The 71,079-nt window shown below is 44.3% G+C and overlaps 2 protein-coding genes and 1 long non-coding RNA gene across 3 annotated transcripts; all 3 read left to right on the top strand.

The window, feature by feature from the left end:
- The first annotated feature begins 26,086 nt into the window (after positions 1-26,086).
- On the top strand, positions 26,087-27,035 carry LOC145864357 (sodium/hydrogen exchanger 3). Its single transcript, XM_082970078.1, has 2 exons — positions 26,087-26,307; positions 26,798-27,035. Exons 1-2 carry the CDS (start codon positions 26,162-26,164, stop codon positions 27,033-27,035), a joined length of 384 nt encoding a protein of 127 aa, XP_082826204.1. The 5' UTR covers positions 26,087-26,161.
- A 17,332-nt stretch (positions 27,036-44,367) lies between these two features.
- LOC145850499 (uncharacterized) lies at positions 44,368-51,351 on the top strand. The gene is made up of 3 exons (XR_014382986.1): positions 44,368-44,570; positions 44,716-44,805; positions 51,279-51,351. It is a non-coding gene; the product is annotated as an uncharacterized LOC145850499 (long non-coding RNA).
- A 190-nt stretch (positions 51,352-51,541) lies between these two features.
- Positions 51,542-70,286, top strand: LOC106588241 (sodium/hydrogen exchanger 3). Its single transcript, XM_014177059.3, has 6 exons — positions 51,542-51,631; positions 51,912-52,063; positions 59,678-59,798; positions 59,903-60,076; positions 60,177-60,231; positions 70,108-70,286. Exons 1-6 carry the CDS (start codon positions 51,542-51,544, stop codon positions 70,284-70,286), a joined length of 771 nt encoding a protein of 256 aa, XP_014032534.2.
- Positions 70,287-71,079: the final 793 nt, after the last annotated feature.

The raw sequence follows: 71,079 nt of genomic DNA, 5'->3' as shown, positions 1-71,079 counted from the left end.
CACAGAGTTACACATGGAGTAAATCAAACATAGTCAATAAAACAGTAGAAAAATAAGTCTATATACAATGTGAGCAAATGAGGTGAGATAAGGGAGGTAAAGGCAAGAAAGGCCATGGTGGCAAAGTAAATATACTGCTCAAAAATATAAAGGGAACACTAAAATAACACATCCTAGATCTGAATGAATGAAATAATCTTATTAAATACTTTTTTGTTTACATAGTTGAATGTGCTGACAACAAAATCACACAAAAATAATCAATGGAAATCCAATTTATCAACCCATGGAGGTCTGGATTTGGAGTCACACTCAAAATTAAAGTGGAAAACCACACTTCAGGCTGATCCAACTTTGATGTAATGTCCTTAAAACAAGTCAAAATGAGGCTCAGTAGTGTGTGTGGCCTCCACGTGCCTGTATGACCTCCCTACAACGCCTGGACATGATCCTGATGAGGTGGCGGATGGTCTCCTGAGGGATCTCCTCCCAGACCTGGACTAAAGCATCCGCCAACTCCTGGACAGTCTGTGGTGCAACGTGGCGTTGGTGGATGGAGCGAGACATGATGTCCCAGATGTGCTCAATTGGATTCAGGTCTGGAGAACGGGCGGGCCAGTCCATAGCATCAATGCCTTCCTCTTGCAGGAACTGCTGACACACTCTAGCCACATGAGGTCTAGCATTGTCTTGCATTAGGAGGAACCCAGGGCCAACCGCACCAGCATATGGTCTCACAAGGGGTCTGAGGATCTCATCTCGGTACCTAATGGCAGTCAGGCTACCTCTGGCGAGCACATGGAGGGCTGTGCGGCCCCCCAAAGAAATGCCACCCCACACCATGACTGACCCACCACCAAACCGGTCATGCTGAAGGATGTTGCATGCAGCAGAACGTTCTCCACGGCGTCTCCAGACTCTGTCACGTCTGTCACATGTGCTCAGTGTGAACCTGCTTTCATCTGTGAAGAGCACAGGGCGCCAGTGGCGAATTTGCCAATCTTGGTGTTCTCTGGCAAATGCCAAACGTCCTGCATGGTGTTGGGCTGTAAGCACAACCCTCACCTGTGGACGTCGGTGTAACACAAGTTGTCATGGAGAGAAGACCAAGGCGCAGCAGGTATGTGAATACTCATATTTAATTTCCAAAAAGGAGTAAAGCATCCACTTAACAAAAACAATAAAGGTGACAACAGCAACAGTTCTGCAGGCTATTAAACGCAGTGCAAAAACAACCACCCACAACCCCAAAGAAAAACACACACACCTATATAGGACTTCCAATCAAAGGCAACTCAACACACCTGCCTTCAATTGGAAGTCCCAATCAACAACACAATCATTCACATACACAAAAACTGCCACGTCCTGACCCCAAAACGAATACAATAGCTCCATCTGCTGGTCAGGACGTGACAGTACCCCCCCCCCCTCAAGGTGCAGACCCCGGAATGCACCTACCAACAGAAAACACCAACAAAAAACCCATAAACAATAACCCCTAAACAATAAGGGAGGGAAGGGAGGGTGGCTGCCGTCACCGACGGCACTGTGCTACACCCTCCCTCCCCAACCCACCTATCCTGGAGGTGGCTCAGGTGCAGGACGTGGACCTCACTCCACCTTCGGCGTCGCCCTCTTTGGTGGCGCCGATAGCTGCACCGGGCAGACGGGCCACTCGGGCTGACCCTGGCAGACGGACCACTCGGGTTGGGCCGGAGGACAGGCGGGCCACTCGGGCTGGGCCGGAGGGCCACTTGGGCTGGGCCGGAGGACAGGAGGGCCACTCGGGCTGGGCCGGAGGACAGGAGGGCCACTCGGGCTGGGCCGGAGGACAGGAGGGCCACTCGGGCTGGGCCGGAGGGCAGGAGGGCCACTCGGGCTGGGCCGGAGGGCAGGAGGGCCACTCGGGCTGGGCCGGAGGGCAGGAGGGCCACTTGGGATGGGCCGGAGGGCAGGAGGGCCACTCGGGCTAGGCCGGAGGGCAGGAGGGCCACTCGGGCTGGGCCAGAGGACAGGCAGGGCACCCTGGCAGATCCGGGCAGGCGGGCACCTCTGGCAGATCCGGGCAGTCGGGCCACTCTGGCACCTCCGGGCAGTCTGGCCACTCTGGCAGCTCCGGGCAGTCTGACCACTCTGGCAGTTCCGGGCAGTCTGGCCACTCTGGCAGTTCCGGGCAGTCTGGCCACTCTGGCAGTTCCGGGCAGTCTGGCCACTCTGGCAGTTCCGGGCAGTCTGGCCACTCTGGCAGCTCCGGGCAGCCGGGCCCCTCTGGCGGCTCCTGACTAGCGGGCGGCTCTGGCGGCTCCTGACTAGCGGGCGGCTCTGGTGACTCCTGACTGGCGGGCGGCTCTGGCGACTTACGACTGGCGGGCAGCTCTGGTGACTGTTGACTGGCGGGCAGCTCTGGTGACTGTTGACTGGCGGGCAGCTCTGGTGACTGTTGACAGGCGGGCAGCTCTGGTGACTGTTGACTGGCGGGCAGCTCTGGTGACTGTTGACTGGCGAGGCTGGGCTGACGCACTAGACTCCTGATGCGTGGGGCTGGTACTGGACGTGCCTGACTGGAGACACGCAACTCCATGCTAGTGCGTCTAGTGGGAAACACCGGACCGAAAGGGCGCACTGGCGGTCTTGAGTGCAGGGTTGGCATCACCCCTTCCGGCTTGATGCTCACCTTGCCCTGGCACCTGCGGGGCGCTGGTACTGGGCGGACTGGGCTGTGCGTCCGTATTGGCGAGATGGTGCGTACCTCAGCGTAACATGGCGCCCTCCACCTCATACGCACCTCCCTGTAGTCACGGGTAGCTGGCTTACGGCTCTTCCCTGGCCTGGCCAAGCTACCCGTGTGCCCCCCAAAAAAATGTAATGGGGGTGCCTCTCGGGTTTCCTACCCAACCGTGTTCCAGCATAACGTTCCCGTTGGTTCCTCTGTCCAGCTGCCTCCACTCTCCTGAGTGCCTCCACCTGTTCCCATGGGAGGCGATCCCTTCCGGCCAGGATCTCTTCCCAGGTGTAGGCTCCCTTGCCGTCCAGGACATCCTCCCATGTCCATTCCTCCCTTTTTTTCTCCTGTGGCTTCCTCCTCTTCTGCTGCTTGGTCCTTTGGTGGGTGGTTCTGTAACAATAGTTGTCATGGAGAGAAGACCAAGGCGCAGCAGGTATGTGAATACTCATATTTAATTTCCAAAAAGGAGTAAAGCATCCACTTAACAAAAACAATAAAGGTGACAACAGCAACAGTTCTGCAGGCTATTAAACGCAGTGCAAAAACAACCACCCACAACCCCAAAGAAAAACACACACACCTATATAGGACTTCCAATCAAAGGCAACTCAACACACCTGCCTTCAATTGGAAGTCCATATCAACAACACAATCATTCACATACACAAAAACTGCCACGTCCTGACCACATAACTAATACAATAGCTCCATCTGCTGGTCAGGACGTGACAGTCGGGCCCTCATACCACCCTCATGGAGTCTGTTTCTGACCGTTTGAGCAGACACATGCATATTTGTGGCCTGCTGGAGGCCATTTTGCAGGGCTCTGGCAGTGCTTCTCCTGCTCCTCCTTGCACAAAGGCAGAGGTAGCGGTCCTGCTGCTGGGTTGTTGCCTTCCTACGGCCTCCTCCACGTCTCCTGATGTACTGGCCTGTCTCCTGGTAGCGCCTCCATGCTCTGGACACTACGCTGACAGACACAGCAAACCTTCTTGCCACAGCTCGCATTGAAGTACCATCCTGGATGAGCTGCACTACCTGAGCCACTTGTGTGGGTTGTAGACTCTGTCTCATGCTACCACTAGAGTGAAAGCACCGCCAGCATTCAAAAGTGACCAAAACATCAGCCAGGAAGCATAGGAACTGAGAAGTGGTCTGTGGTCCCTACCTGCAGAACCACTCCTTTATTGGGGGTGTCTTGCTAATTGCCTATAATTTACACCTGTTGTCTATTCCATTTGCACAACAGCATGTTAAATTTATTGTCAATCAGTGTTGCTTCCTAAGTGTACAGTTTGATTTCACAGAAGCGTGATTGACTTGGAGTTACATTGTGTTGTTTAAGTGTTCCCTTTATTTTTTTGAGCAGTGTACAATATATGAAGTAAAACACTGGAATGGTAGATTTGTAGTGGAAGAAAGTGCAAAGTAGAAATATAAATAATGGGGTGCAAAGGAGCAAAATAAATAAATTAATAAATACAGTAGGGGAAGAGGTAGTTGTTTGGGCTAAATTATAGATGGGCTATGTACAGGTGCAGTGATCTGTGAGCTGCTGACAGCTGGTGCTTAAAGCTAGTGAGGGAGATAAGTGTTTCCAGTTTCAGAGATTTTTGTAGTTCGTTCCAGTCATTGGCAGCAGAAAACTGGAAGGAGGGACGGCCAAAGGAAGAATTGGCTTTGGGGGTGACCAGAGAGATATACCTGCTGGAGCGTGTGCTACAAGTGGGTGCTGCTATGGTGACCAGTGAGCGGAGATAAGGGGGGACTTTACCTAGCAGGGTCTTGTAGATGACCTGGAGCCAGTGGGTTTGGCGACGAGTATGAAGCGAGGGCCAGCCAACGAGAGCGTACAGATCACAGTGGTGGGTAGTATATGGGGCTTCGGTGACAAAACGGATGGCACTGGGATAGACTGCATCCAGTTTATTGAGTAGAGTATTGGAGGCTATTTTGTAAATGACAGCGCCGAAGTCGAGGTTTGGTAGGATGGTCAGTTTTACGAGGGTATGTTCTGCAGCATGAGTGAAGGATGCTTTGTTGCGAAATAGGAAGCCAATTCTAGATTTAACTTTGGATTGGAGATGTGTGATGTGAGTCTGGAAGGAGAGCTTACAGTCTAACCAGACACCTAGGTATTTGTAGTTGTCCACATATTCTAAGTCAGAACCGTCCAGAGTAGTGATGCTGGACGGGCGGGCAGGTGCAGGCAGCGATCGGTTGAGTATTGATCGGTTGCGATCGGTTGAGTATGCATTTAGTTTTACTTGTATTTAAGAGCAGTTGGAGGCCACGGAAGGAGAGATGTATGGCATTGAAGCTCGTCTGGAGGGTTTTTAACTTCTTTTGGATAGGTGGCAGTATTTTCACGTCCGGATAAAAAATGTACCCGATTTAATCTGGTTACTACTCCTGCCCAGAAACTAGGATATGCATATAATTAGTAGATTTGGATAGAAAACGCTCTAAAGTTTCTAAAACTGTTTGAATGGTGTCTGTGAGTATAACAGAACTCATATGGCAGGCCAAAACCTGAGAAGATTCCATACAGGAAGTGCCCTGTCTGACAATTTGTTGTCCTTCTGTTGCATCTCTATCGAAAATACAGCATCTGTGCTATAACATTACATTTTCTAAGGCTTCCATTGGCTCTCTAAAGCGGCCAGAAAGTGGAATGGGGTGTCTGCTGTCTCTGGGCAAAGAACAGCAGGAGAGTTTGTAAGTGGTCAGCCTGGGGACAGTGAGACTGGAGATGCGCGTTCACGAGACTACATTTTTTTCTTTCAACCTTTGAATGAATACAACATTGCCCAGTTGGAATAATCACAAACCCATTTTTCAAGCTAGCATATAATGTCACAAAAACCAAAACCACAGCTAAATGCAGCACTAACCTTTGAAGATCTTCATCAGATGACACTGCTAGTGTCACGACACCTACGGAAGGTGGCGCCCCTCCTCGCCCGGGCGGCGCTCGGCGGTCGTTGTCGCCGGCCTACTAGCTGCCATCGATTTATGTTTCACGTTCTGTTAGTTAGGCCTAGGTTAGTTGCGCACCTGTTTTGTGTTAGTTGTTAGTGGGGAGGAGTATTTAGGCTAGTTAGTTAGGTTTGTTGTTTGTGCGGAATTGTTCGTTTGTCAGGGTGTGTTTCATGTGGTTCTGTATATTGTGGAGTTACGCTATTCCTTTTGGGCTGCGTCCCTGGTTATGTTCTTTTAAGGGTGGTGCATTACTTTTGCACACCTTGCACTCCATACCTTGCATATTTTCCTTGTGGATATTTTTTATTAAATTCATTAACGGAATCTTTCTGTCTCCTGCGCCTGACTCTTCGGAATCCACAAGCCACCCATTGTGACACCTAGGACATTATGTTATACAATACATGCATGTTTTGTTCAATCAAGTTCATATTTATATCAAAAAACAGCTTTTTACATTAGCATGTGACATTCAGAACTAGCATACCCACCGAAACTTCCGGTGAATTTACAAAATTACTCACGATAAACAATTATTTTAAGAATTATAGATACAGAACTCCTTTATGAAATCGCTATGTCAGATTTTAAAATAGCTTTTCGGTGAAAGCACATTTTGCAATATTCTGAGTAGATAGCCCGGCATTCATGGCTAGCTATTTTGACACCCACCAAGTTTGGCACTCACCAAACTCAGATTTACTATAAGAAAAATTGGATTACCTTTGCTGTTCCTCGTCAGAATGCACTCCCAGGACTTCTACTTTACACCCAATGTTGTTTTGGTTCCAAATAATCCATAGTTATATCCAAATAGCAGCATTTTGTTCTTGCGTTCAAGACACTATCCGAAGGGTGACGCGCCGGCGCGTATCGTGACAAAAAAATTCAAAATATTCCATTACCGTACTTCGAAGCATGTCAAACGCTGTTTAAAATCAATTTTTATGCGATTTTTCTCGTAAAATAGCGATAATATTCCGACCGGGAGACGTTGTTTTCGTTCAAAGAGAGAAAGAAATACATGGAGAATTCACATGAACGCGCATCTCCAGTGTCACTGTTCTCAGCCTGACCACTCACAAAATCTCCTGCTGTTTTTCGCCCAGAGACTGGAGAGACGTCATTCCACTTTCTGGCGCCTTCTGAGAGCCAATGGAAGCCTTAGAAAATGTTACGTTACAGCACAGATGCTGTATTTAGGATAGAGATGCCGCAGAAGGAGAACAAATTGTCAGACAGGGCACTTCCTGTATGGAATCTTCTCAGGTTTTGGCCTGCCATATGAGTTCAGTTATACTCACAGACACCATTCAAACAGTTTAGACACTTTAGAGTGTTTTCTATCCAAATCTACTAATTATATGCATATTCCCATTTCTGGGCAAGAGTAGTAACCAGTTTAAATCGGGTACGTTTTTTATCCGGCCGTGCAAATACTGCCCCCTAGCCCCAACAGGTTTTAAGGAGAGGCATGCTTAGCTGAGTGAACATAAGGGTCCAGTGAGATTCAGACAGCTAGCCGTGCCATAGGTAGCAAGCTGGCAGAAGATGGAGGGAGGTCTGTTTTTAGTCACCTCGTGCCTTTCCGTCTGTAGATTAGTGGGGTTCCGTGTGGTAGGGGGGACCAATCCAATTGGCAAAATAGTTAGTTATAGTGGCCCAAGAAAATTGTCCGATAGACCTATTCAGATAGCAGCCGATAAGACAGCTAACGATTAGCGGGCCGCAGATGGGCATTCAGGTTACGTCGCGATGGAGGGAGAAAATAGGTCCGGTATGTTCTGGTCTGAGTCGCGCTGTACAAAACTGCCGATAGCTTTTCGAGCTAAGGGATAGCTGATGACCGCCAACCATTGCTAGCTGAACTCCAACGTTAGCCAGTGAACTGGCCAAACTCTGGCTAACCTCAGGCTAGCTTCTGTTGTGGATTTCAGATAAATAATACTTTTGTTTTTTAAATTGGTGAGGCGGGTTGCAGGAGAGTGTTTTGAGGTTGAGTTTTTTGAAAAAAATATATAAAAAGATATGCGAAGTGTCACGGGCGTCGTTAGGATTGGACCAAGGCGCAGTGGGTAAAGTGCTCATCTTCTTCATTTATTTAAAGATAACACTTGAACAAAATAAACAAAATGACGAAACAGTTCCATAAGGCAACACAGGAAAACAACCACCCATAAAACACAAGTGAAACAAACACAACTAAATATGGCCTCCAATTAGAGACAACGACAACCAGCCGCCTCTAATTGGAGGTCATTACCAATGACCCAACATAGAAATAGAAAACTAGATAAAAACATAGAAATAGATAACATAGAACCTAAACCCAAATACACACAAAACAAACACCCCCTGCCACGCCCTGACCAAACTACAATGACAAATAACCCTTTTACTGGTCAGGACGTGACAGTACCCCCCCCCCCCCCAAAGGTGCAGGCCGTGAATGCACCTCAAAAACAAAAAACCCACAAAAACCACCCAAAACTTAAAGGGAGGGAAGGGAGGGTGGCCACGATGGTCCCTGCGCTACACCCCCCCTTCTCAATCCTCCCACTATGGAGGTGGCTCTGGGCGTAGCTCCGGTTCAGAAAACTCTGGGCTGCGCGGCATCGCTGGAGACTCCGGCCTGAGGAGTGTCGCTGGAGGCTCAGGGCTGAGGAGCGTCGCTGGAGGCTCAGGGCTGAGGAGTGTTGCTGGAGGCTCAGGGCTGAGGAGTGTCGCTGGAGGCTCAGTGCTGAGGAGTGTCGCTGGAGGCTCAGGGCTGAGGTGCGTCGCTGAAGGCTCAGGGCTGAGGAGCATCGCTGGAGGCTCAGGGCTGAGGAGCATCTCTGTAGGTTCCGGACTGGGGACCTTCGCTGCAGGCTCCGTGCCATGGGTCATCACTACTGGTTCCACGTCATGGATAATCACTGGAGGCTTTGTGCCATGGATCATCACTGGAGGCTCCGGGCCATGGCTTATCACTGAAGGCTTCGTGCCATGGATCATCCCTACAAGCTCTGGGCCATGGATCATCACTGGAGGCTTCGTGCCTTGGATCATGCCTATGAGCTCCGGGCCATGGATCATCACTGGAGGCTTCGTGCCATGGATTAACACTACAGGCTCCGGGCCATGGATCATCACTGGAGGCTTCATGCCATGGATTATCGCTGGAGGCATCGGACCATTGACCATCATTAGAGGCTTCCTTCGGGGCGCTGGAACTGGTCTCACCGGACTGGGGAGACGTACTTCGGACCGCGTGCTCACAGCAGGCACCGGCCTTACCGGGCTATGGTGGCGCACTGGAGGTAGAGTGCACGGAGCAGGCACAGGGTACACTGGGTCTTGGAGGCGCACTGGAGGTCTGGAGCGCATGGCCTGCTCAACCCGTCCTGGCTGGATGGTCACTGTAGCCCGGCACGGGAGGCACAGGGCGAACTGGGCTGTGCTGGGGAATAAGGGCTGCCGTGCGTAAAGCAGGCGCAAGGTAAACTGGGCCGAGGAGACGTACTGGAGACCAGATCCGTTGTGCCGGCACACTTCTTCCTGGCTGCCGGCTAACTCTCGCCCGGCAACGCTGCGGAGTCCTTATTCGCTGCACCGGACTGTGCGTGCATATGGGCGACACCGTGCGCATTTCTGCATAACAAGGTGCTTGCTTGATCCGTCGCTCCCCATAATAAGCACGGGGAGTAGGCTCAGGTCTCCAACCTGACTCTGCCAAACTCCCCGTGTGCCCCCCCCAAAATGTTTTTGGGGGATGCCTCTCGGCCTCTCATGTAGCTCCCTTAATTTCCTCTCCCAGAAAAGTCGTTCTGCCTTCCACGTCCATCCTTCTTCTCGGTGCTCCAATCCCCGCTGCTTGGTCCTTGGTGGTGGGTGGTTCTGTCATGGACGTCGTAAAGATTGGACCAAGGCACAGCGGGTATAGTGCTCATCTTCTTAATTTATTTAAAGATAACACTTAAACAAAATAAACAAAATGACGAAACAGTTCCGTAAGGCAACACAGGCTATACAGGAAAACAACCACCCACAAAACACAAGTGAAACAAACACAACTAAATATGGCCTCCAATTAGAGACAACGACAACCAGCTGCCTCTAATTGGAGGTCATTACCAAAAACCAACATAGAAATAGAAAACTAGATATAAACATAGAAATAGATAACATAGAACCTAAACACCGAAACACACAAAACAAACACCCCCTGCCACACCCTGACCAAACTACAATGACAAATAACCCTTTTACTGGTCAGGACGTGACACCAAGAAAATATGCAAATATATATATATATATATATATATATATATATATATACACGGGACACGACAAGAGGAGGACAAAGGACATCTGACTGCTATGCCATCTTGGAAAACCAAAATCTCGTAGTCAGATTTGTTTTGGGTGAAGGGAACAAGCTTCTATAGAATTCTATCATTAACTTTTGAAAAACTAGGCCAGAGCTGTAAGTGTCCTTCCTGCAGGGGCGTCATGCACCCTTGAAAGTAAGTGGCTGGGGGGCGGGGGTCCAGAGGGGGGCTAGGTCCCCCAATGCGTAAGTTGGAGAATTTTTCAAACACCTGCAATTGAGAGCCATAATCACTGTGCCTTATTCTATGTAAAATCATGTTTATTTTTCTACATAAGCATACTTCTTGAGCTGTCTGTATCCTCCTAACTGCTTTTTTATAAAGATACTACATTTATCTGGGGAAAAGATATGAAGTAATGTGAGTTTTATTTAGTAATTGCTTGCTTTTCTAAAGTCTACCAGCCTTGCCAGCAGGCATGCCGGCTAAGATAGATAGACAAGCTACTTAACTACTCTAACTTGATTGATAGCCTGAAATGGCTTCTTGGTAGCTAGTTATGAGGTTGGGAGATTGGGAACTTACCTGGGCTAGCTAAAGCCAACTTCATAAAATTGCTAGGTGGCAAGAAGTGTTAGAGAAACAAAAATCTGAGGAGCCACATGTCCCTGTGCCAACTCCAAAATAAATATTGGGCCCCCTCAGATTTTCGTTGAATCTCTAACACCTTCTAGCCAACTAGCAATTTTATGAAGTTGGCTTTAGCTAGCCCAGATAGGTTCCCAACCTCATAACTAGCTACCGAGAAGAAATTTCAGGCTAACAATCAAGTTAGAGTAGCTAGCTTGTCTAACTAGCTTAGCTGGCGTGCCTGCTGGCAAGGGTGGTAGACTTTAGAAAAGCCTCTGGTGTCCCGAGCCAGTGATTACCAAGAGGGTGGCAAGGTGGGGCAAAACTTCTGTCCCTGCTATTGAAGAAGTGGCCCAACTAGCTGGTCCGGCTAAAGAGTGGGAGGAGCTTTCACCTGTAGTGAAAAGGTGTACTCTAGCCTGAGCGAGGACAGAGAGGAGCAAACATACTTAGGGCCAGCACTGGAAATCCAGAGATGGTGAGAGAGGACAGAGAGGGAGGGAATGAGAGACAGACACCAAGATCGATCAAAGAGCAAAAGATTTGAAAAGCATCCAGCTCCAAGATGCCAGCTCTATGGCACTCCACTTTCTTCCTGGCGGTTGTGCTGCTTGCCATCAGTAGGCCCAGCCTGTCATCTCAGGCAGGTAATAATGACCTTCAGATGGGCATAGAGCACAGGACTGTCAATGGCACAGAAAATGGAACAAATAACTTTATCACCACCCTGCCCATCGTCTCCTGGAACTGGCAAGAAATTCAATTCCCGTACCTGGTAGTACTCTGGATCCTGGTCAGCTGGCTCTGCAAACTCGGTGAGTACCATACATGTACATCCCCTTCCCCAGGCTACTTGTCTTTATAGCACTTCATTGTACCATAGATCGCGTCCCCTATCCACTCTCAGAGTTTTAACAGATGTTATAAACCAAGCTGATGTCAGTTTAAGACCGCTGACTTTACACTGTCATGACACAGCCAATTAACTGTGCGTTAGTGTAAAATTTTACAGGATTTATTTGTGTTTCGACAGGAAAGCTGAGGAAAACTTTGGTAGAGTCTGGCAAGTGATAATGTAATTTGTGCTCATGTGTATGTAGGTACAGATCTATCTGAGTTATGGAGTTTTAGCTTTTGAAGGTGAATGGTTAAAAGTAATGGAGCATTCACAGTTGTGTTGACATGTTGGTCATTAGCGTTGTGAGTGTACACAACAGGCACACTTGAGATGTGACGTTGGTTACACTCTGTGTATAGGTACATACACATATAGGAGTGTGTTTTCCATGCATATGATGGATGAAGTGTACAGCCTTGATGTGTTGCTGGCAGATATAGACTTCCATATAGATTTAGGTATGGCTCTGCTTGCAGATAAACTGAAATTTAGCTGGTCATTATTCCCTTCAAATTACCCTATGCTGACGTCTGTGAAACAGCTCCTCAAAACGTAACCACAGCATTTACACTGGTGACTCTGAGGAGTGCTTATCAAACCGCGATAATGTAAGTTTCGACCCCAGGATGGGTTGTGTCAGGTCCCTTTCCATATAATTTGTCTACATGAATAATGGGTTGTCTGTCAATGAGTCAATGCAGAACTCTACAAACATGCTTCAATTCAATTATAATAGTAATCCGTCACTGTTACGCAGAATGTTTCTGTAAAGAATGAATGGCTTTTAACCCTGGTACCTAAGCATTTTATATTTCACAAGAGTTGTAGTCTACTGTAGACAACAGTGTGTTTTCCCCATAATGGGAAAATATCTGGCATTTTTCTCCCTCCGCAGATGTATGACGCTTGCTTTCTTCCATCCTCTTCTCCACTAGCATTCTCAGTCAATTTATTCTGCTTGGTGATAATTGGGGACAATGGACCATGTCTGGTTGGTGTGCTTAGTAAAGGGGGCCAGGATGGAGTCATACCTGCTCCAATCAGTATAAAATATGCACTGTAAAATGACGTGTTTGGACTCTAGAACTTTTGAACTGTTGCATACTTCACTATACCTCCTGTGAACATCGACATGAAGTAGAGAGGAGATTCAGCAACTCTTGGAGGACAATGGAAGTGAGTAAAAAACATGATTTTTACCTTTAACAATAAATATTTTATTTACTTTCATTGTCATGCAAAAGTTGCTGAATCTCCTCTTTAAAATTCATGCACCTTGGTTGGAGAGTGAGGTAGCAGTGATCCCTTCCCTTAAGATCTACATGCAAGAACATGATCAACTAAAACTGTTGACTGTATTGTGCCCTCATCCTCTGTCACCAGTCTAATCAAAACACAACCAGGCTATAGCCACGTTTATACCTGGTTCTAATGTGCAACCTTTGTCTTGATCTTGTCCACATTCTGATTGTGCCTACATTTCTAGACAGGATTGGCGTAGACAATTAAAATACGTGTTGTGATCAGATCTTATAAGCGTAAACAGATAAGATAGGTCAAGATCAGGACGAAGGACGCATGCTAGGGTCAGGTATAAACAGGGCTTCTGAAATTAATTCCCAGCCTATTGGCCTAGTTTTGGTAGGAATGGATAGAAGAGGAATGGCTGATTAGCCTAACCTATAAGGAATCAAGGTAAGACCCAAGTGCAGTCTGTGTGAAGTAACAATTTTTATTGTAACCACAGGGGCAGGCAAACAACAGGTCAAGGCAGCCAAGGGTTGATAATCCAGAGCAGAGGTCAAGGTACAGGACGGCAGGCAGGCTCAGGTCAGGCAGAGGTCGGTAATCCAGAGGTGGAGCAAAGGTACAGGACGGGTAGAGTGGTCAGGTACAGGGTCAGGACAAGTAAGGGTCAAAAACCAGGATGGGTGGGAAAAGACAGGACGAATGCTGGTAAACTTGACAAACGACAAACTGGCAATAGACAAACAGAAAACACAGGTATAAGTACACAGGGGATAATGGGGAAAATGGGAAACATCTGGAGGGGGGTGGAGACAAGCACAACGACAGGTGAAACAGATCAGGGTGTGACATAACCTAGGGTTGATAACTTGTAGTGGACTGATTTCTTGTATTCATCTAATTCAATCATCACAAAAATCTCTTGGGCTGGCTTCACTATTTGACAGGAGGTAAAAGCCCATTGCTGGTAACTCCAGTTCAAAATGGAAGGTCCTGATTAGTAATCTGTAAAGAGAGCTTAGAAAGAGGGTTTTCCCATGCATAGAACATCAAAAACATATTTGGCAGTGGTTACTTATGGAAATGTGCTATAAAAGCATTTCATTGCAGGCGTAACGTCCTTTTGCACAATGATGAAAATGTAAACATTACAAAGCACATGAGTATTCTGAGGTTGCTGTAGGTTGCCTTCAGCAACCTGTAGGTCGCCTTTAGGGCATTAGTAGCAGAAAAGCAGAAGGGTTAAAAGAACACCTGAATGCTATAGCTCATAGTGACTCAATTGCAACTGGTATGAACTTCGCAAATGTTGAATATACACTACAAATGTCACGTCCTGACCATGGTAAGCTGTTATTTTCTATGGTAGAGTAGGTCAGGGTGTGACGGGGGACGGGGGGGTATTCTATGTGTTCTATTTCTATGTTCTTAGGTTCTAGTTTTTGTATTTCTATGTTGATTTGTTTGGGATGAGCTCCAATTAGAGGCAGCTGGTCCTCGTTGTCTCTAATTGGAGATCATACTTAAGTAGGGGTTTTTCTTCCTGGGTTTTGAGGGTGATTATTTTTGAGCAGTGTTTGTTTCACCTCCTGCGTCACGTTTTGTTGATTCAGTTTATTTTATGTATTGCATAGTTTCACAGATGAAATAAAATGTGGAACGACACACACGCTGCACTTTGGTCCTCTTCTTCCTTCGACAGCCGTGACAACAAAGATACAACATTGAGACATTAGTTCATTTATATGGCTAATAATGTGAATTGATGCATGCCATATTTTTCCACCCTATTTAGCCATGGAGTTAAACATTTGGCTGTAAATTAAGTAGATAATAATAAACCCGCCTCTAATGTATGTTAAAGTAACATTTGACTTATTTATAATGTCTGCAAATTAGATTACTCACAGGGCCTGTTATGCAAAAGCATCCTCAAGTTAATGGCTTCAGTTTCAAAACACTTCCAGCTGTTAGGTCTTACTAAGTCCAAAAGGCTTATGTGAGCACTGTGTTACATTGACTGCTGAACAAGTCACTATATGTACACATATACTGACACATACTTTGTACTGACTTGTGACTTATTCACTTACACACATATTACAAGCTATGATAACAAACAGTTCCAAGTTAAAAAAAATAAAGTTTCAGTTGGATTACCTGTGCCACCTGTGTAAGGAGTATTATTTACTATGCTGATTGAGTACAGTAAATATCCAGTGACAGATAGCAGTTAGTGTCGTTTTAAGGAAATTAAACACGTATCCTAAATGTCATGATGCCTCCGGACCAAGCTCCTGACCCAAACAACATCGTCACTATGGAGTTCACCAGAATAGTGTTCTCATCACAAATACATGCCATTGTATCCTACTAGACAAGTTTCTGTTGTGCACTATATCAATTACGTTAACATACAAATACGTATCCACAGATTTATTTTCCCATGTACACACACCTGCGTGAGAATGTGGGCATGAAACACCTCTCTGAGGCCAGGCAAACAATGAACTGAAATTACACACCAAATGTAAAAACTTTTCATCTGGCTTGAAAGCACAGATTAGTATGAAGTTTCCTCCTTGCGAGTGGCATAGTAATCTCTGCCAGTACAGTAGAGACTGAGAAACACAGAGAGAGTCTCTGCCCTTGATTGAGTACAGTAGAGACTGAGAAACACAGAGAGAGTCTCTGCCCTTGATTGAGTACAGTAGAGACTGAGAAACACAGAGTCTCTGCCCTTGATTGAGTACAGTAGAGACTGAGAAACACAGAGTCTGCGCCCTTGATTGCGTAGAGTAGAGATTTTTTGCTGCATTATTTATTTAGTGAAATGCCAAGCAGAACTTTCTGCTGGGGGCAGCGTTGCTGACTTGCACCATGGACCTGGTGGTTGAGGGTATGGAGGTAGGAGCACCCCATGGGTCGCATCCAGAGTCAGGAGTGGTGGGATCGAACCATAGCCGGCTGGAATGGACCATGGGTCCAGCCTGTCAGGGATACAAATTGTGACTTTTATGTGGTACCATGTGGAAGCCCCCTACCTCATTGTCTTAAGAATACTGGTGGCTGGGGTATCCAAAATGGGTATGTATACAGGGGGATGCGGTCAGCTTTAGGGGTCTTGAGGATCAGATGACACAGCTGCAGATTCACTGTTAGACAATGATGATTGATAAATTGTTTGAATTTAGTGTTTTGAACTTTTGGGGAGAGTAGTTGTGATCAAATAAAAGCTTAAAAAGAGGAGACAATACTACTCAGACTAAATCCAGGGTCCACTTCTGCCACAGTTTAAAATAATGTTACAGACACAAACTCTGTCAGTGAATATATCGCAGAGTTGGTAGTATTCACAATGATGCTGGCAGACAGATAAGGCTATGAAAGTTGTAATGACTTTCTCTGTGGCCTGGACTCAAAGATTACTCTTTCATGATCATAAAACACAATCAAGAATTTGTTCTTAGATTCTGACCTTTCATGTACTTTTTTTAAATATTTTTTTTTATTTTACCTTTATTTTACCTTTACCAAGTCAGTTAAGAACAAATTCTTATTTTATGTATACTTTGGGTCTCATTTCAAACGAGAAAGTTAACTTTCATAATTCAATACAATGTTCATGGGAGGAAAGATGTAGGCCTAACTGAGTGCAGGACAAAGACGGGAATAATAGGATTTGAAGTCAATTGTAAACATCAGACAGATCGAAGGGAGCAGGCAATATCATCCAGTGAGAATGAAAGTTTTTTTTGTATAGCATTTGGGCCATAAATAGGTTCAACATAATTCTACTACTGTCTGGCAACTATAGCCCTCGTCAGTGTTATCAACAAGTATAAGTAGCTGCGTCCCGGACTGGTTTCAGAGTAGTGGTTGTATCGAAAGGAGTGGGTGTGTCCAAAGCGCTCTGCTATAGGTTAGACGCTCTTGATTGAACGGTGTTGTCTATGCCATTAAGTATTCCCATTGGTCAATTCCAGACCGTTCTCTACCTGATGTTGCGGAGCCTTCTGACATGCTGCGTTGTTTTGTAGCTAATATATTTCCTTTGTTTTCTTTTGCCGATTTTCAAAGTCACTTACTATCCAGAGCAAATGCATCACCATATTTGTCTGAACAGTGGGTAACACCGTAACAATAGCTTTTTCCATGCAATAACCAATGTACCAGCAGTTATAGCACACAAGTAGGTTGCCTACAGTGGATGACTAAATATAGCATGCACGCACAACCTTACAAATGTAGTTTAATTATAAGAGAAACACACAGAGTATAAATGATCAATGGATAGACAGAATAACATAATTTACATAGGTAAGACGGAACATAGAAATCCTAAAATGGTAAAGTAGTGTACATATGAGTCTGAAAGTGCTTTGTCCCCGTTATCATTCAACTTTCTGACCCTCTTTATCTTTCATTCTCTCTACGTATCTCTGAATTTGTCTCTTTTGTCCTTGTCTCTCTCTCTCTTCACCAACAGTGTTCCAGCTGAAACCCAGCCTGACCAGTGTGATCCCGGAGAGCGGCCTCCTCATTTGCATCGGTTGGGCCCTGGGCGGCATCATCTACTGGGAAGACAAGGTGCAGACCTTCAGGCTGCAGCCCTTCATCTTCTTCTTCTACCTGCTGCCTCAGATCGTCCTGGATTCGGGCTACTCCATGCCCAACAAGCTGTTTTTCAGCAACTTGGGCTCCATCCTGGTTTACGCAGTTATTGGCACCTGCTGGAATGCTGCCACTTTGGGACTCGCCCTTTGGGGGTGCTGGTTGGGCGGGGCCATAGGTAAGGCAGCCAATGTGTGTCCCAAATTCCTATTATAGTGCACTACTTTTGACCAGGGGGCCCGTAGAGCAGATCAACATAAAATATGAGTTCTTCTATAGTTTTCCGATGATTGAAACTGGCATTTTCAATGGCATGATTGAAACTGAGGTCCTCAATCAGAGTTAATGTGTAAGGTAGATGAAAGGTCTGAGATCATAACACCTTTTACCCTGGGCCTCTGTAGGTGATATTGACATTGGCCTTCTGCAGTTGCTGTTGTTTGGGAGTCTGATTGCTGCTGTGGACCCTGTGGCTGTGATTGCCGTGTTTGAGGAGGTCCATGTCAACGAGGTCCTGTACATTCTGGTGTTTGGGGAGTCCCTTCTCAACGACGGCGTCACAGTGGTCAGTCTCACAAACTTCATCCTCATTTATCATTATTAGGCTGCGTCACAAATTGTACCCTTTTCCCTATGTCAGCCATGCTGACCAAGAACGGTGTCAATACGGAATGAGGCCTACATTTAGAATTTTTTTGGAACTCAGTAGGGCTTTCAACTTACTCATCTTGAAAGGTGTAATAGTAGAATACACAAGCTGCAATTTTGTAATTTGGCAGTGCTTCAACAGTTTTACTCTTATGTCAGTCATTGCTGAACTTAAAGAGCTATTTTTGACAGTTGATCAACTAGCCCATGTTAGCTAACGTTTTTCACCCCATTGGTTTTGTTGTAATGTTTGAGTCACTCAGATACCACATGAACACACATAAGTCATGGCAAAATGTGTACAGTTGCAGGAAATGAGCTGTAAAACTGAAAAATGTTCTCTCCACTCCATGGAAAAATGTATAGAATTTGAAGGAATTTGCTTTAAAACATACACATTTTCCTTCCACCCAATGGCAAAATGAGAAGTGGGGGTTTGTTACTATGCTGATAATGACAATATCCATCCGGACCGTAGCAGTCCTAGTTAATTTGTGTGATTGGACTTTCTCAAATACTATTTGAATATCCCTGTCCTACTGTATATAGTGCATTACTTTTGATCAGGTTCCCTTCAGTTGGTAGCCTACAGTTTGTATCATTCCATTTGCTAAATCTGTAAATGCTGTCATATCCGTGTTGTTGTTTCTGAGGATCAATAGTAGTAGTTCTTCATATTTCATGTAAAAAAAATGACATGTAGGATAATTAAATCATTATGGAGTGCAGACCAAGCCGTAACAGTTTGAACCTGAGGCATGGCGCAATACTTGGCCGTGCAATCCCACTGGGAACATCACGTAATTTCAAGGTGGACATTTGGTTGAGACGTTCATCAATGAGATTTAATAAACCCTTATTCACCCAACTCCAAAATAAGTTTGTTGAATTCCTAATGTGTACAACTTAATTCCAATGGAAAAACTGTTCGATTTTTGGTTTAGGTATCATCTAAATGTGTCATCACTGTGCTTTCAACCATTTTAAAAGCACAACAACGTTCAAATGGGAATACAATGTCTGAGTAGTTTTTATTTATACAACAGTGTTATCAATGTGCTTCATCTAGAAACAATCAAATTACCTGGATTGCAGTTGAGATTAGTGCATTCAGAAAGTATTCAGACCCTTTGAATTTTTTCACATTTTGTTACGTTACAGCCTTTGTCTAAAATGGATTAAATAAAAAATAAAAATCCTCAGCAATCTACACACAATACCTGTCACGACTTCCGCCGAAGTCGGTCCCTCTCCTTGTTCGGGCGGCATTCGGCGGTCGACGTCACCAGCTTTCTAGCCATCGCCAATCCACTTTTCATTTTCCATTTGTTTTGTCCTTGTTTTCTACACACCTGGTTTCTATTCCCCAATTACGTGTATATTATTTAACCCTCTGTTTCCCCCATATTTGTGTGCGTGTTTGTTTATAATGTTCAGGTTGTTACTTGTTGGCTGGTATTGTTTGCTGGGTTCGTTATTACGCCCGTTATTTATGAGTGACCGGTAACTTCACGCACCTTTAGTATTTGTTTTATACTGGTGCTGTTCGTGGAATAAATTACCTTGTACACTCATCTCTGCTCTCCTGCACCTGATTCCATGCACCAGTTACCCACAGCCTGACAGAAACACGCTCCCCAAAAGGAGTCAGCAGGAGCTGTTACCCCGGTACTAGGTTGAGGAGCGCGTCCAGCAGCTTGAGGCTATGCTACAACATCTCGGCACCGCCATGGATTGCGTCCTACAGACAATGGAGCGCTGGGAGAGAAGAGGAGTTCCTCCAGCGCCTCCACCAGCACCACCAAGGACACCACTGATCACCGCTCCTTCACCCGGTTCCAGTGGGATTCGGCTCTCCTTTCCGAGGGAGTACGATGGGAAGGCAGCGGGATATCAGGGTTTCCTACTCCAACTGGAGCTCTACCTGGCGACAGTGCACCTGGCTCCTTTGGACCGCGAGAGTGTGTCCGCCCTCGTCTCCTTTCTCTCAGGGAAAGCCCTGGATTGGGCCAACACCCTATGGGAGGAAGGAGGAGCGGTGCTGGACCAACACAAGGATTTCACCCGCCGATTCAGGGCAGTCTTCGACCACCCGCCTGAGGGTAGAGCAGCGGGTGAACGTCTCGTCCACCTTAGGCAGGGGACGAGGAGCGCACAGGAGTTCGCATTGGACTTCCGGACCCTGGCCGCCGGTGCGAGGTGGAACGACAGGGCCCTGATCGATCACTAACGTTGTAGTTTGCGTGAGGACGTCCGTCGGGATTTGGCCAGTAGGGACACAATTCTGACCTTCGACCAGCTGGTGGACATGTCCATAAGGTTAGATAACCTGCTGGCTACCTGCGGACGTCCAGATCGGGGTCTGTCCGCTCCGACGCCCGCCTCTGGGTGAGCCTGGTACCGACTCACCTGGGATGACACGAGAGTGCCCTGTCTGCTGCCTCGACTCTTAGAGGAACCTCCCCAGCACCGACCGACAGTGTGCCCTCTGCGGCCACAGATGGTGCATGGATCGCCCCCCCCCCCTCCGGTCGCACTAATTGCAGCACCTTAGGGCCTACCGTGGTTTGCCTGTCATGACCCCACTATTTTGTGACAACAGAGGGCTCTCACAGGGTGGTCACGAAAGTGACTCCTTACCCGTTCCACAACGGCATTGGTCGCACCTGTCGGTGGCCTTTCTTACCGATCTTCCCCCCTCACAGGGTAAGACCACGATCCTGGTCATTGTGGATCAGTTCTCTAAGTCCTGTCGTCTCCTCCCTCTGCCCGGTCTCCCTACGGCCCTACAGACTGTGGAGGCCTTGTTTACGCACGTCTTACGGCACTACGGGGTGCCTGGGGATATAGTGTCTGATCGAGGTCCCCAGTTCACGTCTAGGGTCTGGAATGCAGTCATGGATCGTCTGGGGGTCTCGATCAGCCTTCTTTTTACAGAAGGCGAGAGCCAAATTGGCATATTCAGGGGGAATGCGCACGGTGGAGACCTGGTCTGGACTTTCCACCATAGTAGCACCAACAGAAACCCCTAAACACCTCCCCGAGCACTCTTGCGACCACCCCGTGAGAGCCCTCTGTGGCCAAGAAACAGTGGGGTCATGACAAGCTAACCAGGGTAGGCCTAGCACCACAGGAAATGCAGGAAAGTCAATAAGGAAGAGACTAATTCTCTCCTTGTGACCTCCCTGCGTCACCATGCCCAGAGGAGCGGTGGCCTCCCTAATCAACCCTGACCCTAACGGTCGACTATCTAAGGCATGAACGGGGAAGGGCACAGCCATGGGAACAATGGGGATCCCTAAACTATGGGCGAACGATCTATCTATAAAATTCCCAGCTGCGCCTGAATCGACGAGCGCCTTATGCTGGGAATGCGTGGGAAACTCAGGAAAAGTGACATACACAAACATATGTGTAACAGAGGGCTCTGGGTGAGAATGGTGCCGGCTCACCTGGGGTGACGCCAGAGCGCCCTACCTGCTGCCTCGATACCCAGAGGAACCAACCCGACACCCGGCAGTGTGACCTCTGCGGCCACAGATGGTGCATGAGCTGGAACCCCTCTGGTCTCCCTGAGCACCGCCCCTCCCAGCTCCATGGGTATCGGAGAGGGGGTGCGGGGGGATGGAACCAACAGACCCCGATCTGAACGTCCGCGGGTAGCCAACAGGTTATCCAGCCGGATGGACAGGTCCACCAGCTGGTAAACGGGAGGGTGGTGTCTCTGCAGGCCAACTCCCGACGGACGTCCTCGCGCAGACTGCAGCGATAATGGTCGATCAGGGCCCTGTCGTTCCATCCCGTGCCGGCAGCCAGGGTCCGAAACTCCAGGGCAAACTCCTGGGCGCTCATCGTCCCTTGCCTAAGGTGGACGAGACGTTCACCCACCGCTCTACCCTCGGGCGGGTGGTCGAAGACTGCCCGGAAGTGGCGGGTGAACTCCTCAAACTGGTCCAACGCCGCATCTCCCTCTCTTCACACGGCGTTGGCCCACTCCAGTGCTTTCCCGGTGAGGCATGAGACGAGGGCGGACACCCTCTCACGGCCTGAAGGAGCCGGGTGGACGGTTATCAGGTATAAGTCCTGCTGCAACAGGAACCCCTGGCAGTTCGCAGCCGTCCCGTCGTATTCCTGGGGAAGGGAGAGACGAATCTCACTGGGTCCAGGAGAAGGAGGGGCACGTAGTGGAGACCCCGGTTGTGCTGGTGGAGGCGCTGGAAGAACTCCCTGTCTCTCCCAGCGGTCCATTGTCTGGTCAACATGGTCCATGGCGGTGCCAAGATGGTGGAGCATTGCTGCGTGCTCCAGGATGCGCTCCTCCACCCCTATACCCGGAGTACCTGCTCCTGCTGACTCCATAAGTTCGGTCCGGAATTCTGTAGGGGGTGCGTACTGGCGGCAGAGAAGTCAGGCGCAGGAGAGCAAAAAGTGATTTACAACGGCGCAGTTTAATAAATAAAACCACCGTAAACAGAACAATAACTGAATGGGTAAACAAAACCCGTCACACACCAGCATAACGTGCACAAACACTACAATAAACAATTCCGGACAAGGACATGGAGGGAACAGAGGGTTAAATACACAACATGTAATGATGGAATTGAAACCAGGTGTGTGGGAGGACAAGACAAAACAAATGGAAAATGAAAGGTGGATTGGCGATGGCTCGAAGACCGATGACGTTGACCACCGAACGCCGCCAGAACAAGGAGAGGGACCGACTTTGGCGTAAGTCGTGACACTAGGCCTGTATGTATTGTCTTTTTTTATCGTGCGTTGAAATATATTTTCTATTTATTATGGATCCCATTAACTGCTGCCAAGGGAGGGAGAGAGAGGGAAAGGATTTCCACAGCAGCAGACTATGATCCATCATGTCAAAAGCCGCATTGAAGTCTAACAAAACAGCCCCCACAATCTTTTTATCATCAATTCTACAAGGTGTCAAAAGGGTTCCCTTTGGGTGGTGGACCATTCTTGATATACAGAAACGGTTGAGCGTGAAAAACCCAGCAGCATTGCAGTTCTTGACACACTCAAACCAGTGTGCCTGGCACCTACACTCTTAGAAAAAAAGGTGCTATCTAGAACCTAAAAGGGTTCTTCGGCTGTCCCCATAGGAGAACCCTTTGAAGAACTGTTTTTGGTTCCAGGTAGAACCTTTTTGGTTCCAGATAGAACCCTTATGGGTTCCATGTCCTACCTTTTCTAAGCGTGTACTACCATACCCTGTTCAAAGGCACTTAAATATGGTGTCTTATCCATTCACCCTCTGAATGGCACACATACACAATCCATGTCTCAAGGCTTAAACATCCTTCTTTAACCTGTCTCCTCCCCTTCATCTACACTGATTGGAAGTGGATTTAACAGGTGACATCAATATGGGATCATAGCTTTCACCTGGTCAGTCTATGTCATGGAAAGAGCAAGTGTTTCTAATGTTTTGTACACTCAGTGTATAAATTATGGTTACATTTCATTTGAAGGAGTTGCCATGCCGCTTTGGGAGCAGCCTAGACAGAGCTCTTGTAAATGTGTACATATTTAGTTATTTTCAAATGTTTTTATCCATTGTTTTTGGAACCAACATTTACATTTTTTATGAGTTTTTATTGCATATACTGTATATTGCAGATTGACTGACAGGTCAACCCTTTTTGGCTTGGCTAGAGAGCTGGCTAATGTTTTTGTTTATGCATCTGGACACAGTACCAGCTTTTATATTTCACCTGGCTGCCAGTTTCTGATATTTTGAGAACATCGTGAGAGGAATGGAAGATTGACAAATACAGTGCTGAGGCAAAGGGTTTAGAGAGAGGATGACTGGCTACTATTCTGAACTTTGTGTGGTGAGCTTTCTGGTGCCCAGAGCTGCCGGGGCATCACCCAAGTGGGTGCTTCACAGAGTGGAAGAGGTGAAGTCCAGTTGCTATATGACTCAGGCTGGTTTCCAGACTTGCCCAATACAAGACCACCAGCAGACTCCATCACCATCATTTACCATCCTCTGTTCAGCTCCCTCCGCTCAAGCCATGAACTGACCCTCTCCATCAACAGAGGATGCAGCATTGAAAGACTTGGCCTCTATGGGTTGACCTGACCTGCCATGATATATTGTTTGTTCTTTGCTTATGAAGCGCTTTGAGATTTCTATTATGAAAAGCGCTATATAAGTTACATTTATTATTATTATTTGCTCTGATAAACCAACCCTTTAGAATGACTTTGATAGCAACAGTGAATCTATTTAGTGGAGATCTCTCAATCATTCTCACAATAGCACATTGGTAGTAGTCAGTGACAAATGGCAGGGCAGGGCAGGGCAGGGCAGGGCAGGGCAGGGTTAAAACCCTGGGTGGTAGACCATACGGATAGCTGTAGATCAACTTTCCAGCGTATTTTTTCTGATAGTGTTTATCTATGTTGAGTGATGAAACAGTACTGGTTGACTTTTTGCAAATCCACATGTTTTACACATAGATTTGTTTTACACGTAGATTCCACGTCACAATACATGTGACAAATTATATTGAAACAATGTTGATTCAACTAGTTTGTGCCTAGTGGGATCACACAGTTCCATGGGACCTGAATGTGGCAATTTTCTAAATTACCTTTTTTTTGTGTAAAACCAGATTTTTCCATGTGCAGCTTAGGGTTCATGAAAACTTCCCTAAGCATACAGTTAAATATCACTGCTTTAAAATCTATGCATGGATTCTGAAACTAAAGATAAATATGTTTTGATGGCTATCTTGCATTGATCTCCATTCTGAACGCCTTCTTCATAGGCTACATTCTAATGTTGTTCAGATCACATTCCGTATTTAAAGGGATTGCTTTAAATACTCACTGAACAAATTGGTAGGCCACCCAGTGGGTGTATTTTCTGGGATTTAATTAAAGCCACGCACGCAAATCTTGTTACGCATGTGCATAGGGTAAGTCTGAAGATGCCTTTCATATGGAATAGGGGTGCCATTTGGGACACAAGCTTAATGTTTACACTACAATTTTTTGGCAAAAACATTTACATCACTTTTTGTAATGTGTCAAATAAGAATTGTGAGTTCCTAATGTAATGCTATTTATCATGGGAAACCTAAACCTGACAAATGAAGTGCAAAGGCAATACACAAGACACGGAACCTTTACTGAACTGCACCAGTCAGTCACATGACTTACTTCTGGGAATGCTGTCTGTCTGTAGGTCGACATAACAACATCAATCACATACAAATAGACCAATAATACAATCTTAATCTAATGGATTACATTACACAATTTATTAAATTAATTGTAACATTAAATCGCGTAATGTTCAATGGATTTGGTTGCTTAACCTCCCCACCACAGACCGGTCATCTTTATTTCCATGTTCCCTCAGGTGCTGTTCAATGTGTTTAATGCATTTGTGTCGCTTGGAGGGGCAAAAATCAACGCTGTAGAGATCATCAAAGGCATAAGTACGTAAGAGCGTCACACCTTGGCTACGTCCCAAATTGCACCCTATTCCTTATGTAGTTCACTTCTTTTGACCATGGCCCATTGTGTAGTACTTTTTACGAGAGCCCTATGTGGGGAATAGGGTGCCATTTGGGACGCAGTGATTGATTTTCAGGCCAACAAATAGAGCCCTGTCACGTAGTCAACAGCGACAGCTTCTTGTGCCAACTTGATGCAAACTGCTAGGATAATGCAACAAGTAATCGAGTATGTAATCTATCTAACCCAGGGGTAGGCAACCCTGGTCCTGGAGAGCTGTTTTTGATTTAACCGACCTGAAAGACCAGGTGTTTTGAATTTAGGCAGTCACTGAACTGATCAATTAGCTCAGTTGGTCAGGTAGAGTGCCTAGTTGGGACAAAATCCTGCAGCACCTGCGGCTCTCCAGGAACAGGTTGTATGTATTGTATTTATTCATAAAACAAGTGTAGGAACAAGTATCTTTGTTCCCTGTTTGCCTCTCCATATGTCATTCTGTCTCACTTCTTCCTCTTCTTTCTCCCTGTTTCCCTTTTCTCTCTCATCACCCTCCTCTCGCTTCCTCCCCCACCCTGTGTAGTCTCGTTCTTCGTGGTGGCGCTCGGAGGCTCCATGGTTGGCGTTATCTTTGCTCTGCTGATCTCGCTCTTGACCAGATGCACCAAGAACATCCAGATTATCGAGCCAGGCTTCATCTTTGTCCTGGGCTACCTCTCTTACCTCACAGCCGAGATGCTCTCGCTATCTCCTATCCTGTCGTAAGTCCTTCTGAGTGTTGTGTTGATTTATTAGGCCTTTTACAACCTTTCCATTAAGGGGGTTTCCATTGAAAACCTAACATGATATTTCCACTTACCTTGGCTTAGTTTTTAGATACAATATGTATTTCAGGTACATAGCTCCTTTTTTTTCTAAGTGTGTACTACCTAGAACCTAAGAGTTCTTCAGCTGTCCCCATAATATAACCCTTTTTGGGTTCCAGGTAGAACCCTTTCACAGAAGGTTCTACATAGAACCCTAAAATATTCTACATGGAAGCAAAAAGGGTTCTCCCTGGAACCGAAAAGGGTTCTACTTTGGAGACAGCCGAAGAAACCTTTTTTCTAAGAATGTATGTTTGAGCCATGTATGACCCTTGAGGTTGAATCTGGTCGACTATGGCAGAGCTCTCTACATACCATTATATACAGTACCTACTGCGTTTTAGTCTATTCTAAGTGACATGGCCCTTTTCTTGCTGTGCCATAGGTGTACATTCTATGGTGTCTGCTGTCAGAAGTATATCAATGCCAACATGGACGAGAGGTCAGTCAGTACGGTACGATACGGAATGAAGGTGTTCGCAAATGGCTCAGAGACCATCATCTTCGTCTTCCTCGGCATCACGGCCATAGATCCGTCTATATGGGTGTGGAACACAGCCTTTATCTTCCTCACGCTCCTCTTCATCTTTGTGTTCAGGTTCATAGGTGAGTTTGGGTCATAATCTTTAGTATTATTTTGTGAGCGGAGGAATCAATGGAGATTCTTTTCCCTCAGAACAGCTTAAATTCGTCGAGGCACGGACTCTACAAGGGATGCTGGCCCATGTTGACTCCAATGCCTCCCACAGCCGTGTCAAGTTGGCTGGATGTCCTTTGGGTGTTGGACCATTCTTGATACACACGGGAAACTGTTGAGCATGAAAAACCCAGCAGCGTTGCAGTTCTTGACACACACAAACCGATGTGCCTGGCTAGGGCAGTTGCGGTGAACATATTACCGCCACACCGGCAGTCATGAGTAATGACCTCAGTAAAATTCTACGTGACCGTTGAGTCACAGTAATCTCCACTTATGCACTCTGGAAATGCGTTGTTAGTACCCAACTCACTAACGATCATCAGGTCGCTAATGGCCTGATACTCAGGGCTCTATTGTCCCTCTAACCAAATGCAATCGAAAATCACATGAAACACTTAACTCACATCACTGTGATTGATCAATTTGAAGAAAGAAGTTCAACAACCGGTTGAAACTGAGTGGAAGGCACAGTGGTCTAAGGCACTGCATAGCAGTTGCTAGCTGTGCCAATAGAGGTTCTGAGTTCGAGTCCAGGCTCTGTCACAGCCGGCCGAGACCGGGAGACCAATGGGGCGGCGCACAATTGGCCCAGTGTCGTCCGGGTTAGGGGAGGGCATGGTCAGCAGAGATGTTCTTGTGCCATCGCACACTAGCGACTCCTGTGGTGGGCCGGGCGCAGTGCACGCTGACACGGTAGCCAGGTGTACGGTGTTTCCTCCGACACATTGGTGCGGCTTGCTTCCGGGTTAAGTGGGCATTGTGTCAAGAAGCAGTGCGGCTTGGTTGGGTTGTGTTTCGGAGGACACACGGCTCTCGACCTTCGCCTCTCCTGAGTCCGTACGGGAGTTGCAGTGATGAGACAAGACTGTAACTACCAATTGGAAACCATGAAAATGCGTAGAAAAAGGGGTAAAAAAATAAAAAAGTGGAAAACATGGTCATTGTGGATGTTGTTTCAAAGCCTAACACAACAAAATGGACAGCGCTTTCAAAGGTGATGATTAATTCAAAACACCATATGCATATTAGAGATTATGTTTAAGCATTGGCCTATATATGAGCCCAAGCTGAAAAAAATCCCTGAATTAAAATAATGATTTCGCAGTTATACAATACATAGCCTACTGAATATTGCACATGGCAGAAAAAACCAAAAAATACTGATTTAAGATATCTTTGGTAAATAATTGGTCTATCCTAAATTAAACAAATTTAGCCTACAATTATATTGAATTTGTATTAGATTTTGAGTAGCCTAATAATAGTGCATTTTCCCCTCATAATTAATAGGCTGAAATATTGCCTTTAGCTACCGGACATCTCACCACCATGAGTTTCCAGCGCGCAGAAAGATGGGCTGTCAACAGTTAAATATGTTTTGTTGTGAAATAATATTACTATAGATGTTCCCGAACATACTTCATTTGGTTTCCCAAATTAAGCACTGGGTAGCTGCAAGAACAGGGTTGGTGAGCCCATAGCATACAGAGTTAGGCGACATATCATCTGTTGCTTAGTGAAATTACCGGAGTAGCCTACCTGGCATGAATGAAAAACGTACTTGCAGGAAGGTGGCCTCTATTTGCTATTCCAGTGCATACAGATGACGTCTGTTTTTGTCTTTCCCCGGTTCATGCCCATTTAATAATGGGCCATTCTAAATCTAAACTAATTTTCCATATTAGTAAAGACAAGATGAAATTGAGAATAGTCTGATGGGTGAAAATATGATCACTTGATGAAAGAACAGCTTGCACCTTGAAGGAACAGAACGCAAGCTTTTTTTTTGCAACTTTCTCAAATGATCAATAGCCTATAGTCGCATCATGCAGCCAATATATCTTTTGATTTTTAAGGCATCTATGATTTGTATCATTCACAACTAAAGCCAAATAGCTCTAAATCTAGCATATAGGGCTTGTTTCAAATGATCACTTTTACACTCAACGTAGCGACTTCATATGTGCGCACTTTCGCTCTTGAATGGGAAAAATATCCTTTCTATTTTATTCAGCTAAGTTCAATTATATTATTCTTACTATAACATTATGTAATGGAATTTATAAGCATATCTTGTCTGCTAAATGAACAAGCCTACAGCGTATGGCATGGTGCATAGCCAGATAACATACAGTAGGCCAACTCACATTCTGTTATTTTAAATACATTTTCTTCATATCATAATGTTACTTTAGTCCTGCCTAAAATAAATAATGGCTTTATTGTGATGGTGTACAGTTGAAGTCAGAAGTTTACATGATATAAATATGAACTTGATTGAACAAAACATGCATGTATTGTATTACATAATGTCCTAGGAGTGTCATCTGAGGAAGATCATCAAAGGTTAGTGCTGCATTTAGCTGTGGTTTTGGTTTTTGTGACATATATGCTTGCTTTTAAAATGGCTGTGTGATTATTTTTGGCTGGGTACTCTCCTGACATAATCTAATGTTTTGCTTTCGCTGTAAAGCCTTTTTGAAATCGGACAATCTGGTTGGAACCTGTTAGGGCTAGGGGGCAGTATTTACATGGCCGGATAAAAAAACGTACCCGATTTAATCTGGTTATTACTACTGCCCAGAAACTAGAATATGCATATAATTATTGGCTTTGGATAGAAAACACCCTAAAGTTTCTAAAACTGTTTGAATGGTGTCTGTGAGTATAACAGAACTCATATGGCAGGCAAAAACCTGAGAAGATTCTGTACAGGAAGTGCCCTCTCTGACCATTCCTTGGGCTTCTTGACTCTCTTTATTGAAAACTTAGGATCTTTGCTGTAACGTGACACTTCCTACTGCTCCCATAGGCTCTCAGAACCCGGGAAAAAGCTGAATGATGTCTTTGCAGCCCCTGGCTGAAAAACATTAGCGCCTTTGGTAAGTGGTCTATCAGAGGACAATGAGACTGAGGCGTGTGCACGAGGCGACCCCATGTTTTTTATTTTCTCTGTCTTTGAACTAAAACACGGTTTCCCGGTCGGAATATTATCGCTTTTTTACGAGAAAAATGTCATAAAAATTGATTTTAAACAGTGGTTGACATGCTTCGAAGTACGGTAATGGAATATTTATAATTTTTTTGTCACGAAACGCGTCGGGCATATTACCTCAACTACCTTATACCCTTGCACGTTGCCTTGGTACCAGTGTATAGCCTCATTATTGTAACTTTTTTTTCTATTGAGCAATTTTTTTTTGTTCTTACTTTTTAACTTGGGAAAGGGCTTGTATGTAAGCATTTCGTGGTAAAGTCGCACTTGTTTCTGTGCGAACAGAGGCAAAAAAACGTCCTTATGGCAAGAGGAGAAAAAGGGTTCACAGGAAGATGGCTAATGGCAGTTTGACTTCCTAAACCAAGTCAAAGAGACCGGAGGGAGGGCAGACATGATGACAGCTGCCCCTGGCTGGGAACCCAAAAAGGCACTGGGGGGAGAGCCTGAGGGAGGAGAGACACTCTGGGGAAAAATGTGTCTCCTCCTTTTCTTGAGTCAGCAAGGACGTGAAGTGGGATGCAGCACAGAGAATAGTCATAACCTAATGTCACCGTGCCTCCCCAGTGTTTTAAAACATGTATTGGGGAGGGACGTTAAAACCTGAAGAGAGAGGATAGGGCAGGGAGTAGTCTGCTTTGCGCATTATCTTCCATTGCCGTAAGGACTGCGCCCTAGATCCCCTAAGGCCAGCTGGGTGGCAGGGACGAGATGCATTGATCAACAGGCTGCCATGAGGCCCGGGTTTGTGGGGCAGGCAGAAGTTAACTTCTCTAGGGCCGGCGGGACGAAATCGACCCACCTACGTAACAGCCAGTGGAATCCTGTGGCGCGTTATTCAAATACCTTAGAAATGCTATTACTTCAATTTCTCAAACATATGACTATTTTACACCATTTTAAAGACAAGACTCTCGTTAATCTAACCACACTGTCCGATTTCAAAAAGGCTTTACAACGAAAGCAAAACATTAGATTATGTCAGCAGAGTACCCAGCCAGAAATAATCAGACACCCATTTTTCAAGCTAGCATATAATGTCACAAAAACCCAGAAGACAGCTAAATGCAGCACTAACCTTTGATGATCTTCATCAGATGACACACCTAGGACATTATGTTATACAATACATGCATGTTTTGTTCAATCAAGTTCATATTTATATCAAAAACCAGCTTTTTACATTAGCATGTGACGTTCAGAACTAGCATAACCCCCGCAAACTTCCGGTGAATTTACAAAAAATTTACTAAATTACTCACGATAAACGTTCACAAAAAGCATAACAATTATTTTAAGAATTATAGATACAGAACTCCTCTATGCACTGGATATGTCTGATTTTAAAATAGCTTTTCGGTGAAAGCACATTTTGCAATATTCTCAGTACATAGCCCGGCATCACAGGGCTAGCTATTTAGACACCCAGCAAGTTTAGCACTCACCAAAGTCAGATTTACTATTAGAAAAGTTTGATTACCTTTGCTGTTCTTCGTCAGAATGCACTCCCAGGACTTCTACTTCAATGACAAATGTTGGTTTGGTCCCAAATAATCCATTGTTATATCCAAATAGCGGCGTTTTGTTCGTGCGTTCAAGACACTATCCGAAAGGGTAAATAAGGGTGACGAGCATGGCGCAATTCGTGACCAAAAAATTCTAAATATTCCATTACCGTACTTCGAAGCATGTCAAACGCTGTTTAAATGTCACGATTCCCACCGACGGTGGCGCCTCCTCCTGCTCGGGTGGCGCTCGGCGGTCGTCGTCACCGGCCTATTAGCTACCACTGATTCCCTTTTTGGTTTTCCCTTTTTGGTTTTGTGCACCTGTGTTTAGTTTGGTTAATTAGTGGGGCTATTTATGTTAGCTGGTCCGCTTCCGTGTTGTGCGGGATTATTTCAATTGTGACGGTTCATGTTCGTGTCGGCGCTATTTTACGCCGTGTGTACTTTCTCCCCTGTGTTTGGGAATATTTTGTTTGATGAGTGAGTGTACATTAAATACGCCACTACCCTGTACTCGCTGCTTCCTGTGCCTCATTCCTTCACCACGACTGCCAATCCGTTACAGAATCCCGCACCACGAAAAGGCATGGAATCAGCAGGAGCAGCGGCCACCCCTGTCCCCTCGATGGAGGAACGCGTCCTCCACCACACTACGGTCCTCCACCGCATAGGAAGCGCGATGGACCAGATGATGGAGAGGATGGACAGATGGGAGAGAAGTGGTCTCCTCTCTCCACCTCCGGCTCTTCCGATACAGCCACCTCCTCCTCCCACTACGTCTGGCTCAGGCGCGCTTCGTTTGGCGCTCCCGAGGGAGTATGATGGGGCGGCGGCTGGGTGCCAGGGATTTCTGCTCCAGCTCGAGCTGTACCTGGCCACCGTCAGACCTGCTCCCTCAGGAGAGGAGAGCGTGAGTGCCCTCGTTTCCTGCCTGACGGGCCGAGCTCTGGAGTGGGCTAATGCGGTCTGGAATGGCCCAGACTCGGCGAGGGACCATTATCCAGAGTTCACCCGCCGCTTTCGGGCCGTGTTCGACCACCCTCCGGAAGGAAGAGCGGCGGGTGAACGGCTGTTCCACCTCAGGCAGGAGACGAGGAGCGCTCAGGACTTCGCGTTGGAGTTCAGGACCTTGGCTGCTGGGGCGGGGTGGAACGACAGGGCCCTCATAGACCACTATAGATGCAGTCTCCGGGCGGACGTCCGCAGGGAGCTGGCCTGTCGAGATGCAGCTCTATCCCTGGACGAGCTCATCGACATGTCCATTCGTTTGGACAATCTGCTGGCTGCCCGCGGGCGTTCGGAGAGGGTCCTGCCCATTCCACCTCCGTGCACCCCCGACCCTACCCCTATGGAGGTGGGGGGGGCCGTGCCAAGGGGCACCGGAGGAGCTGGCTCCTCCTGCACCAGCTGTGGTTGGAGAGGACACACGGCCGACCGGTGCCGGAGGATCCAGTCGGGAGTCGAGAGGGCAGGCAGAACACTTCTCGGTCACCCCAGGTGAGTCAGCACCAGATTCACCCAGAACCCCCTGTTGGTCACGTGTTCTTACCTGTTTTGTTTTCTAAATTTTTCCCCTCTTCCCAGCATAGGGCGCTAGTCGATTCAGGCGCAGCTGGGAACTTTATGGATCGTGGACTTGCCATTAAGCTGGGCATTCCGCGGGTGCCGTTAGATTCCCCCTTCCCCGTGCACTCCCTAGATAGCTGACCATTAGGGTCAGGGCTAGTCAGGGAGTCTACGGTGCCACTGGACATGGTAACGCAGGGGAATCATAAGGAACGCATTAGTTTTTTCCTTATTGATTCGCCTGCATTTCCGGTGGTGCTGGGGGTCCCCTGGCTAGCTGGTCACAATCCCCGTATTTCGTGGAAACAGGTGGTTCTCCAGGGGTGGTCAGAGGAGTGTTCAGGGAGGTGTCTAGGAGTTTCCATAGGTGCCACGTCGGTGGAGAGTCCAGACCATGTGTCCCCCGTGCGCATTCCCCCTGAGTACGCCGATTTGGCGATCGCCTTCTGTAAAAAGAGGGCGACTAAATTACCACCCCATCGACAGGGGGATTGTGCGATAGACCTCCAGGTTAACGCTGCGCTTCCCAAGAGTCACGTGTACCCCTTGTCACAGGAGGAGACAGCGGCTATGGAGACATATGTCACTGAATCCCTGGGACAGGGGTACATTCGGCCCTCCATCTCACCCGCCTCCTCGAGTTTCTTTTTTGTGAAGAAAAAGGAGGGAGGTCTGCGTCCGTGCATTGATTACAGAGGTCTAAACGCTATCATGGTGGGGTTTAGTTACCCACTACCTCTCATCGCTACGGCGGTGGAATCATTTCACGGAGCAAAGTTCTTCACGAAACTGGATCTCAGGAGCGCGTATAACTTGGTGCGTATCAAGAAGGGAGACGAGTGGAAAACCGCCTTTAGTACCACATTGGGCCATTATGAGTACCTCGTCATGCCGTATGGGTTGAAAAATGCTCCAGCCGTCTTTCAATCCTTTGTTGACGAGATTCTCAGGGACCTGCACGGGCAGGGCGTGATTGTCTATATCGATGACATTCTGATATATTCCGCCACCCGCTCCGCGCATGTGTCCCTGGTGCGCAAGGTGCTTGGTAGACTGCTGGAGCATGACCTATACGTTAAGGCTGAGAAATGTGTGTTTTCCAAACGAGCCGTTTCCTTTCTGGGTTATCGCATTTCCACCACGGGGGTGGTGATGGAGTGTGACCGCGTTAAGGCCGTGCGTAATTGGTCGACTCCAACCACGGTGAAGGAGGTGCAGCGGTTCTTAGGCTTTGCCAATTACTACCGGAGGTTTATCCGGGGTTTTGGCCAGGTAGCGGCTCCCATTACCTCACTGCTGAAGGGGGGGCCGGTGCGTTTGCGATGGTCGACGGAGGCGGAGGGAGCCTTCAAGAAGTTGAAGACCCTGTTCACCGACGCACCCGTGTTGGCGCACCCGGACCCGTCTCTAGCATTCATAGTGGAGGTGGACGCATCCGAGGCTGGGGTGGGTGCCGTGCTATCACAGCGCTCGGGTACGCCATCGAAACTCCGCCCCTGCGCTTTCTTTTCGAAGAAGCTCAGTTCAGCGGAGCGTAACTATGATGTGGGGGACAGGGAGTTGCTAGCGGTGGTAAAAGCTTTGAGGGTGTGGCGGCACTGGCTTGAGGGGGCTAAACACCCCTTTCTCATCTGGACCGACCACCGAAACCTGGAGTACATCCGGGCAGCGAGGAGACTGAATCCGCGTCAGGCAAGGTGGGCCATGTTCTTCGCCCGGTTTAGGTTCACTATCTCCTATAGACCGGGTTCCCTTAACACTAGGGCCGACGCGCTGTCCCTTCTCTATGACACGGAGGACCGGCCCATCGATCCAACTCCCATCATTCCAGCGTCTAAGCTGGTGGCACCGGTGGTATGGGAGGTGGACGCGGACATCGAGCGGGCATTAGTGTTGGAACCTGCGCCTGCGCAGGTTCCCGTGGGTCGCATGTATGTGCCGCTCGGTGTTCGTGATCGTTTGATTCGATGGGCGCACACGCTACCTACGGCGGGTCATCCTGGTGTGGCGAGGACAGTGCGGAGTCTCAGGGGGAAGTACTGGTGGCCCACCTTGGCTAAGGACGTGAGGTCCTATGTCTCTTCCTGTTCGGTGTGCACTCAGAGTAAGGCTCCTAGGCATCTACCGAGAGGGAAGTTACAGCCCCTCCCCGTTCCACAACGGCCATGGTCGCACCTGTCTATAGATTTCTTGACAGATCTTCCCCCCTCTCAGGGGAACACTGCGATTCTGGTGGTTGTGGATCGGTTCTCTAAGTCCTGCCATCTCCTCCCATTGCCCGGTCTCCCTACGGCCCTGCAGACTGCGGAGGCCCTATTTACCCACGTCTTCCGGCACTACGGGGTGCCGGAGGACATTGTCTCTGATCGAGGTTCCCAGTTCACATCCAGGGTCTGGAGGGCGTTTATGGAGCGGCTGGGGGTCTCGGTCAGTTTGACCTCCGGTTTTCACCCCGAGAGCAATGGGCAGGCGGAGAGGGTGAACCAGGATGTGGGCAGGTTTCTGAGGTCGTATTGCCAGGACCGGCCAGGGGAGTGGGCGAGGTACATTCCCTGGGCTGAGTTAGCCCAGAACTCACTTCGCCACTCCTCTACTAACATGTCACCCTTTCAGTGTGTTTTGGGTTACCAGCCGGTCCTGGCACCATGGCACCGGAGTCAGACCGAGGCTCCTGCGGTGGAGGACTGGGTACAGCACTCCAAGGAGACCTGGAGAGCCGTCCAGGACTCACTAAAGGAGGCCAGTGCGCGGCAGAAGAGGAGTGCTGACCGCCACCGCAGTGAGGCGCCCGTGTTCGCACCGGGAGACAGGGTCTGGCTCTCGACCCGGAACCTGCCCCTCCGCGTGCCCTGCCGGAAGCTGGGGCCGCAGTGTGTGGGGCCCTTTAAAGTCCTGAGGAGGATAAACGAGGTGTGTTATCGGTTACAACTCCCTTCCTATTACCGTATTAACCCCTCGTTTCATGTGTCTTTCCTCAGGCCGGTGGTAGCTGGTCCCCTGCAGGAAGGTGAGGTGCTGGAGGTCCCCGGCGTACAGCGTACGGGCCATTCTGGACTCGAGACGCCGGGCGAGGGGCCTGCAGTACCTCGTGGACTGGGAGGGGTACGGCCCGGAGGAGAGGTGCTGGGTGCCGGCGGAGGACGTCTTGGACCCATCCATGTTGAAGGATTTCCATCGCCTCCGTCCGGATCGCCCTGCGCCTCGCCCTCCGGGTCGTCCTCGAGGCCGGTGTCGGCGCGCTGCGGGAGCCGCGCGTCAGGAGGGGGGTACTGTCACGATTCCCACCGACGGTGGCGCCTCCTCCTGCTCGGGTGGCGCTCGGCGGTCGTCGTCACCGGCCTATTAGCTACCACTGATTCCCTTTTTGGTTTTCCCTTTTTGGTTTTGTGCACCTGTGTTTAGGTTGGTTAATTAGCGGGGCTATTTATGTTAGCTGGTCCGCTTCCGTGTTGTGCGGGATTATTTCAATTGTGACGGTTCATGTTCGTGTCGGCGCTATTTTACGCCGTGTGTACTTTCTCCCCTGTGTTTGGGAATATTTTGTTTGATGAGTGAGTGTACATTAAATACGCCACTACCCTGTACTCGCTGCTTCCTGTGCCTCATTCCTTCACCACGACTGCCAATCCGTTACATTAAAATCAATTTTTATGCCATTTTTCTCATAAAAAAGCGATAATATTCCGACCGGGAATCTGCGTTTAGGTAAAAAGAGGAAAGAAAATAAAGCACGGGGTCGCCTCGTGCACGCACCTAAGCCCATTGTCCTCTGATCGGCCACTTGCCAAAAGCGTAAATGTGTTTCAGCCTGGGGCTGCCTCGATATCATTCAGCTTTTTCCCGGGCTCTGAGAGCCTATGGGAGCCGTAGGAGCTTATGGTGATGCGTCCTCGGCAGAAGTCAGGGCATTCGTACTTCTTGCGCTTCACAGAGTGGAGTGTCACTTGGTCTGCACCACTTAAAGTGCACCGCTCATTGTGATTTAGGGCTAATCTCTATAGCCAGTCAGCTATTAGAGCAGCTGGCTAAACAAGAAGACAATACCTTACCTCTTCTGAGATGTTGGAGTCAGTTTCTCGGTGCTTGACATAGGAGTTCAGCCAAGATAGCATGAAATAAAAAGGCAGCACCGTTTTCCCAGCTGTATCTCCACTTCAACCGTAAATATATATATTTTTGCTTTACGGGCTTGCTCGCGACTGCCTCCACTTCTTGTGGCAAGATTCCCCTTCCATTCCCATTACCTCCCTGATCTCTTTCATGGAGATGTTTATATTTGCATACTTGTTCTGGTAGCCTTTTGTCAAAGTTGTCCATGTTTGTTGTCAAGGAAGTGAGTTTGTGTTTATACAGGACGTACCTCCAGCATCTGCCGTCAACCGATCATGTCAATGCGGAGCTATACAGCGCTCTCCGCATTGTGAGAAAATTTGGGAGGCGCATGGCATCGACATGCAGAGCTTGATTTGGCCTCCGGAGGCTCAGCAACTGCGTCACATTGCGTCAATCAACTTTTAAGAGGGCCTGGATTCCTCCATGTTGTGCATGTCTAAGCTTGGGCGCGCTTAGCCAGCACATTTTCAGTAAGGGGCTTATCCCACAAGCGCTTAGCTTACCGTAGGCAACCTGCAACTGCAGGTAGCAGTTGCATTACTGGGTCTGCACTAGTGGATAGTCTCCTTCCATCGTACAGATTCCTTTCTCGGATTCTGTTCCCCAGGGGATCCGGCCACTCGATCTGGTCGTGGCTCGCCTACAGACATCAAAGAACCCAAACTCCAGTGGAGGAATGGCGTCTTCTCTGTGTTCAAGGCTGTCCCATCTAAAAGACTGAGAGGGCGGGACCTGGTCGACTTCCATGTCAGGTGCCGCCTCAAGGAGACTGGCAAGGTTCATCTCGCCATTATCCTCATTGTCCCCTAGTTTGCCTTCCCCCGAGAAGGGGTCGTCGGACTGATAAAGGGAGGAATTGAGGCTATCCATGATCTCGTCCCAGCTGGTCGTGGGGGGCAGAGCTACAGCTCCCGCTAGTGGCTCGGTGGCGAACCAGGCTACCGAGAGAGAGGCCAGTTTTGCCTCAGTTAGCGACTTGCAGCACTCGTAGGACTCAAAGTCCTTGAGCGCCACCTTGGCATGTTTCCCTCCCAAGCACATGATGGCACAGAAGGTGATAATCCTTCCTAGCAATTGTAGAACCAAAAGCACAATAACGTGGTGATTCATGTCCTGAGCTAAGCTCGTTTTGGGTAGGGGTGGATGGATTATTTTGGACCAAACCAACATTTGTTATTGAAGTAGCAGTCCTGGGAGTGCATTCTGACGAAGACAACAAAGGTAATGAAACTTTTGTAATAGTAAATCGGAGTTTGATCAGGGCTAAACTTGGTCGGTGTCTAAATGGCTAGCCGTGATGGCTGGGCTATCTACTGAGAATATTGCAAAATGTGCTTTCACCGAAAAGCTATTTTAAAATCGGACATATCGAGTGCATAGAGGAGTTCTGTATCTATAATTCTTAAAATAATTGTTATGTTTTTTGTGAACGTTTATCGTGAGTAATTTAGTAAATTCACCGGATGTTTGCGGGGGTATGCTAGTTCTGAACGTCACATGCTAATGTAAAAAGCTGGTTTTTGATATAAATATGAACTTGATTGAACAAAACATGCATGCATTGTATAACATAATGTCCTAGGGTTGTCATCTGATGAAGATCATCAAAGGTTAGTGCTGCATTTAGCTGTGGTTTTGTTTTTTGTGACATTATATGCTAGCTTGAAAAATGGGTGTCTGATTATTTCTGGCTTGGTACTCTGCTGACATAATCTAATGTTTTGCTTTCGCTGTAAAGCCTTTTTGAAATCGGACAGTGTGGTTAGATAAAGGAGAGTCTTGTCTTTAAAATGCTGTGAAATAGTCATATGTTTGAAAAATTGAAGTTTTTGTATTTTTGAGGAATTTGTAATTCGCGCCACGCCTATCATTGGATATTGGAGCAGGTGTTCCGCTAGCGGAACGTCTAGATGTAAGAGGTTAATCCAACCAGATTGTCCGATTTCAAAAAGGCTTTACAGCGAAAGCAAAACATTAGATTATGTCAGGAGAGTACCCTGCCAAAAATAATCACACAGCCATTTTCAAAGCAAGCATATATGTGAACAGAAACCAAAACCACAGCTAAATGCAGCACTAACCTTTGATGATCTTCATCAGATGACACTCCTAGGACATTATGTTATACAATACATGCATGTTTTGTTCAATCAAGTTCATATTTATATCAAAAACCAGCTTTTTACATTAGCATGTGATGTTCAGAACTAGCATACCCACCGAAAACTTCCGGTGAATTTACTAAATTACTCATGATAAACGTTGACAAAATACATAACAATTATTTTAAGAATTATAGATACAGAACTCCTTTATGCAAACGCTATGTCAGATTTTAAAATAGCTTTTCTGCGAAAGCACATTTTGCAATATTCTGAGTACATAGCTCGGCCATCACAGGCTAGCTAATTTGACACCCACCAAGTTTGGGGCAACCTAAACTCAGAATTACTATTAGAAAAGTTGGATTACCTTTGCTGTTCTTCGTCAGAATGCACTCCCAGGACTTCTACTTCAACAACAAATGTTGTTTTGGTTCCAAATAATCCATAGTTATATCCAAATACCTCCGTTTTGTTCGTGCGTTCAGGTCACTATCCGAAGGGTAACGCGCGAGCGCATTTCGTGACAAAAAAATTCGAAATATTCCATTACCGTACTTAGAAGCATGTCAAACGCTGTTTAAAATAAAAAATGTATGCGATTTTTCGCGTAAAATAGCGATAATATTCCAACCGGACAACGTTGTATTCATTCAAAGACTGAAAGAAAAAAATGGAGAAGTCTCGTGAGCGCGTATCTCAGTCTCACTGTCCCCAGGCAGGCCACTTACAAACTCTGCTGCTGTACTTTGCCCAGAGACAGGAGACGTGTCATTCCGCTTTGTAAACACTTTAGAGAGCCAATGGAAGCCTTAGAAAGTGTCACGTAACAGCACAGATGTTGTAATATCGATAGAGATGCAACAGAAGGACAACAAATTGTCAGACAGGGCACTTCCTGCATGGAATCTTCTCAGATTTTGGCCTGCCATATGAGTTCTGTTATACTCACAGACACCATTCAAACAGTTTTAGAAACTTTAGAGTGTTTTCTATCCAAATCTACTAATTATATGCATATTCTCAAGAGTAGTAACCAGTTTAAATTGGGTACGTTTTTTATCCGGCCGTGAAAATACTGCCCCCTAGCCCCAACAAGACCAAATTTACTGAGCTTGAGCACTTTGGACAAAAACAATGGATATATGTTGCCCTAAAAGTTGTGCAAAGTTGGTAGAATCTTATTTATCTCTCTGGGCTAGGTGGCACCAAATCGTCCCACCTACGTAACAGCCAGTTGAATCCTGTGGCGCGATTTTCAAATACCTTAGAAATGCTATTACTTCAATTTCTCAAACATATGACTATTTTACAGCTATTTAAAGACAAGACTCTCGTTAATCTAACCACACTGTCCGATTTCAAAAAGGCTTTACAACGAAAGCAAAACATTAGATTATGTCAGCAGAGTACCCAGCCAGAAATAATCAGACACCCATTTTTCAAGCTAGCATATAATGTCACATAAACCCAAACCACAGCTAAATGCAGCACTAACCTTTGATGATCTTCATCAGATGACAACCCTAGGACATTATGTTATACAATACATGCATGTTTTGTTCAATCAAGTTCATATTTATATCAAAAACAGCTTTTTTCATTAGCATGTGACGTTCAGAACTAGCATACCCTCCGCAAACTTCCAGGGAATTTACTAACAATTTACTAAATTACTCACGATAAACGTTCACAAAAAGCATAACAATTATTTTAAGAATTATAGATACAGAACTCCTCTATGCACTCGATATGTCCGATTTTAAAAAAGCTTTTTGGTGAAAGCACATGTTGCAATATTCTAAGTACATAGCCCAGCCATCACGGGCTAGCTATTTAGACACCCAGCAAGTTTAGCCTTCACCAAAATCAGATTTACTATAACAAAAATGTTATTACCTTTGCTGTTCTTTGTCAGAATGCACTCCCAGGACTTCTACTTCAATAACAAATGTTGGTTTGGTCCCAAATAATCCATCGTTATATCCAAACAGCGGCGTTTTGTTCGTGCGTTCTAGACACTATCCGAAATGGTAAATCAGGGTTACGAGCATGGCGCATTTCGTGACAAAAGAATTCTAAATATTCCATTACCGTACTTCGAAGCATGTCAACCGCTGTTTAAAATCCATTTTTATGCAATTTATCTCGTAAAAAAGCGATAATATTCCGACCGGGAATCTGCGTTTCGGTAAATAGAGGAAAAAAAAGAAAGACGGGGGCGACCAGTGCACGCGCCTAAGCCCACTGTCCCCTGATCGGCCACTTGACAAAGGCGATAATGTGTTTCAGCCTGGGGCTGGAATGACGACATTCAGCTTTTTCCCGGGCTCTGAGAGCCTATGGGAGCCGTGGGAAGTGTCACGTTACCGCAGAGATCCTTTGTTTTGGAAAGAGATGTCAAAGAAAGCCAATAAATGGTCAGACAGGCCACTTCCTGTAAAGGAATCTCTCAGGTTTTTGCCTGCCATATGAGTTCTGTTATACTCACAGACACCATTCAAACAGTTTTAGAAACTTTAGGGTGTTTTCTATCCATATCTAATAAGTATATGCATATTCTAGTTACTGGGTAGGAGTAGTAACCAGATTAAATCGGGTACGTTTTTTATCCGGCGGTGTAAATACTGCCCCCTAGCCCTAAGAGGTTAAAAATGTTTCATAGTTGTAATGGCTGCCAATGGTGCTTCCATCAAGCTTTAATGCTTGCTTCAAGTGGGAAGTGGGAAACTGGGAAGTGGGAAGTCCGACATGATTGTGTTCAAGTGCTTTTGAAGTTGGAACAATTCTTCAACCAATAAGATTTTAGCTAGCTTGATAAGCTTGCTAACATTGCTAATAATAAAGTTAGCTAGCTTGCTTTATGTTCTGGAACTTTGGCGACTACTAGGTATTTTTTAAACCTCACGCTTTGGGCTGGATGTGTCAATGTGTAATTCATATATGCATAATCTATGAGCAGAATTACTGTTTAACCTCAATTAGCCACGAAATCCCTAGTTTGAAAGGTACTGTTTTTATGGAAGCTGTGCTGCGCCATTTTCCCTACATTTTCGCTGACATGGGCCAGGCCCCAAGCAATTTGAGTTGAACCAACGAGATTCAATCCCTCACCATATGAGTGAATGCTAGAAAGAGGCACATCAGGCACCCACAGCAAAGCGAGAAAGAGCAATGAATGATGTGGTGCACATATTTGACTTGTTTCAGGAAACTAGGCATATGTCGCGGGTCACCACTTCAGAAGAGAGCCCCCATTTGATCGCAAACTCTTTTTATTATGAAAATGTATGCCATCTGTAAATACAAATAAAATGTGTTAAATTACGAGCCTAGTTGTTTTAGCTACAGAAAGACAGCAACCTTCCTGTTAGCCATGACTGGCTAAGATAATGAGTGCGCTCGACATGCTGAGAGATGAGTTCAGAGTGGTCTGCCATATACCATGCTTCTGTCTATATGAGCTGGTCAGTATGTGTAGGTAATCCTGTCTAACATAGCTAAGGTAAGATAGTCTAGCTAGCTACATTTTCAGATATTACACATTTCTAATTTGACAGTCGTTTTTATTTCAAAGTGTACTGTTAGCTAGCTAGCTAACATTAGCTAACTGGCTAGCTCACGTTACGTGTATGATCTTATTATTCGTATCTGAGCCATTTGCATTGCTAGTTATAGCCTAATGTTAGCTAGCTAACATTGAACCTGTTTGGTTAGCTACCTGCAGATTTATGTAGGGTAGTAACTTCATGAGTTGGGATTATGGTTCCTTGTTTAGCTAGCTAGCTATGTCTTAACAAAAGACTCCACTATGCAAGTAATCATTTCAATAGATTGTCACTGTGACAACTGTTGATTGGCGTAGTTGGTAAATCCGCTCTAGCTATCTACTCCGATTTCAGAGCACTCTCGACAGAGTGTGCCAGAGTGAAAAATTTACGAATTTACGAACACTCAACACCTGTTGAATATGGCCGGTGTTAGTAAACGTTGGCAAAAAAAGCACAAATTGTTGCCAGCAGCACAGTTGCAGTCACCAACACTCTGGATAACATAAAAACAGCCTAACCAGCTCTGCTAGGGCAAGTAAAATGGTCAGTGAACGGTTCTCTCATGTTAGCCAGTTAGCTTGAGTGCTTGACTGTTGTTGTTGTTAGGACGGAACACTCGGATCAACCCTTAAAGAGATGGGTGGTGCTAATGCTTAAGAGGGTGTGAATGATACTGAATGGGTGTAGACAAAGAGGTCTCCAGTAGGTAACCAAAACATTCAAAGTCCATTTTCTCAAAAGTGAAGTTACAAGTTTATCAACTTTAAAAGCAGAATTACTTCCCATTGTTGCTCAAATGCAGTGTATGATATACCATTTTGTAGCTCTGTGTGTCTGCTGTTATCCAATGTAAAAAACACAATTTAAAATGTATCTACATTTGACCGAATCAAGGCGGTCGGTCACATATACACATGTGACGTAGTACACAATTTCCGGGTACTGGCAAAAAATATATACAAAAGTACCAGATAATCTCTTTAACACTGACAATATGGTCAGAGTAGCTACATTATCCATATTGATAAGGTTGTCATTGTCAAAAACGGATTTGTTATCTTTTGGTTGAAAAGGTCAGTGGAGAAACGTCACAACTCGGGTAACATTTTCTCTGAGTTTCCCCCACTTGTAATTCCAACTTGGATGGTCATTCATTTCCCACTGAGAACTAGGAGTTTCCGATAACTCAGATAACATGTGAACGCGGCATAACTCTGAGATGTGAAGACATACACCATCAAGACATTTTTTATTTATTTGATTAGGAACATTTCTATAATTGTATTTCACTTTTAAAATGTGAAGTAGGTTGTGTATCTGTAGGAAAGAAATCTGATTGTATCCTTTTTTATGGCAGCAAAATGTGAAGACTACAAGTTACATGTAACAGAAACACTGCCTTTGTGTGTTTATATCACAGGGGTCTTTTTTCTCACCTGGATTCTCAACCAAAACCGACTGGTTCCCTTGGAGTTTATTGATCAGGTAGTGATGGGCTATGGTGGCCTACGAGGGGCAGTAGCCTATGGCCTTGTGGTCTCGCTGGATGAGAAAAAGTACAAAGAGAAGAATCTGATGATCAGCACCACCCTCCTAGTGGTGTACTTCACTGTCATCCTGCAGGTAAAATAGCTCATTTAAATGTCAAACTTCAGTCCATAGATATTTCACTATTTGTTGTTTTCTTTCAGTGTAATGTGTCTTCACTTGAACAGACTGGTATATTTTAATTTGTCGCCGGTTTACTATATTTTCTTATTTGTTGCAGGGAATAACCATGAAACCACTGGTCAACTGGCTAAAAGTGAAGAGGGCAGCAGTGACAGAATGCACACTAGCTGAAAAAATACAGAATAGGGTAACTATTTGGTCAGAAGTCTTTGTTGTTCATCAACCCCAAAGAATCAGACAACAAACCTTACATCTCTCTAATAAATACCCAAAGTAAAGTGTTTACTTTTTGTAAACTGTACTACACCACCTTTTCTATACACAAGGGGAGGTCCTCGGGACAAGTCAATCACAGGTCTGTCAAATGAATGACAAGGTATATTAAGAGAACACACAAATAAATTAGTAGCAGGACAAGATTCATGCAGACTTTAAAGCACATTCGTGATGAAATACTCTTTGTAAGATAGCACATTCGTGATGAAATACTCTTTGTAAGCTAGTACAGTCGTGATGAAAAAGTCTTTGTGAGATAGCACACATGGTGTAATATTCTTATAGTATAATTACACACTGGTGGTAATTGGCATTTGAATGTACACTGCTTTTGAATTAAATAGCTCCCTCTTAAGAACAGCCAGCCCAGAAGGTCTCTAGGGAAGTGGTGACACAACAAACAAACATTTATATGACAAAGAAAATTGTACTAATCTGCCCGCTAAGGCAACCCCAAATCATTTGCCTGGATACCAGAATCATTTGCCAGGGTACACAGAAAAACCTCAAACCTACCTATCGGGACACAAACTAACTCAACAGTAAGAATAGCGCGCGCTACAAAAACTCTGAAAAATAAAAACATAATTATAACCCTGGCTCATTTACACAATAGCAGTATCAAACATTTTATATTTTAGTAGCCCTTTCCTGCAGTCAAATGACCTAGTGGCCTCATGGGTGGAATGTGATTTAATATTTTTCATAATTTCATTAATAAACATTTTTGTAATATTGCAGTCTTTTGTGATGTATATTATCAAGTTTAATATTGGGATGCAAACTCAAAATTGAAAACATTTCAACTTTTGTTTAAGCCCATAACCATGGTATACACCATGAGGTGTATACTTTGGTTTCAAAGTAATTTGTTTAAGACTACCAAGAAACACTCTGTGATCCTGATTTAGCCCACTGCAGTAAAAGGTTAAATAAACAGCATCATTAAATAGACTTGATTCACATTACAATGTTAAAAGTGAATACCATTAAAATGAATGAGCTATACCTGTCTCCCAGCTCATACACTCACTATCGTCTTCCAAGCCGCTTCTCCAAATTAGAAAAATATGAGGGAATGTGAAATGGGAGTGGGTTGTCTCGCTTTCTCTGCCATCTCTGCTGGCACAACCCACAGCCCACGGGTATGTTTTTCCCTAGATAAAACAGTCACAAAGTCAAAATTGGCTATATTGTGGCGTTAGCGGACCCACTCCTTAGCTAGCTGACAGATTAGAAGAACGAGGAGACTGTAGCTCAAGTTGAACCGGTGAACCAGGTTTTAATTCCCTCAAAATACAGACTAAAAGAGGGTTAGAAGGGTTGCCCAAAACAAATGCATCTGGCTGTCAAATAACTCAGAGGAGATGTTATTGTGTCCCATTCAGCTTCTCAGACACCCTCAACCCCCCAAAACTAGGGGCAACTCCTCCCCCATACTTTCCCCATGAGCCCCCCACATGACATTTGGTATTTTATGATGGCGCTAGAGCAGTGTTATTCACTATTTTTTGTAAGGGGTCCACTTTGGGTTGAGACAGATTTTTAATTTGTTGTAGTTTTTCTTCCAATATTATCAATTATCAATTGAGAGCAAATTCAGAGCAATAGAGCACATGCAATTGATTTGATGTACAACACATCACAAATACAGTGGTTCTTCCTTTAAAAGTCACGAGCTTATGTCACGACCGTTAGTGGTAGATGGTGGCATTCTGTTATTGCACCACACTATCACAAGGGGGAGTTAGAATACTGATCTATCGGTAGTCTAAACTGTGGCACAAATGTACTATCTTTTTGTAAATTAATGGAGGTGTTTTCAGTCTGAGAGTCTCTCTTCCCTTGCACTAGAGTCCAGCATCAGGTAACAAAAAAAAAAATGTTGGTGGTCCTGGAGTTAAGAGAGATCTTGAGAAAATACAATGCGGGATTTATACTTGACATGTGGACTGACGATTTTCAATAAAATAGGCACGGTGGGCTTTTGGTTTCTCTCCCACAAAAAACAGAAATAAATAATTCTAAATAACAAACTGGCTTTATCTACAAATAAGTAAGAATGTCTCACCCCATGTTCAAGAATGGCCTTTTCCCCTTTATTCAGATTACAACAGCTCACTTTTGGTTATTTGAAAACAAAATAATCTCCAAAATATCAAGCCATAGAATGTTGGTTGCAATTTCAGTTTAAACCACCAGAAAAGACAGAACAAATAATACAACAAATAATGTGGTTAAACTCAAATATACTAATTGGTCAAAAGATATATCAATTGGAACCTTTATCAAGTGGAAGGGGGGAAAGTAAGGAACTTTTCTGTCAGCCCTGCATTAAAGACCAAAATTGGTTAAAGAAAATTGTGATAAATATATAATACCAGTTTAATTTAAGGACCAAAATATTGACAACTGTGCCATATAGATTGTAAGATAGTTGAAGAAATTTTCGATGTACCGATTCCATGGCACATGAATTGACGTGCAATGTTCCGTTTATTATAACCTACTGCAGGTCTAAATCCTATGGGTTTAACCTTCTGAATTAATGATTATATTGAAGATAGGAGCCGCCTCTTAATGAGTTCCGAGAGCCGATCTGTTATCCAACGATTATTATTTTCCCTGCATTATAATTATATAAAGCCCCTTAGATATTCTGTGTTTTTATTTACAGTAGTGATGGACACTTGGAGGCATTTTGTTTTTCACAAGCGTAGCAGGCTGTGAATTCTGCAAACAACGTTTCCAGGATGGGCTATTAGCAGAACAATAGACTCTTCAACCTTTACAAAGGATAGTCTAATAGCTCGTCTACTGTAGGTGTGAGAAAACAATCCCCCCAATTTACAATGTATTAAGTACTCTGTTTTACATTCCTAACTCCAAACCTCATGCAACTGCAAAATGTCGGATCAAGCATATATACTGTACAGTATTTATGTTTTTCTTAATAAAATAATGATAAAAATACTCTTTCAAAATGTAGATGTTTATTTCAACTATCAGCAGGACAATAGGGAATAAATATCACTGAATGACAGAGCATGGGGACTGGTCTTGATAAATCAATCAGATTTTTATTTGGAAATGTTTGGATTATTTTGCTCTTCACTTGCAGTCACTTAGTAGCTTAGGCCTACTCCCGACCGGTCACGTTGTACAGCATCATATTTTCCAAACTGAAACCCTTAATTAAATCGCTTTAGCCGTGATGGTAAAATGAATCAAGGCTCCCTTTATTATTTAGTTTTATAACTAAAATGCTTGACTGTATTTAAAGACATGGATGACTTGTATGCTGTGTGATGACATGCACAAATTAATGAGTGATTGATTGATGTTCTGTATATTTAAGTAGGCCTTTATGCCAATAAGTAAGTTACGCTAAAACAGCTACAGTAACAAATCGCATTTTAATTTTCTTGGAATAGAAACACGTACAGTGCCATATGTACCTAACGGAAACCTTTAGGCCTACAGTACATCGGTTACAGTAAGAAATGCATTTTCGTTTTCTTGGAGTAGAAATATGTTTTACAGGGCCATATTTTCCTGACGGAAACCCTTAGGCCTACAAAAACCCTTAGGCCTATTCTTGGAATAGAAAACCCTTTTTTCTCCCCAATTGGTAGTTAGTCTTATCTCATCGCTGCAACTCCTGTATGGACTCGGGAGAGGCGAAGGTCGAGAGCAATGTGTCATCCGAAACACGACCCAACCAAGCCGCACTGCTTCTTGACACAATGCCCGCTTAACCCGGAAGCCATCCACAAAAAAATGTGTAGGAAGAAACACTGTACAACTGGTGACCATGACAATGTGCATGCGCCCGGCCTGCCACAGGAGTCGCTAGAGCGCAATGGGACAAGGACATCCCTGCCGGCCTAATCCACCCCAAACACAGGACGAGGCTGGGCCAATTTTTCGCCGCCCCATGAGTCTCCCGGTTGTGGCCGGGTGCGACAGAGCCTGGACTCGAACCAGGATCTCTAGTGGCACAGCTAGCAACTGCTATGCAGTGCCTTGGACCACTGCGCCACTCGGGAGGCAAGGCTCCCTTTGACTCTTAGGCCTACAGCTCCATGTCATTTCAAAATTATGTCATGGCTTTAGAAGATTCTGTTAGTCTAATTGACATCATTTGAGTTAATTGGAGGTGTACCTGTGGATGTATTTCAAGGCCAACCTTCAAACTCAGTGCCTCTTTGCTTGACATCATGGGAAAATCAAAAGAAAATCAGCCAAGACCTCAGAATATTTATTGTAGACCTCCAAAAGTCTGGATCATCCTTGGGAGCAATTTCCAAACGCCTGATTGTACCACGTTCATCTGTACAAACAATAGTATGCAAGTATAAACACCATGGGACCACGCAGCCATCATACCGCTCAGGAAGGAGACGCATTCTGTCTCCTAGAGATGAACGTACTTTGGTGCGAAAAGTGCAAATAAATCCCAGAACAACAGCAAAGGACCTTGTGAAGATGCTGGAGGAAACAGGTGCAAAAGTATCTATATCCACAGTAAAACGAGTCCTATATCGACATAACCTGAAAGGCCGCTCAGCAAGGAAGAAACCACTGCTCCAAAACCACCATAAAAAAGCCAGACTACGGTTTGCAACTGCACATGAAGACAAATATCCTACTTTTTGGAGAAATGTCCTCTGGTCTGATGAAACAAAAATAGAACTGTTTGGCCATAATTATTTTTGGGAAAAAAGGGGGAGGCTTGCAAGCCGAAGCACAACGTCCCAACCGTGAAGCATGGGGGTGGCAGCATCATGTTGTGGGGGTGCTTTGATGTAGGAGGGACTGGTGCACTTCACAAAATAGATAGTATCATGAGGCAGGAAAATTATGTGGATATATTGAAGCAACATCTCAAGACATCAGTCGGGAAGTTAAAGCTTGGTCACAAATGGGTCTTCCAAATGGACAATGACCACAGGCATACTTCCAAAGTTGTGGCAAAATGGCTTAAGGACAACAAAGTCAAGGTATTGGAGTGGCCATCACAAAGTCCTGACCTCAATCCCACAGAAAATGTGTGGGCAGAACTGAAAAAGTGTGTGCAAGCAAGGAGGCCTACAAACCTGCCTCAGTTACACCAGCTCTGTCAGGAGGAATGGGCCGAAAATTCACCCAACTTATTGTGGGAAGCTTGTGGAAGGCTACCAGAAACATTTGACCCAAGTTAAATCATTTAAAGGCAATGCTACCAAATACTAATTCAGTGTATGTGAACTTCTGACCCACTGGGAATGTGATGAAAGAAATAAAAGCTGAAATAAATCACTCAACTATTATTATAACATTTCACATTCTTAAAATAAAGTGGTGATCCTAACTGACCTAAGACAGGGAATTTTTACTAGGATTAAATGTCAAGAATTGTGAAAAACTGAGTTTAAATGTATTTGGCTAAGGTGTATGTAAACTTCCGACTTCAAATGTAAATAACGTGGCATAGAATTTTGCGGCAGCACGCAAGCTGTGCTGGAGTATGGCACAACTTTTAAAGGAAGAACCCCTATTTACACATACACCCATCAAATAGGCTTCATCACATGTATAAGACCCATACTAAGGTTTAACTCAGTAGTTCGATGAGCGAAAATGTCCCTTTTTGACTAAATTCATTCAAAATGTATAGTCTGTTGCTGTCCTTGTGAGGCAATCTAGGTGTGCATTGGTCAGTCTGTTTCTTTGTTTTTGATTCACAATGTTCATTGTGAATCACACATTTAGGGCGGCAGGGTAGCCTAGTGGTTAGAGCGTTGGACTAGTAACTGAAAAGTTGCAAGTTCAAATCCCTGAGCTGACAAGGTACAAATCTGTCGTTCTGCCCCTGAACAGGCAGTTAACCCACTGTTCCTAGGCCGTCATTGAAAATAAGAATTTGTTCTTAACTGACTTGCCTAGTTAAATAAAATTGTTGAAAATATTTCTTCACATGAATAAGTGCTGACAAAAAAGTGAGTCTGCCAGATCAGAGGCAGTAGGGATGACAACATGTTATATTGATAGGTGCCATAATTCTGTCCTGCTTGAGCATTCTAAATGTAACAAGTACTTTTGTGTGTCAGGGAAATGTAAAGAGTATAAAGTACATTATTTTCTTTAGGAATGTAGCAGAATAAAAGTAAAAGTTGTCAAAAATATAAATAGTAAAGTAAAGTACAGATACCCAACAAAAACTACTTCAATACGGTGGGGGGATGGAAGATTAAAGGTGTTTATCAAGGGCTGAGTGTCAGTTGCTAAACCCCTCTTTTGTAAAACATCAACCAGCTCATCTAACAGTGTTGAAAATGGTCAACCTAAATATAACCTTGACAAAATAAATCCATGAATCACCATTCCTTTTTATTTTTTCAGACCTTTGACCACATTCTTGTCGCCATAGAGGATATTTCTGGACAAATAGGACATAACTACATGAGGGACAAGTATGTGGACACTAACATCACATTATCAACTTCAATACGTTATTATCATATTCTGAGTATTATTTACATTTATTTATTACATACCATACCTTCAAAGATTAAATTGAACACTAAATTGTTTTGTTTTTACTCTCTTCTCGTATCCTTCTAAGGTGGAATAACTTTGAGGAAAGGTGGTTGTCCTGGCTCTTGATGACGCCCTCTGCCAGGAAGTCTTGTGACCACATATTCAACATCTTCCACAAACTTAACCTCAAGGATGCCATGAGCTATGTGAAAGAGGTAAGAGTGACTCACAAGGTTGGAGAAAGCCATGACAACTTAATACTACTGTAATTACGATGCTACACAATAGATGAACCAGCAGGATCACTGATTTACATTAACATTACAAAAAATATACTATTTTTGTTTATTTGTTACAGCAGGTGCATAAAAATGCTTGAGTTACAAAAAATGTTAAGAGCTAGTAACACAAGCATTTCACTGCTACCATCTGCTAATCTGTGTACGTGAACAATAAACTTTGATTTGATTAAGTATTTTTATCCCATCATCATAGGGTGAACGCAGAGGCTCATTGGCATTCATTCGGAATGAAACCAAGGTTGATGTGGATTTCTATAAGAAGTTTGGTGCCAACTTCTCAGAGATGATGCCTTACATCATGACGGAAAATATGGGATTGGATCATGTTCCAGTCTCCTCCATCTTGTAAGCAACATTGCCTGACAGTCCGCATCTCAATGGCAAACTATTCCATAGGGCTGAAAAGTAATGCACTATAGGTATTAGGGTGCCATTTGGGACGCAGCCTTATGCATGTCTAAACACATGCATCACTAGCTTGGGAAGGCGGAAATGTTTTTGGTATCTCAGATTGTTCTGGCAATTCTCACTTAGAAACTTAATTGAATGGAAGGACATTTGACATGGCCAACAAAAACAGGTTTAGGTTGAAGTAACCTTGGACAACCCTGGGGCAAAGTACAGGCAGGAATGGTGAAACTGCCATTGCGTGCCGCTTACTTACCCATTTTGCATGTTTAACTCAATCCCTCCTCAGAGCAACCTGCTGGAGCATGGTTTCCGTTGTCGTATTGTTTCAATACGGAAGGTAGACGTCTGTATTAGTCTGGCAAGAGTTCAATACAGAAGTACTGAGCGTATGATCTGTCACGGCGGCATCACCTTAGGAAAACACAAGCATGGTGTGTTCCAATGGTCCCATAGTCAACTTCCCATATTTGGCACCAATGTAGCGAACGGCGGGACTGGGAGGCCAGGCCGGATCGCTGGTGTGGGAAACAAACACCCTACGCAAGGCGCCCAATGGTGTCTATAGTTATAGCTAGCCGAACAGGTGAAAAGTGCCTGATGTGTCTAACAGTCTGGGAGCCAGTCTGCTTGGTGAAGAGAGCAAACGCACCCTTGCAGTTGCAAGTCGTCAGTGTAGTAAAATCCCTATATTGTAGGATAGGATGGAAATGATGTTGCAGGACAGTTTGATGGAAAACTAGTTACCAGCCTAAGGAGATTCTATATGAGCCTAGTGTATCCTTGATTGAACCTTTTAGGATGTGCTCCACACCCACATGAAAAAGACTATAGTATACTATAGTATTCTCTGTAGTGTTTTTGCTGACTTTACTGTAGTTTTTCCTGTAGTGTTGCGTACATGACCGTAGTATTTAAAGTTTACTATAGTATAAATATTGTAGTAAAAAAAACAACTAAAACTACTATAATAATGAGTAATGTTTTTGCAGACTGTAGTATACTACAGAATTTACTGTAGTATTTACTATAGTGTTTTTTTATCATTATATTTTACATAGCAGTGGGGGCTTTCTCCTTGAGGAAAACTACTGGACTGAACTGCTCTTTTCATAACCTGTAGGGAACACGATATATGGTCTATACTTGGCATGTAGGTTTCTCACTTAGGAGTGGCACAAATTGGGACATGGGGGAGGGAAATGGCCAAGGTAAATGCAAATAAATACTGTAGCATATACTATAGTAATTACTGCAGTGTTTTGCAGACTATAGTATTTTATAAACATTACTGTAGTATTTACAGTGCATGAGGAAAGTATTCAGAACCCTCAACTTTTTCCACATTTTGTTGCATTACAGCCTTATACTAAAATTGATCAAATCATTTTTCCCCCCTCATCAATCTACACACAATACCCCATTATGACTAAGCGAAAACAGTTTTTTTGAAACCAATCGGAATCCATGCTTCAAGATTGTTTTGATCACGCGAACTACGATATGTTCTGGGTAGCCTCGGAGACTGACATTGACGTATACACGGACACGGTGACTGAGCTCATCAGGAAGTGTATAGGGGATGTTGTTCCCAATGTGACTATTAAAATCTACCCAAACCAGAAACCGTGGATAGATGGCAGAATTCCCACTAAACTAAAAGTGCGAACCCTGGCAAGGTGACTGGGAATATGGTCGAATACCAACAGTGTAGTTAGTTATTCCCTCCGTAAGGCTATCAAACAGTCAAAACGTTAGTACAGAGACAAAGTGGAGTCGCAATTCAACGGCTCAGACACAAGACGTACGTGGCAGGGTCTACAGACAATCATGGATTACAAAGGGTAAACTAGCTACGTTGCGGACACCGACGTCTTTGCCCAGATAGCATCCCTAGCCGCGTCCTCAGAGCATGCGTAGACAAGCTGGCTGGAGTGTTTATGGCCATATTCAATCTCTCCCTATCCCAGTCTGCTGTCCCCACTTGCTTCAAGATGTCCACCATTGTTCCTGTACCCAAGAAAGAAATGGTAACTAAACTAAATGACTATCGCCCTGTAGCACTCACTTCTGTCATCATGAAGTAATTTGAGAGGCTAGTTAAAAGGATCATATCACCTCTACCTTACCTGCCACCCTAGACCCACTTCAATTTGCTTACCGCCCCAATAGATCCACAGACAATGCAATCGCCATTGCACTGCACACTGCCCTATCCCATCTGGACAAGAGGAATACCTATGTAAGAATGCTGTTCATTGACTATAGCTCAGCCTTCAACACCATAGTACCCTCCAAGCTCATCATCAAGCTCGGGGGCCCTGGGTCTGAACCCGGCCCTGTGCAACTGTGTCCTGGACTTCCTGACGGGCCGCCCCAGGTGGTGAAGGTAGGAAACAACACCTCCACTTCATTGATCCTCAACACTTCGGCCCTACAAGGGTGCATGCTCTCCTGTACTCCCTGTTCACCCATGACTGCGTGGCCACACACGTCTCCAACTCAATCATCAAGTTTGCAGACGACACAACCACAGTAGGCTGGATTACCAACAATGACGAGACAGCCTACAGGGAGGAGGTGAGGGCCCTGGCGGAGTGGTGCCAGGAAAATTAACATCACCCTCAACGTCAACAAAACGAAGGAGCTGATCGTGTACTTCAGGAAAAAGCAGAGGGAGCACGACCCTATCCACGTTGACGGGACCACAGTGAAGGTGGAAAGCTTCAAGTTCCTCGGTGTACACATCACTGACTATCTGAAATGGTCCACCCACACAGACAATGTGGTGAAGAAAGCGCAAATAGCGAAAATTTGGTTTGGCCCCTAAGACCCTCACAAACTTTTACAGATGCACAATTGAGATTATCCTGTCAGGCTGTGTCCCCGCCTGGTACAGCAACTGCACAGCCCGCAACCGCAGGACTTTCCAGAGAGTGGTGCGGGCTTCCCAACGCATCAACGGGTGCATCCTGTTTCCATGGATCATCCTTGAGATGTTTCTAGAACTTGGAGTCCACCTGTGGTATATTCAATTGATTGGACATGATTTGGAAAGGCAGACACCTGTCTATATAAGGTCCCACACTTGACAGTGCATGTCAGAGCAAAAACCAAGCCATGAGCTCGACAGCATTTTCCGTAGAGCTCCGAGACAGGATTGTGTCGAGGCACAGATCTGGGGAACGGTACCAAAAAATATCTGCAGCATTGAAGGTCCCCAAGAACACATTGGCCTCCATCATTCTTAAATGGAAAGAAGTTTAGAACCACCAACACTCTTCCTAGAGCAGGCCACCCGGCCAAACTGGGCAATAGGGGGAGAAGGGCTTTGGTCAGGGAGGTAACCAAGAACCCGACAGAGCTCCAGAGTTCCTCTTTGGAGATGGGAGAACCTTGCAAAAGGACAACCATCTCTGAAGTACTCCACCAATCAGGCTTTTATGGTAGTGGCCAGATAGAAGCCACTCCTCTGTAAAAAGGCACATGACAGCCCGCTTGGAGTTTTCCAAAAGGAACCCAAAGGACTCAAATGAGAAACAAGATTATCTGGTCTGATGAAGCCAAGACTGAAATCTTTGGCTTGAATGCCAAGCGTCACATCTGGAAGAAACCTGGCACCATCCCTACAGTGAAGCATGGTGGTGGCAGCATCATAAACCTGTTTTTGCTTTGTCATTATGGGGTATTTTGTGTAGATTGATGAGGGGGAAAAAATCCATTTAAGAATAAGGCTGTAACGTAACAAAATGTGGAAAAAGTCAAGTCGTCTGAATACTTTCCGAATGCACTGTATGTATACCTGTCTCTCAGCTCATACACTAATGTAAGGGAGTGTGTACACTTATTACTATGAAATTATTAAATGGGGCACCACTTGGTATTATTCAAACTATAAAATAGTTACAATTACATCTACAGTTAACTTGTAATTTGAAGGTAATTAAGTTCTGAAAATGACAAGGCAATGCATTCTTGGAGACAGTAAATATTATACAAAAACAAAGAAGACTTATTTAGTAATAACCAGGGTGAAGCAATGGATATACTGAATGAATGAATCATGGAGATTGTTAGGGCAAATGATGTACTAATACAGGCTACAGAATCAGTCACAAACAGCTAATGGGGATTAGAGGGACTAAATTCAAACCGTTATTCTTGATATTTCAGAATGAAACAAGGCAGGGATTATAGGAAAAATGTACTTTCAGAGGCCTGTGTCCCATCTAGCTATTTTAAGATGAATGCACTAAGTCGCTCTGGATAAGAGAGTCTGCTAAATGACTAAAATGTAAAATTATAGGAGAAATACAGATAGTAATAATAAAGTAACAGATACACGTTCACATTCAAATCAGGGAAAAGATACGTGAAATTGCGCTGGACACTCTTATGTGTATATATTGTCTGGAACTAGGTCCTGTGTGGCTCAGTTGGTAGAGCATGGTGTTTGCAATGCCAGGGTTGTGGGTTCGATTCCCATGGGGGACCAGTACGGAGAAAAAATGTATGAAATGTATGCATTCACTACTGTAAGTCGCTCTGGATGTAAAAAAAAAACCTAATGGTTTTCAGAGAACTCTCCAAAGCAAAGGATTTCAGAAGTCCAGTACTTATCCACAGTTATTTTTAATCTTCATCGGGTCCCAGCTGATTCCCTCTCTGGCACTTTGGTTCAAACCTGCCACCCTTGTTGCTGATAGGATAATCTTTGATGTAGATTACAGGTGTGAGATGAGCAAAAGAGGGGAAGGACGATTGCTGTGGGTGGTCCCCCTCTTCCTTTGTTCTCTGGCCACTGAATAGAGGTCCTTGTGTATTCTCATTTTGGTTTATGTCTGGCGTGGATGTGTTAATTCGAATCTCCTCTACACTAACAACCCGGCTTCCAAACGGCTTCTCCCAAAAACAGCATAGAAGACAGCACTGCAACACAAACCATTGTTTTACATGGCTGTGTTTTACTTTAGCAAGCAGGAAAACATTTACAGAACAAGAAACAAAAAGTTAGCTTACCAAACGTAAGACGAACTGCCACAACAAAAGCCCACGGGTAGTGATGGAATGATTGAGCTCTGACACTCCAATGCAATTTTCAAAGCACTACTGATTTGACACAACGTGCCAATGATTGTATCAAAGTAACAATACCACGTGAAGACGATTGAAGCCTCAGACGTCACATTACCACCTGACAGGTGTTGAACTAGTAACCAAGCGCACCGACCTCTGCTGGAACCTCTTTGTTTTAATCTAGGTATTATTTTACCTGCTTAGTAGTTGGAAAGAACTCAGGGTGTAGAACCACATGGCAGAGGAATCTATCTTGAAATCGTAGCACACTAGTATCGAATCTTAAGTTTTTTTATTTTTCAAACATTGATTGTAAATTAAACAGCTCTAGTAGTTGTTATTGGTAATTATCAAATTATGGATCTAAAGTTTTTTTTATATTTAAAAAAGTGACTTAAAAGTTTAATTCAAACCCAAAGCAAAGTTGATAAGGTCATGTGACCTTATCAACATACAAAGCTTTACTTGATCCTCAATGGATCCCGCTGTGACTTCCCAAAAATGTACCTCTGCTGGACACTACATGGGTTGTTATAGACAGTTTAGATATTCTCTCCTACATCTTACCTGACAGGTGGGTCAGCCTGTAAAGCAGTGGTGAGTTTCTCATCTTGTGGAGACACAGGATAAAATCCCTGTATTTGTATATATATTTTTCATACATATTCTTTGAAACACTGGCTACATTGAATTTCTAACTTTTAATTGACAAGTTCAACATCCTAAATCATGCAATGGAGCCACCGTATTTTTTAAATTTACATATTTTTTTTTTTACTATGTTGCTCGTTTAACAGCATCGATGGTATAGTCACAGATAGTTTCAAAGTAACGTTACCATGTGATCAATGATGTCTGAAGTTTTGTTTGATCACATGCTTTTTTTTACTGTATTTTGCAAAATGCGAGATCCCACATATGTTGCCAGTGCTTTCTTGATGCCAAGTTGCTTTCAAACCCCGACCTCTACTGGACATATTTACCAATTTAGTTAGATTTTTATCATCACTGCCCACGGGTATGGACAAGGAGTGTGCACCCTCCCTTGTCATCCGTGGCAGAACCACAAGCTCGCTAGTCAAGAGTTCTGTCTCGCTAACTTATTCTCAAATCTCACTTCCTCTTACATCAGCCACTAGGTGCCTGCCACTGACTACAACTTACACCTAGCCTATCAGAGGGCATGGTGGAGGAATTATAACATTGCTTACCTACCTGAACATTGCTTACCTACCTGTGCTTACACCTGTCGAATCGATTCAGATTTCCACAAATGCTTAGGGTTTAGGTGTCGATTTGGGATTGGGCCTGACACTACAAAGTTTGGGACTTTGTACAATGTGTAGGTCAGGGCCCGGTTTCCCATTAGTAATGGAACTTAAGGCTTATGAGTGTTTTAAAGTGTTTTAAAGATGTGTCTTTCCTACAACAGCCGATGATAAAACATGCATTAACCAAAACACCACGCAGAGAGAACGTTCGTTAAGTGTGTCGTTGAGGCATGTGTCAATACTGAAAGGATGGAAAGAAAGGTGGTGCTGCTCTCGGATCAGCTTTATCCAGTCAAATCTGACCTTAACATTAGAATTATTCCACAATACTGACGACGGATCAGCTCCTAGAAAGATATCATCTATGGCTGCAATTATTGAGGTGGCTTATTCTAATGCTTACACTAATATAATGCACTAAATTAAGACTTGGCACATAATTGTGCATGGAATATATTGAGGCAAAAATTACAAACCTATTTTAGCAAAAAAATACAACTCAGTTGAATGAACAATTTATTTCAATATTGAATTATATAGGCCTATGTAGCCTATACTGTAGGCTATTTATCTTTTAATGCATTCATCTCGGTTTTCATTTGAGGAGTCTTTTCATCCTTTGCTTGTTTGTAACAATTGCAACGACATTGGCAACTTTGTATTTGTAGTCAACTTCGTTGTGAAGTTATCGCCGTCACAGAGAGACAGATAAACGTCTTGATTCAATGTTTAGTGGAGATCTTCTGTGTATAAAGTGCCGTGGTATGGAAAAAGTACATTTAACAGTGCACTTAATTGTTCCACGAGTGGTCTGAGGCAGTCAGTAAATAACAAGCATTTTAAAATGTTGGTAATTTAGCAGATGCTCTTATCCAGAGCGACTTACAGGAGCAATTAGGGTTAAGTGCCTTGCTCAAGGGCACATCGACCGATTTTTCACCCAGTTGGCTCGGGGTTTCGAAACAGTGACCTTTCGGTTACTGGCCCAATACTCTAAACCACTAGGCTACCTGCCAAGTGCAACTTTAGTAACAATGGTTTTGGGAAACAACTCAGAGATTTAATGATGCTCCTACGAGGGTTCTAACGATGAACTTAGCCTTAAGATGCTTTTGGGAAACTGGGCCCAAATACGTTTTCAGAGTCTGCCCTCCAGTGGCCAGCAAATTACCAACAGTGGACATTTATGTTTCTTCCCTTCTAGATGGGACAGTATGCCCTCTGTCTGCCTGGACATGCATGAGCAGGACCTGAAGATGAGGGAGTCAGAGGACTTTAATGCACACCATCTACTGCAGCTGCACTTGTACAGAGGCAAGAAACAGGTATTGCTTAGTCGAAGATAATTAGACCCCCCCAACAAAATCTCAGGATGCGCTAAAAAACAATCTGTTTTTTACCCTCTTCCTCTCATTACTTTACCTAACAGCACAGACACAGGTACAGTCGGAAGCACCACGAAGTCAACAAGGACAAGAATGAGGTGCAAGAGATCTTCCAGAGAACCATGAGGAGCCGTCTAGAGTCCTTCAAGTCAGACAAAATGGTTGTCACTCCACCCAAGAAGATAACCAATCATCTAAAGAAAGACCAGCCACAAAAGGTCAGGGATGACCACACTTTTTCTCCTTCCCCCTTGTCTTCATAACCTCTTGGAGGCAATGTGATAATATGTACAATATGTTGTGTATTTCATTTTTTAGATGCCAAACGGAAAATCCACAGATAACAGTAAAAGGCATGCTTATGGGGATGAAGGTACTTCTTTGCTCTTTTCTTTTCACTTCTCTTTTGAATAATATAAGAGGCTTGAGAGAAGGGGTGTTCTTGAATTATGGTGGTGTGTTTTGAGATTTTCTTGGGGTACCTATTCTAAATCAACTACAGTGCCCTCAGAAAGTATTCATACCCCTTAACCTGTTGGGGATAGGGGGCAGTATTTGCACGGCCGGATAAAAAATGTACCCGATTTAATCTGGTTACTACTCCTGCCCAGTAACTAGAATATGCATATAATTATTGGCTTTGGATAGAAAACACCCTAAAGTTTCTAAAACTGTTTGAATGGTGTCTGTGAGTATAACAGAACTCATATGGCAGGCAAAAACCTGAGAAGATTTCATGCAGGAAGTGGCCTGTCTGACAAGGTGTTGTTGTTCTTGCCTCTGTTTATTGAAGAGTCGGGATCTTAGCTGTAACGTGACACTTCCTACGGCTCCAATAGGCTCTCAGAGCCCGGGAAAAAGCTGAACGATGTCGAGGCAGCCCCAGGCTGAAACACATAATCGCCTTTGCCAAGTGGCCGATCAGAGGACAAAGGAATTAGGCGCGTGCCCGAGTCGACCCAGTGATATATTTTCTTTCGGCTGTTTACCTAATTGCAGATTCCCGGTCGGAATATTATCGCTTTTTTACGAGAAAAATGGCATAAAAATTGATTTTAAACAGCGGTTGACATGCTTCGAAGTACGGTAATGAAATATTTAGAAATCTTTTGTCACGAAATGCGCCGTGCGCGTGACCCTTATTTACCATTCGGATAGTGTCTAGAACGCACGAACAAAACGCCGCTGTTGGAACATAACTATGGATTATTTTGGACCAAACCAACATTTGTTATTGAAGTAGAAGTCCTGGGAGTGCATTCTAACGAAGACAGGAAAGGTAATCAAACTTTTCTAATAGTAAATCTGATTTTGGTGAAGGCTAAACTTGCTGGGTGTCTAAATAGCTAGCCCTGTGATGCCGGGCTATTTACTGAGAATATTGCAAAATGTGCTTTCACCGAAAAGCTATTATAAAATCGGACATATCGAGTGCATAGAGGAGTTCTGTATCTATAATTCTTAAAATAATTGTTATGCTTTTTGTGAACGTTTATCGTGAGTAATTTAGTAAATTGTTAGTAAATTCGCCGGAAGTTTGCGGGGGGTATGCTAGTTCTGAACGTCACATGCTAATGTAAAAAGCTGGTTTTTGATATAAATATGAACTTGATTGAACAAAACATGCATGTATTGTATAACATAATGTCCTAGGTGTGTCATCTGATGAAGATCATCAAAGGTTAGTGCTGCATTTAGCTGTCTTCTGGGTTTTTGTGACATTATATGCTAGCTTGAAAAATGGGTGTCTGATTATTTCTGGCTGGGTACTCTGCTGACATAATCTAATGTTTTGCTTTCGTTGTAAAGCCTTTTTGAAATCGGACAGTGTGGTTAGATTAACGAGAGTCTTGTCTTTAAATAGCTGTAAAATAGTCATATGTTTGAGAAATTGAAGTAATAGCATTTCTAAGGTATTTGAAAATCGCGCCACAGGATTCAACTGGCTGTTACGTAGGTGGGACGAATTCGTCCCGCCGGTCCTAGAGAGGTTAACTTATACCACATTTTGTTTTATTACTGGCAAGTGGCTTCACTGACATTTTCAACCTCTCCCTGACCGAGTCTGTAATATCTACATGTTTCATGCAGACCACCATAGTCCCTGTGCCCAAGAAAGCGAAGGTAACCTGCCTAAATGACAACCGCCCATAGCACTCACATCGGTAGCCATGAAGTGCTTTGAAAGGCTGGTCATGGCTCACAACACCATCATCCCGGAAACACTAGACCTGCTCCAATTCGCATACCGCCCCAACAGATCCACAGATGACGCAATCTCAATCGCACTCCACACTGCCCTTTCCCACATGGACAAAAGGATCACCTATGTGAGAATGCTGTTCATTGGCTTTAGCTCAGCATTCAACACCATAGCACCCACTAAGGACCCTGGGACAAAACAACCTCCTCTGCAACTGGATCCTGGACTTCCTGACAACAACACATCTGACTCACTGATCCTCAACACTGGGGCCCATCAGGGGTGCATGCTTAGTCCCCTCCTATACTCCCTGTTCACCCAGAACTGCGTGGCCAAGCAGTGCCAGGACAACAATTTCTCCATCAACGTGAGCAAGACAAAGAAGCTGATCGTGGACTAGAGGAAAAGGAGGGCTGAACACGCCCCCATTCACATCAATGGGGCTGTAGTGGAGCAGGTTGAGAGCTTCAAGTTCCTTGGTGTCCACATCACCAACAAACTATCATGGTCCAAACACACCAAGACAGTCGTGAAGAGGATACGACAACACCTTTCCCCCCTCAGGAGACTGAAACGAATTGGCATGGGTCCTCAGATCCTCAAAAAGTTATACAGCTGCACCGGTCTTGAGAAACCTGACCGGTTGCACCACCGCCTGGTATGGCAACTGCTTGGTATCCGACCATAAGGCGCTAGAGAGGGTAGTGCATACGGCCCAGTACATCACTGGGGCCAAGCTTCCTGCCATACAGGACCTACAGTTGCAGTCGGAAGTTCACATACACCTTAGCCAACTACATTTAAACTCAGTTTTAAACAATTCCTGACATTTAATCCTAGTAAAAATTCCCTCTCTTAAGCTTGTTAGGATCACCACTTTATTTTAAGAATGTGAAATGTCAGAATAATAGTAGAGAGAATTATTTATTTCAGCTTTTATTTCTTTCATCACATTCCCAGTGGGTCAGAAGTTTACATACACTCAATTAATATTTGGTAGCATTGCCTTTAAATTGTTTAACTTCGGTCAAACATTTTCGGTAGCCTTCCACAAGCTTCCCACAATAAGTTGGGTGAAGTTTGGCCCATTCCTCCTGACAGAGCTGGAGTAACTGAGTCAGGTTTGTAGGCCTCCTTACTTGTACACGCCTTTTCAGGTCTGCCCACAAATGTTCTATAAAATGGAGGTCAGGGCTTTGTGATGGCCACTCCAATACCTTGACTTTGTTGTCCTTAAGCCATTTTGCCACAACTTTGGAAGTGTGCTAGGGTTCATTGTCCATTAGGAAGACCCATTTGCGACCAATCTTTAACTTCCTGACTGATGTCTTGAGATGTTGCTTCAATATATCCACATAATTGTCCTACCTCATGATGCCATCTATTTTGTGAAGTGCAGCAAAGCACTCCCACAACATGGTGCTGCCAAACTCCAAACATAACGATGGTCATTATGGCCAAACAGTTCTATTTTTGTTTCATCAGACCAGAGGACATTTCTCAAAAAGTACGATTTTTGTCCCCATGTGCAGTTGCAAACCGTTTTATGGTGGTTTTGGAGCAGTGGCTTCTTCCTTGCTGAGCGGCCTTTCAGGTTGTCAGTATAGGACTCGTTTTACTGTGGATATAGATACTTTTGTACCCGTTTCCTCCAGCATCTTCACAAGGTCCTTTGCTGTTGTTCTGGGATTTATTTGCACTTTTCGCACCAAAGTGCGTTCATCTCTAAGAGACAGAACGCGTCTCCATCCTGAGCGGTATGACGGCTATGTGGTCCAATGGTGTTTATACTTAGGTACTATTGTTTGTACAAATGAACATAGTACCTTCAGGCATTTGGAAATTGCTCCCAAGGATGAATCAGATTTGTGGAAGTAAAAAAAAAAACATTCTGAGGTCTTGGCTGATTTCTTTTGATTTTCCCATGGGTAGACCTTGAAATAAATCCACAGGTACTCCTCCAACTGACTCAAATGATGTCAAATCAGCAAATCAGAAGCTTCTACAGCCATGACATCATTTTCTGGAATTTTCCAAGCTGTTTAAAGGCACAGTCAACTTAGTGTATGTAATATTGACCCACTGGAATTGTGATAGAGTGAATTATAAATGAAATAATCTGTCTGTAAACAATTGTTGGAAAAATTACTTGTGTCATGCACAAAGTAGACGTCCTAACCGACTTGCCAAAACTATAGTTTGTTAACATGACATTTGTGGAGTGGTTGAAAAATGAGTTTTAATGACACCCAACCTAAGTGTATGTAAACTTTCGACTTCAACTGTATGTACTAGGCGGTGTCAGAGGAAGGCCCCAAAAAATTGTCAAAGACTCCAGTCACCCAAGTCATAGACTGTTCTCTCTACTACCACACGGCAAGCGGTACCCAAGCGCGAAGTCTACAGTCGTGGCCAAAAGGTTTGAGAATGACACAAATATTAATTTTCAGAGTCTGCTGCCTTGGTGTCTTTAGATATTTTTGTCAGATGTTACTTTGGAATACTGAAGTATAATTACAAGCATTTCATAAGTGTCAAAGGCTTTTATTGACAATTACATGAAGTTGATGCAAAGAGTCAATATTTGCAGTGTTGACCCTTCTTTTTCAAGACCTCTGCAATCTGCCCTGGCATGCTGTCAATTAACTTCTGGGCCACATCCTGACTGATGGCAGCCCATTCTTGCATAATCAATGTTTGGAGTTTGTCAGAATTTGTGGGTTTTTGTTTGTCCACCCGCCTCTTGAGGATTGACCACAAGTTCTCAATGGGATTAAGGTCTGGGGAGTTTCCTGGCCATGGACCCAAAATATTTGTTTCCCGAGCCACTTAGTTATCACTTTTGTCTTATGGCAAGCTGCTCCATCATGCTGGAAAAGGCATTGTTCGTCGCCAAACTGTTCCTGGATGGTTGGGAGAAGTTGCTCTCAGAGGATGTGTTGGTACCATTCTTTATTCATGGCTGTGTTCTTAGGCAAAATTGTGAGTGAGCCCACTCCCTTAGCTGAGAAGCAACCCCACACATGAATGGTCTCAGGATGCTTTACTGTTGGCATGACACAGGACTGATGGTAGCGCTCACCTTGTCTTCTCCGGACAAGCTTTTTTCCGGATGCCCCAAACAATCGGAAAGGGGATTCATCAGAGAAAATGACTTTAGCCCAGTCCTCAGCAGTCCAATCCCTGTACCTTTTGCAGAATATCAGTCTGTCCCTGATGTTTTTCCAGGAGAGCAGTGGCTTCTTTGCTGCCCTTCTTGACACCAGGCCATCCTTCAAATGTCTACGCCTCACTATGCGTGCAGATGCACTCACACCTGCCTGCTGCCATTCCTGAGAAAGCTCTGTACTGGTGGTGCCCCGATCCCGCAGCTGAATCAACTTTAGGAGACGGTCCTAGCACTTGCTGGACTTTCTTGGGCGCCCTGAAGCCTTCTTCACAATAATTGAACCGCTCTCCTTGAAGTTCTTGATGATCCCATAAATGGTTGATTTAGGTACAATCTTATTGGCAGCAATATCCTTGCCTGTGAAGCCCTTTTTGTGCAAAGCAATAATGACGGCACGTGTTTCCTTGCAGGTAACCATTATTAACAGAGGAAGAACAATGATTCCGAGCACCACCCTCCTTTTGAAGCTTCCAGTCTGTTATTCGAACTCAATCAGCATGACAGAGTGATCTCCAGCCTTGTCCTCGTCAACACTCACCTGTATTGACGTGAGAATCACTGACATGATGTCAGCTGGTCCTTTTGTGGCAGGGCTGAAATGCAGTGGAAATGTTTTTTGGGGATTCAGTTCATTTGCATGGCAAAGAGGGACTTTGCAATTAATTGCAATTCATCTGATCACTTTTCATAACATTCTGGAGTATATGCAAATTGCGATCATACAAACTGAGGCAGCAGACTTTGTGAAAATGAATGTGTCATTCTCAAAACTTTTGGCCACGACTGTCGGTCCAAAAGACTCCTTAACAGCTTCTACCCCCAAGCCTTAAGACTACTGAACAATTAATCAAATGGCCAACCTGACCATTTACATTGACCCCCCCCCCCCCCCATCTTATTTCTACACTACTTATACTCACTGTTTATGATCTATGCATGGTCACTTTACCCCCATCTACATGTATAGATTACCTCGACTAACCTGTACCCCCACACATTGACTCGGTACCGTACCCCATGTATATAGCCTCGTTAATATTTAATCATTTCTTCCCCCACAAATTCATATTCATTACATAAATAGGCCTCTTTAATTTTGTCTGGCTTGCGTTTTAAAATAAAATTGAATATTTTTTTGCTAATATAATTTAAAAAAAAAAACACTTTGTATTCAGGACTTTAAGTTAATTGCTTTGCCATATGTTTTGCAGTATTACTTTAGTGCCTTGTTGCAAACATTATGCATGTTTTGGAATCATTTTACTCTGTACAGTCTTCCCTGTGGCTCAGTTGGTAGAGCATGGTGTTTGCAATGCCAGCATGGTGTGTGCAATGCCAGGGTTGTGGGTTCGATTCCCATGGGGGGCCAGTACAACATATATTTTTTTTAAATGCATGAAATGAAATGTATGCATTCACTACTGTAAGTTGCTCTGGATAAGAGTGTCTGCTAAATGACTAAAATGTAAATGTAACTGTTTTAAAGTCACAATCAGCCTCATGGTGGTTTCCTTCCTCTATGCCAACTGAGTTAGGAATGACGCCTGTATCTTTGTAGTGACTGGGTGTATTGATGCACCATCCAAAGTGTAATTAACAACTTCACCATGCTCAAAGGGATATTCAGTGTCTGCTTTATTTTTACCCATCTACTAATAGGTGCCCTTCTTCACGAGGCATTGGAAAACCTCCCTGGTCTTTGTGGTTGAACCTATTTGAAATTCAGTGTTCAACTGAGGAACCTTACAATTATCTTTATGTGTAGGGTACAGAGATGAGATAGTCATTCAAAAATCATGTCAAACACTATTATTGCACACAGAGTGAATCCATGAAACTTATGTGACTTGTTAAGCAAATGTTTTACTCCTGAACTTATTTAGGTTTGCCATATCAACGGGGTTGAATACTTATTGACTCAAGACATTTAAGCTTTTCATTTTAAATTAATTTGTAAAAATTTTGAAAAACATAATTCCACTTTGACATTGAGTTATTGTGTGTAACAAAATGTAGAAAAAGTCAAGGGGTGTGAATACTTTCTGAAGGCACTGTAATATGGCAGCTTAATTACTTTATTTACTACCGTTATAACATTGTGCCACCAGAGAGTAGTAAAACCAATGACGGTAACACCAATGACACATTTTTGGTAATTGAGGGTTTTCTTTAATGGCGGCCATGATTTATTAAAGCGCTATAATTAATAATTTTACTCATAATGTAATTTCCCTTATTTTAAATTGAGTAACACCAATGACACTTTATATTTATGTAGAAGTATTGCTTCCGTCCCTCTCCTTCCCTCGAACCAGGGACTCTTGCACACATCGACAATAGTCACAGATTTAAATGCTACTAGCACACACCGCTAACTAGCTAGCTATTACACACCAGTTAAACTCACCCAGGTCACGCCACCAATATAACAGCATTGCTACAGTCCCTTTTCTTTGCCCCAACCTGGGCTTGAACCAGGGATCATCTGCAAACATAGACACCAGTCACCCACAAGCATCGTTACCTATCGCTCCATAAAAGCCACGTCGCTTGCAGAGCAAGGGAATCAGCTATTTGAAGGTCTCAAAGCGAGTGGTCAACAATTGAAATGCCTCTAGCGTGCACTGCTATCTAGCTAACCATTTCACACCGGTTAAAATTAGACACCAAATTATCAATGCAATCCTCAATTTTAAAACATACTAAATGGTTGTGATTAGCTAGTACTTTTCTTTTCAATATAAACCCCTCCTAAGTTTAACTGGAGGGAATACTCAAGGTCCTTGTATGTCTTTGGAGTAATTTCCAAGGCGGTAACACCAATGACAAAACTTACTGACACATACAGTATTATATTTGTCATTTTTTTAAATTTATAAGTATTTTAACCTCTCTGGGCTAGGTGGCACCAAATCGTCCCACCTACGTAACAGCCAGTTGAATCCTGTGGCGCGATTTTCAAATACCTTAGAAATGCTATTACTTCAATTTCTCAAACATCTGACTATTTTACAGCTATTTAAAGACAAGACTCTCGTTAATCTAACCACACTGTCCGATTTCAAAAAGGCTTTACAACGAAAGCAAAACATTAGATTATGTCAGCAGAGTACCCAGCCAGAAATAATCAGACACCCATTTTTCAAGCTAGCATATAATGTCACATAAACCCAAACCACAGCTAAATGCAGCACTAACCTTTGATGATCTTCATCAGATGACAACCCTAGGACATTATGTTATACAATACATGCATGTTTTGTTCAATCAAGTTCATATTTATATCAAAAAACAGCTTTTTACATTAGCATGTGACGTTCAGAACTAGCATACTAGTTCCGGGGAATTTACTAACAATTTACTAAATTACTCACGATAAACGTTCACAAAAAGCATAACAATTATTTTAAGAATTATAGATACAGAACTCCTCTATGCACTCGATATGTCCGATTTTAAAATAGCCTTTTGGTGAAAGCACATTTTGCAATATTCTAAGTACATAGCCCAGCCATCACGGGCTAGCTATTTAGACACCCAGCAAGTTTAGCCTTCACCAAAATCAGATTTACTATAACAAAAATGTTATTACCTTTGGTGTTCTTCGTCAGAATGCACTCCCAGGACTTCTACTTCAATAACAAATGTTGGTTTGGTCCCAAATAATCCATCGTTATATCCAAACAGCGGCGTTTTGTTCGTGCGTTCTAGACACTATCCGAAATGGTAAATCAGGGTTACGAGCATGGCGCAATTCGTGACCAAAAAATTCTAAATATTCCATTACCGTATTTCGAAGCATGTCAACCGCTGTTTAAAATCAATTTTTATGCAATTTATCTCGTAAAAAAACGATAATATTCCGACCGGGAATCTGCGTTTCGGTAAATAGAGGGAAAAAAAGAAAGACGGGGGCGACCAGTGCACGCGCCTAAGCCCACTGTCCCCTGAGCGGCCACTTGACAAAGGCGATAATGTGTTTCAGCCTGGGGCTGGAATGACGACATTCAGCTTTTTCCCGGGCTCTGAGAGCCTATGGGAGCCGTGGGAAGTGTCACGTTACCGCAGAGATCCTTTGTTTTGGAAAGAGAAGTCAAAGAAAGCCAATAAATGGTCAGACAGGCCACTTCCTGTAAAGGAATCTCTCAGGTTTTTGCCTGCCATATGAGTTCTGTTATACTCACAGACACCATTCAAACAGTTTTAGAAACTTTAGGGTGTTTTCTATCCATATCTAATAAGTATATGCATATTCTAGTTACTGGGTAAGAGTAGTAACCAGATTAAATCGGGTACGTTTTTTATCCGGCAGTGTAAATACTGCCCCCTAGCCCTAAGAGGTTTTAATAGCCTTTGTTTTTATTGACCTATACAATGTATTCAATAATTTTGTTTACTTAGCATTCAAGATAGATCTCTAAATCCCCAAAACATGTCACTACAACTGTACTGGGTCCAGCCAATTTGCTTAACCTAAGTACTTCTAACATACTGTAAAATATTGTGTTTTATTATTAATGAACAGTTCAATATTAACAAAAGTGTAACTATATATTCATAATTTTAAACTTTTATGGTTGCAAGAGCGAGGGACGCAAATGCCACCACAATCCAAGACCTGCCAGGGGTAAAAAAGATGATTCTGATTACATTTGCTTTCTGTCATTCAGGTTTAGATACCTCTGCATAAATAAACATACCTTAAGTGTTTTCTGGTTGGCTGTTTCTGCCTTCAGATTTGGAATTTTCTGAGGGAGACAGTGCCTCTGGTTGCGAGGCTGCTGTCGGTTCATTCCCCATGAGAGCCTGTAGAGGTGGTAAGTCTTAACATCAACTCAGCCCTCTTTTAATTCATTGAAATCTCCTTCCTGGTCTAGCTGGAATCGTGAACCCAGCCTTCAATGCAGAGATGGACCCCATGCCACCAATGCAGCAGATTCCGCCATGGCTGGCTGAAACCGAGGTGGACAGCTGCGCCGTGCTCCCGTCTCAGAGTGCTCAGCTGAGACTGCCCTGGACACCTAGTGTTAGAAGTTCACCTAGGGGTCATGATTGAGGCTGTACCAAATGATTGATGTATTAGAATAATTGATTATGCTTATGTTGAATTAATAGAAGGGAAGGGGTTATAAGACCCCTCCCTCTTTACATGTATAGGGTCCTATACTACAGATTAACTATATATATATATATAATATATATATATATATATATATATATATATATATATATATATATATATATATATATATATACACACACATTATGAGGTTTTAATATTGTTCCACAGTTGTTTTCTAGTTCTCTCTCTCTTATAAAAAGAGACCCCTCTGAGAAATGTGTGACTGAGACAGAACTCTGCAGGGGAGTGAAGGAGATAAGACTAGTCAGACATTTCACTATAAATCAACTTGGACATTTACTGCTAAGCTTTTAGATAACACACTAAAAGCCTTGTAGGCATGGTTTTGGTCTCATGAGTAAAAGATAATGACGTAGGCAGTGACATTACGAGGGCTGGACTTCGGGTTTGATAAAATAACATGGGACCTTTTCTTTGATGCAGAACTTACTCGGAAACATGCGTGCTATGTTCCTGATTGTCAACTTCTGTCCGCAATGGCATTAAAGGTTTTTTAATTAAAGATAGTCATAATGCTAATTTCACCAATAAGCCAATGATTGACAAGGAACAGGAACAAACCCTAACACCAGCAACCTCTCTCTGGCTCCGGTGCACCTCATCACCCACTCCTTCCTGCTGGCTGACTCCCCTGTCACACAGGAGGACACCTCTGAGCCCCCACCATCACCTTCCACACAAGATGGACGGGGTCAGGGTACCCACA

The sequence above is a fragment of the Salmo salar genome, chromosome 27, assembly GCF_965601325.2.
Source record: "Salmo salar chromosome 27, fSalSal1, whole genome shotgun sequence".
Classification (NCBI taxonomy): Eukaryota; Metazoa; Chordata; class Actinopteri; order Salmoniformes; family Salmonidae; genus Salmo; species Salmo salar.
This window is presented reverse-complemented; position numbering and strand designations above follow the sequence as displayed.

What these genes read in the sequence shown, in the direction of transcription:
- LOC145864357 (XM_082970078.1), top strand. Translation starts at nt 26,162, where the DNA reads ATGGTTGGCGTTATCTTTGCTCTGCTGATCTCGCTCTTGACCAGATGC. An exon ending in TCGCTATCTCCTATCCTGTC is followed by an intron (nt 26,308 to 26,797) that starts GTAAGTCCTTCT and finishes GCTGTGCCATAG; the next exon opens with GTGTACATTCTATGGTGTCT.
- LOC106588241 (XM_014177059.3), top strand. Translation starts at nt 51,542, where the DNA reads ATGACGCCCTCTGCCAGGAAGTCTTGTGACCACATATTCAACATCTTC. An exon ending in CCATGAGCTATGTGAAAGAG is followed by an intron (nt 51,632 to 51,911) that starts GTAAGAGTGACT and finishes CCATCATCATAG; the next exon opens with GGTGAACGCAGAGGCTCATT. An exon ending in AGAAAGACCAGCCACAAAAG is followed by an intron (nt 60,077 to 60,176) that starts GTCAGGGATGAC and finishes TTCATTTTTTAG; the next exon opens with ATGCCAAACGGAAAATCCAC.